The 72,089-nt window shown below is 35.3% G+C and overlaps 2 protein-coding genes and 2 long non-coding RNA genes across 6 annotated transcripts; all 4 read left to right on the plus strand.

The window, feature by feature from the left end:
• The first annotated feature begins 8,239 nt into the window (after positions 1-8,239).
• Positions 8,240-9,769, plus strand: LOC118280208 (uncharacterized). 3 transcript variants are annotated; one of them, XR_007705827.1, is made up of 3 exons: positions 8,240-8,643; positions 8,897-9,118; positions 9,258-9,769. It is a non-coding gene; the product is annotated as an uncharacterized LOC118280208 (long non-coding RNA). The 3 variants fall into 3 exon arrangements; XR_007705829.1 differs by having other exon boundaries at positions 9,261-9,769; XR_007705828.1 differs by having other exon boundaries at positions 8,897-9,109.
• Positions 9,770-16,724: 6,955 nt separating this feature from the next.
• On the plus strand, positions 16,725-26,442 carry LOC118270675 (uncharacterized). Its single transcript, XM_035586411.2, has 3 exons — positions 16,725-17,058; positions 22,428-22,540; positions 26,163-26,442. Exons 1-3 carry the CDS (start codon positions 16,764-16,766, stop codon positions 26,346-26,348), a joined length of 594 nt encoding a protein of 197 aa, XP_035442304.1. The 5' UTR covers positions 16,725-16,763; the 3' UTR covers positions 26,349-26,442.
• A 27,562-nt stretch (positions 26,443-54,004) lies between these two features.
• LOC118270503 (uncharacterized) lies at positions 54,005-55,415 on the plus strand. The gene has a single exon (XM_035586105.2). The coding sequence runs from the start codon at positions 54,043-54,045 to the stop codon at positions 54,835-54,837; it is 795 nt and encodes a 264-aa protein (XP_035441998.1). The 5' UTR covers positions 54,005-54,042; the 3' UTR covers positions 54,838-55,415.
• A 26-nt stretch (positions 55,416-55,441) lies between these two features.
• On the plus strand, positions 55,442-56,554 carry LOC126911308 (uncharacterized). The gene is made up of 2 exons (XR_007705831.1): positions 55,442-55,692; positions 56,115-56,554. It is a non-coding gene; the product is annotated as an uncharacterized LOC126911308 (long non-coding RNA).
• The last annotated feature ends 15,535 nt before the right edge of the window (positions 56,555-72,089 follow it).

Below are 72,089 nucleotides of genomic sequence, written 5' to 3' on the forward strand. Positions count from 1 at the left end.
AAATCGTTTTGTCGTGGGAAAGCGGTAAGTCGTGTTCTCATAATAAATAATAATGCCACTTAATAAATTACGTTATCAACAAGTCATGACATGAAATTAATTTATTATGGCCATAAACTAGTCAATGTTGTCACTACATTGAAAGTCTGACAGTCTAAATAGGAATGACGTTTGTCAGTTGGTTTGGGTAAAACCAAACTCACACTAACTAAGGTTCAAGACACTAGTGGTATATTAATCACTAGCTTTATCCGCGCGGTTTCACCCGCCTTGCCTGGTTCCTATTGATCGTAATGTGATGTGATATAGCCTATAACCTTTCTCAATAAATGGACTATCCAATACAAAGGACACACGATTGAATTATTCAAATAAAATCAGTAGGTAGTTCTGGAGATTAGCGCGTTCAAACAAACATACTCTTCAGTTTGATACATATATAAGTATAGTGTTATCAACGCGGCGATCAGTAGCAGCGTGTCAATCGACGCATAGTGTATCGTGAAATACTGCTTATGAATATGAGCCTCTAGCATGACTTGAAACTAATCGAATCCCTTGTCAAACAGTTACGTGAGTAAGTCGATAACAGAATAATTAATTTAGTATGTCTCACGAAACTTATAATAAAAGTTTCTACATACATTTAATATGTCGCACGAAACTTACAATATAAATAAATTTTAATATTTATTTTACATTTTTTATTTATTTTCACGAAGTAATAAACGCTGTGACACTTCATAAATTAAATGAAATTGTCACTGTTCACGCATAAACGAAACGAAGTTGACATGTCATAAACAACATGACTTTATTGCAAAAAACAACAATAAAAAAAATATAATGAATGAAGATTTCTAGATTTCTGTTGATAATTTAATTAGCAAATGATTTTAATTGTCTCATTGATGTTGCATCATTTTATTAGCTTTATAGGCAAGTAAAAGTCACTTGCATTTATTGGGAGGAGGAGACGGCATAGACGGAGGTTCAGATCGGGCAGAATGTCAGCAACAGGTATTATAACAAGCTGACATGCTGAGCTGACGTGTCGTAATGGCCTAGAAGTTTAAGACGTCCGCTTCTCATGCATGAGGATGCGGTTTGGAAACCTACCAAACCGACATTTTTCAAGTTTTATGTCCTTTCTAAGATTATTTAGACAAATGGTGAAGGAAAACATTGTGAGGAAACCTGGGCTTAGAATTTCTAATTATAAATTTAAAATCGCCAATCCACAGTGAGCAAGAGTGGTGAAAAATGTTCAACCCTTATCTATGTGAGAAGAGGCCTTTGGTCAGCAGTGGCCATTAACAGGCAATGTGCGATGTATGTTTGGTGCTTACTGGAGGTATACTTGTTAAATAAAATAGGGCACTAAAATAGAGGATTTTCAAGCTAGATTACTCACTTTTTTATCATTAAATGACTTTACGTAGGTAGTAGATTATGTTGGCGACGTCTAAGAAATACTTAAAGCCCATGTTAATAACTTCCAGTACCTAATTTTGTTTATCAGATAGATCATAAATATATTAATTCTTTAGTTCTTAGTGCAAATCAACCTGGTCAATAAATTCAAAGTCAAAGCATTTATTTCAATTATCCCTTAATTAGACGCTTTTGAAGTATCAAATAATTCCTTTATTCGAGTTGATTACAGTATAATTGCGTTATTAGGCCAATTTTCATTGTTTAACTCCTCTTTTTAACACGTAGCAATTAATCATTTAAGATAAATTAGCAAAAAATGTGAAATTTCAATGAAAATGTTCAGTGTGGGAGAGTGGAGTGATACCACGGCCTCACAGAAAACCGACGTGAAACAACGCTTGCGTTGTGGTTCATTGTGTGAGTTATGTTACCGGAGGCCCAATTACCCCCCTTCCCAAAAAACCCAATTCGCGATTCCCCAACAACCCTTACCCTCAAGCCAGCAACGCACTTATAACGCTTCTGGTGTTTCAAGTGTCTATGGGCGGCGGCGATTGCTTACCATCAGGATCACCTGACGTATCAACTAGTTTACCGGCTTATACCATAAAAAATGCTTATAATTTTTACACAGATCTGTATATCCCTACAGAGGATAACAATAATAATATAATGTTATTACATAAACCATTATACGCGGTACACCGACCGCAAGTCGAGCATAATCCGATCATCGGAAACCTACAGCCGTTTCAAGCACGAGCGGGTTTCAAATTTGACCAATTCAAGTCATATGTGGTGCTAGTGACGAAGCCACAACGAAGCATTGGAGTTATATGTGATATGCTGACAGATAGTGAATGTATTTGAATAATATTGTAAGTAAGAAGACTTGGTAATACATGTGAATTAGAGTTAATAGAATACGTAATTATTTGTGAATAGTAGTTATTATTATAATATGTATGTATAAGCAAATAGGACTTAAGTTTATAAAATTAAATAATTGCTCACATAATTTGGAAAATTAGTGACCAGCAGCGAAGCTGGACAGCAAAGAGATCACACATGGAGCCTAGTACGCCAGATATCCAGAGTTGCGGCCTACCTATCGGGTCTACGGGGGCTCCGGCTCGAAAAGCAGGAGTGGGAACGGGGTGGTTTTTAGTCAGTAAGAGTCTAACACTTCCCCTTGCTTCGCACTTCGTTCCCCCCATAAAAAAAGGCTTAGGATTAAAAAATTAAGCTATTGTATACATAATTTGAAGAATGAAGGACTAGTAGTGAATCTGGTTAGCAAACATCTGTTTGCTAACTTGCCTTATTTAGGTGGATTCCATAGAGACATAATTATGTAATCAAATACGTATAAAAAAGGTATAAGTAGATGCATTAATATAATTCTGATATACAGTTAGTATCAGAATAAAGCACGCTTAAACTATTAGCTCTTCTAAGACATGAATAATAATTGAATATAGCTAGTGTACCACACCTCCGTAGAAAGTAAAGTTGTAAACTACTTGAGTTATTAACATTTATTATAATAAATCATTGGGTGTCACGATTGTGTGATGATAGCGTGATAAGTGATGGACATCATAGCAAGTGTTATCGCTTTTTGTATATAAGTACATATTATTATTATTTATAGCTAATGTTTCTTTTATCTGATGGTTTGAAAATCGCATTCATATTATAACGCAAGCGTTTAAGAAGGGGTCTTCTGTGAGGCCGTGCTCATTTTTACTGAAGCGTGGCTCTCCGATGTAATCTTAAAGAATTCTATTATATTAAGGACTCACAAATACTAATAAACACGGTAAATATCCCGTTTTAAGTTCTAATGATATTATCTATTAGGTATATTAATAGTGCGTTCTTAATAGTGCGTTGGTTCATCAGATATTTGTTTGTGTTCACCAAATGGTGAAAATGAATAACTGATATTAATAAATGAAATCTGTGTCTTGATCGTTACTAAAATTAAGGTCGATTTTGGGTATTAGTTAACATGGAGTTTCCGTCAAAAACAGAAATCGGAACAGAATTGGTTATTGATTTTGGCTATAAATGGCATTAATATATCGTGAGGTCCTTCAATATTAGGTGCTAGCATTATGAAATATGATTGTGGCAAAATAGTCCTTATTAACTGGACTATAAGTTCTAACCCAAGAGTCCCTTTTTCTCCAAAACATTGGACGGATACTTAGCGCTTTTTAATGTACCCGTGATTATTTTTGTTCGTGTTTAACACAGTCATTGGACAATGGAAAAACCAACATCATTATCATTATCACATTGCGTATTAGACACAAAAGTGACATTGACAATGCTCGTATTTCACCAAGTTTATTACGTTTTTTTTCTGTCAATTAGTAATATCGACATTCTAATGATTTAAGGTGTGGATTCAGTAATTAGGAAGTGACGAATGCGAGGAGTAGGAACATCAGCGCACGCATCGACTGGGTCCATGTATAATTATTTCTAGTTTCCTATTTACAAAGATTATGTGGTGCAGATGTCATAGTGTCGTTGAGAAGTATTCTGCCTAAGGAGTTACGTGCAAAATGTTTGTTTCGGTCAAAGATTTTAATTGAATATAATAGGCAATCACATCGCATGATTAGCCTAGATGCTGACCAGAGGTCACTTCTTATACGGAGAAGGGATGAGCATTAATCACCATGTTTGTTCAGGCGTCGTCACGATGTTTTCGTTCATCGTTTGTCAGTGGTATCTAAATAATTTTAGAAAGCACACATAACTCGGTAAATATCACATTGGTAGGTTACTCACTTTCATGCATAAAAAGCATCTTAAACCACGGATTCACCACGACATATGGAATTTAGAACACTAATTTAGTGTGGTGGCTGGGCAACCGGCTATCGCAAAACGTGTAGCGGATGCAGCATCGCTCTATGTGTGACCCACAAATTATTGTTCTGAGTCTGGGAGTCAAGTGTATGCGAACTTGTATGTTTGTAAACATACCCACAACGTATTTTTTTAATCAATAAGATGTAGGTATGTAAATTCGATCACATATTATTTACCTACATTCCTACATAACCACAAATAGTCATGTCTGTCCGTTCTATAATCTATGTCAATAACGGTAGACATGTGGCACGAGTCTCGCGCTTGTAATTGCGCCTGCGTCGACTGACCGAACATTTCCGTTACCACCAGGAAACTGAGCACTGCTTGTGTTTACATTCTAGTATTTGATTGTTAGGATAGATTACATAACTTTTTTTATAAATTGTTGCGTCACTGACTGGTAGACAAGGGGTCTCGGGTTGGATTCCCGGGGCAGGCAAAGTATTGCTGGACTTTTTTCGGTTTTTCGAAAATTTCTCAGTAGTAGCACGGAGTCTGAAAGTTTTCATTCAAAAGACACAACTTCAAAAAAGAAAAGTTTTTAGTTTGACCTGTATGTGTGTAAATATGTATGTATGTTTGTGCACGATTATCTCGCGATTGACCATACCTATTTAGATGCGGTTTTGAGAAAAGTGTTTGTTATACTTAGAAGCAGGGTCTATCATAATTACCGACTTAAAAAATTGGTGAAAACCGTGTTTTATAAACGTAGTTTATTGAAAATCATGTTGTCAAGTCTTATTAAGTAACACCCAAATAACTGACAACGAAAAATCTAGCAACATTGCATAGATACAAGTACTATAAAATGGCGTGTACCGACAGTGTGCATCGAATCGGCCACGAACGCGATGGTCGGGACCTTCCTTCCTAGTTGTACGAACACACGACGTCTCTAATTTATAGCTGCATGTATTTGTATTTGTGCCATAAGTGCTGTACACATTCTAAACGTTATGGATTTATTACGTAACGTACTTGAAGAAATACTATTTTATTCATTCAATTAGTTCATTGACTTTGCCTGCGTTCCCATGGGATAAAAAGTAGCATATGTTATGTCAGACCATAATCTACCACTTTTTTTAAGGAGGCAAAATCATCCAAAGATTTCTCCCGATTTAGGCGAGGCGAGAGGGAGTGTCAGACTCTTACTTACTAAAAACCAACCCGTTCCTACTCCTGCCTTTCGAGCCGGAGCCCCGGTAAACCCGCTAGGTTGTCCGCAGCTCCGAATAATCTACCACTATGTGTCAAATTTTATACCAATCTCTTCAGCAGTTTTAATGTTATTGAGTAACAAACATACACACAAGCTTACCATTTTTGCATTTACAATATTAGTTAGATTTAAGATTCGTCTTCTAATTACTTCTGACGTTAAATCTAATTACTCCTGACGTAAAAAAATATGTTGAAATATAATAAAACTACTAAGAATAAAAAAAAATAACATACTCGGCCCGGATATCAAACCCATCATCTTACGGATGCAAATAGGAGTATCTCTTGCAATTGAGATGAACAAGATTACATTGTAACTTTATAATATTTGCTCCATAAACATCAATCACATAATGATATTCAATGATCAACATAATTACAAACACATAACAAAAGAATAACGTCAAATACTTCACAATAGAAAACCTATCCGAGTCAGAGAGAGACAGCAACACTTATAACACAAGAACAAAAGAGACAAACATAGTTTCTCAGTATCACGTTTGACAGTGAAAGTGTAATCAACTCAAGCGCATGTAGAAAGCCTAAAATAGTTTAATTTTCTTTCGTTTTTTTTTACATTTTGTCAGCACAATAGTTACAATTATTTGGTTTTTTAGTTTTTATTATCGAAAACGAAAGTTAACTATTACCTATCGATACGGTTACGTTGGTTGAAGCGGTTTTAAATAATATTGGAGCTGTTCTTTGAAAACTGTTCGGCGAGATGTGACGCGGAATTTTGTCATTGAAAATGTTCTTTTAGTCTTTTAGGTATATCGTAATAGATTCTACATTACTGTCTGGCTAGTTTTTTGGTCTAGATTTTTCTGTAATGTGTTTTGTAACTTTTAAAGTAGTCATTGTGGCCATATGACTTCGATATTTTATTTAACATATACCTCTAATGGCAACCAGATCAGCAACATTGTTTGGACGTGATGTGCATCTAGCGGCTTTCTTTTACACTTATCAGTAAAAACCCTGTTTATTCAAATTAAAAATCCAAAAAAATATACAACGTTTGTACAGCATTATGTATTAAAACTAATCCTACTCATATTATTAATGCGAAAGTTTGTATGTTTAGTTGTTACTCCTTCCTTCCTTTCGTCACGTCAAAACGGCTGGAGGGATCGAGATGAAATTTGGAACAGGGGTAGATTATGGTCTGAAATAAGATATAGGCTACTTTTCATCCCACGGGAACGTTGCAAAGCCACTGGCAGAAGGTAGTAGAGAACAATACTCAAAATAGGTACTAACTAGATAAAAACGATATTGTATCATAATATTCACACTAGATCTAAGTATCGGTACAAGAATATTAACATAATTTAGGTAATAAATTATGAATAGAGTAATTATCTTTATTAATTAGACCGAATATACCCACCAAACGAAACTCTGTCTGCATAAATAATTATGTCTATTTTAGACGAATTAATTAACGGTACAAGACAGTGGTTCTCAAAATTGACGCTTTCAAGTGAGGATAGCAAAAGATCAAAGTAATAAATGAATAATAGTTTTTTAGGTTTTAAGGTGAATGTTCCGATCGCCTTTTCATACATTTTTCGTTCACGGTATACTCTCCGTACATAGACACTTTTTGCACAAAACTAATCACTTTATCACTTTTGTACGGTCAAGAATCTGCATATAACTTTTTGGTAAATAATTCGCATTATATATGGAGAAAAACAGTCTTGAAAACCGTGAAAAATTTGGCATTTCTTTTACTAGTGTTAGTGCAATAGGTTATAATATTAAACGCTAGATGGCGTGCACCCGATAATGTAAATTTGAAGAATCATTACTAATTTTATAACAATGGTTTTCATTAAAAAACATTACAATAATTTAAAACTAACTATCGTAAACGAAAATATAAAACATTGTGGTCGTGTGTGAAAAAAATGTTAGCGTTAGTTATTATTTTTATCACTGGCAACAATAAAAAAATTTAAATTCGTTCGTAGACAAAATACGATGTTGCCGTTCCGTCGAACATGACCTTTGACACGTTGCCAAACTTATTTAGTACCATCAGATGGTTGACTTGAAATAAAATACATTTCGAAGAGTTTGCGTAGCATTACGCTAGGCTTTACGCGCGGAATTTCTTGTATGTTTTTGATCAATGAAAATTCATTGATTCGAAGTAATATTTCTTGTATGTATTTCTTTCCAATTTAATATGATTATTGCAAAGTATTGTAGTATATGTTGTTTATAAGTAAGTAATTTTATTTCAAAATAAAAATACCTACCAACTAATAAATATTAGCAAGTCAGCCCGTGAGTTTAGCTGGCTATTACAAACTAAAATCCTCATATTAGAAATCACCGATCGATATTATATTGTTTTCTCAGATTAGTAATACAAATAACTTTGGACGGACAAACATTAGTATTATTTGTCACATTATATTGGTACGCAATATAATGTGACAAATAATACTAATGTTTCCGCGCGTTCCGATACACTCAAAATCAGTTGAACGGACGGTAAAACAAGTATCTTTAAATTTCTAATGTTATAGTAAATAGAGTATAATTATGTAATATGATTTTATGATTTTATTATGGTTGTTCTGCAGCGATTTGTCAATTGATGTTATATCATAATTTGGGTAAGTAAAATTTTACTGCTATATTTTTTCTGAATTTCGGAACGTATTTAATAAATTCTGTTTTATCTATGGTATGGATATTTACTTTGCAATAATTTTCATGACATGAGACTACATTTTGCTGCAATTACAAGCGATTTGATCTGGTTTTGTTATAATTTCGTTTCAATTTTATGCGAATAGGTACTGAGTTTATAAAAGTAACATAATATTGTCTTGTATATAATTAGTTTTTGTGTATTTCGGATTCCGTTTACATCTAGGTACCTACTATGTCGGGGTCCTACGAGAAAGCTGGCGTATCAACGCCACGAATATTCAGGCGCCCGTAAATCGTCAAAACGAGTGAAAAGCGCATTCAGTTGGATACATGTGGACGACAAGATAGTAAACCTGTAAATTATAACTCAAGTTGTGGCCAGCTTCATTGTAAACAAACTTTAGTTTTCAAGTACGTATAGTCATCAGTTGTTGAGCCATCTACATGTAAACTTAGAACTCTTTTAGTAATATGCGTTTCATCCCTCTTCTTCACATGACCATACCAAGAAAAACGATTTCCTTTCAATTTTGCTCTATCATTGGATAATAATGTTCTAGTTATGAATAAAAAGCATGAATATTACTATCAAGTAAATTCTATTGCATGTCCACTTTATAATTTATTTTAGCATCTTCTTACTATAATATTAAATCTATTTCAGGTTCAAGGACAAATGCGTGTCAGTAACATGGATAAATGCTACTTCATATGTTTTATTTCAGTCAATGAACCTTTGACTGTTATAGAAGTTTGTCGAGATAATATAATGACTTTATCAGCAATATGATGCCAAAGTTAATACACTTTTTTAAAGAATGTATTCTGCCAGAAATAGTTTTGAGACATGTTCAAAAAATGCGAAATGTATACCTAGGTATGAAAGGTACACAATTTTTTTTATTTTATTTTATGATTTCCATTGATTTCAATCTATATTATATTTTTTTCTTGTGGGATATTGTTTTCATCCACATCAAAAGTTAAACACAAAATATACTAATTATAGTAATTTTCTTTCGCAGCAGCTGTGTAGCGGTAGTTTCCAGGCAATAATGAAGAAGGATGAGTGAAAACAACACGACAAATGTTTTTTATTGTACTATTATAGTAGTGCGTTTAGAATCTACATTATCAATGTTTACAGTAATGTTTTTTTTGATGTCAGAAAACTGAAATGGTGTACTCGTCGTAATGAACATAATGTTCATAATGTGATATGAATACATTGACCTATTTTAAGGTTTCTGAAAAACAAAAAGGAAAGTTGTTGCTTTTTTATTTCCTTATGTAGTATAGTGATTATGGATGCTTAGATATTCTCAAACATTTTTCCGCTTTGATTGCAATCTATTATTCTGGTTGCCTTGTTTATGAATTATAGTTTTGAATTATTATTTTGAATGAGATTATTTTTTAATAATCAGTCACGTATCAAGCATTCATGTCACATAAATACTTGTAATAATTGCAGGTTAGTATATACATTCTATTAAATAATGTATAAGATAATAAAATAAAACTGTCTTACATTGCATTCTTGACATTCATTTTATTCCCAAACTAGTGACCCGCCCCGTTTTCGCACGGGTGCAAAATTATCAGTTTCCCTACTATAATATACATGTATTATACATATAAACCTTCCTCTTGAATCACTCTATCGATTAAAAGAAACAGCATCAAAATCCTTAGTGTAGAAAGCATACAAGCGGATATAGGGACAGAGAAAACGACTTTGTTTTATGCTATTTAGTACCTAAATATAACACTACTTATACCTTTTATTTTTAGAACATAATAGCATCAGATGGTGTTCTTTAGTTCCTAATCCCCAAGACATAATTTCTACAGGTACCAGCCTATTAACTTTTAAATGCACGCCATCTAGTGGTTAATTTTGAAGAAAGGTTGATTTTAAAGTAGGCGCTATGTCTATGTGTGTATAAATGACTGTAAACAGAGTTGGATATTAATATTTCGCTTTTATGGCAAATCGGATGGGTTTTGAGGCGATAATTTGACTAATTCCGATAAAGTGGGATGCCTGATTTTCGCATTATTATTTCTGTTACTTAATATTGTTCCAATGACACTCAAAACAACATAAAACTGAAAATGTTCAATTCAGCGCCATCTATCGGGAAACGAGCCATGAAGAGCTCGGAACATTCACCTTAATGAGTTTTTTGTTCTATTCCTGGAATTATAGTTTCTTTATTCCTTAATAATTAGAACTAAGAAATAGGACAGTACACAGAGTATGAAAATCAAAAATCTAATTAGTCCGTCATCAGTTAGATAGTTAAAAAAATATTGGACACCAATTTTTTTCATGTTCATATTAGTTTACCTATATAAAACGCATCACGTCACGATACCTTATAAAATATAGTAAATCGTGACGTCACACGATATTTCAAAACAATGTATCGTTGAAAGTATTTAATTTTGTAAGAAAATACATGTTCATGTTTTAAAACTATCCTCCAAACGGACATTAAACAATTTAGGATACTACCGTAATCTCTGGTTAAGAATTCTAGAAATTTTCATTAAGAGTGTGGTATCTGAAATTCCTCTTTATGTTGTGTACCTAATTACTATAATGGGACTTGCCCTTTACTATATTTTGACTTATAACATAACTTACAACGAGTGGGTTTCCAAAGTCCTTTTACTACTTCAGAGAATCAGCAGAAGTGTCATTACGGTTGTACTAAATTAAGACAACAATAATTATAATCTTTCCAGCTCATCGTGTCGAGCCAGTGCTGTCGCTGCTGCTGTCAAGGAAAAAGTATAAATATAATTGCCAATCAGATATACAACGTATAACAAAAGTGGGGTATACATAACAAATGCATGGTTTCTAGATAACATAACAAACTATACGGGAAGGGTTTTTAAACTCATGTTTTCATGGTACCAAGTTATGAATTTTCGCGAATCAAAATTAGGTAGACAGGTACTGGGCGACCAGATTTACAGAAGAAACGTTTCGTAATATTAGCGAATGATTCCTGTAGTGTTGTGACACATTTGTATGATTTGAAATCAAGAACCATTCGACATCAAGTATTTGGAACTATTTTTTAACCGTATTTTAAACTGAAACTTCGTGTAGAAATTCTATTCAACCTGTATTCATCAGCGCTTCTTAATGTACTTATATAATATGGTAATTTTGTTACACGTTGTATATTATATCTGATTGGCAATTATACTTTAAGGTGAGGTCAAAGATGTGCAATCTTTGTAAAGGTACAAAGATATTGTAAAGAGGATGGTTGACACTTCAGGTGACGGAAAAGCTGGCTTTTAGCTTGGTCAGTCTTTTGGGCACCATACCTCACGACTCCGATGAGGACAATTTCTTCGACGCTTTAAGTTAGTTTTTATATCTCAGAAAAGTTTGAGTAACATTGGCTAATCCTAAACCATCGCCCAGGGGGTAGTTTTCAAATTAAATTGTGTAAGTAGACGGTCCAGATGATGAGTTCATTATTTATTTATTTATAGTAAATAATCACGATACTGGAGAAAATCTTAGTGTGGGGGCAAGGTTTTATTAAAACGTAGAGTAAATTAGTTTTTTGCGGTTTAGTGTAATCATCTTACTAACATAATAAATGTGATTGTGAGTTACTGTATTTTTTATTAAATCACGTCAAAACGGCTTTAAGGATCGGGGATGAAATTCGAAACACGGGTAGATTTTGATTTGAAATAACTCGTAGGCTACTTTTCATCCCAGGGGAACGCTGGCGAAACCGATGCATGGAGAAGCCGCTGGCAGAAGCTATGGCGTTTATATATAGCACGGTTATGGGAGGTTACGTAACTATAAATTCAGGTAAGAAATTAAAGATTGATATAGTACAAAGGCAGTAGATAACGTATGATATAATTTGTAGCCAAAACTTAACCATGTAAGTACTGAATCAATCTTTATGTCATGTCTTACAATCTTTAATTAATCTTTATGTATCAAATAATTTAGTTGATTGAACATGCAGATTTTAAGAACACCATGGTTTGGGCTCTAGCAGTAAGAAAACGCACCAAAAGTTAAATTCCAGTTAGGTAATATTCATCGTTCTTGAATTACAAAATGGGTGACAAAAACATGTTCCGTGGACTCACCACGGCTTAGAATCAATAAATTAAATATTGTCCTCCAACCCACACACGGAGTGTGGTGAGGAAATTTTCCTCAAACATCTTCCTGGAAATAGGCAAATTATTTTTACTTATATTAAAAAGATTTTATTTATGTTTTGTTAATTTCAATAGATATTGAAAACCGTTTTTGCATCACTACTTAAGATCTCTCTTTTAAGAAGATACTTTTCATATCGATAATTATGCTTAGAGGTTTAGATAAGTAAAGTTCCCTAAGAAAAGGAGAATCCTCCGACCAGGCGAGGTGATCGAGCCTGAAGGGCTTTCTGTCTAACTCTTGTTAGTCGGGATTTTTCTAACTCTTGTTAGTCGGGATTTTCTGTGTATGTTAATGTGTGATGTAGGATTCGTGACGACATCCGTTGAATTGTTCGTCGATCGTCTATGTGCGATTTCTGTCATCTGTCACTTGTCTTGTGTCGCATCTTAAGTTCCACGTGGACGAAGCCGCTGGAGTATAATTTGTATTCAATAAATCAATCAGTTCTTTAAAAAAACATGTCTCACGATATTGTATATACTACAGAAACTAAAATATCACAACACAAAGACACCAAAGGTTTCTATACAAAGAAATTGCTTACAAAAATGAAAACATGTACCAAAATGTTTTATGTTAACACAGGCTGGGGGCTTAGGCAAACAATATCAAACAAATATAAACAAAGGTTATTGTTTGTGAACAAACAATGTATAATAACATTGTACACTATGAGAATTCGACGACAGGTGCCGAATTTATATTTGTTTAGTCTGTTGTTGTATATGTAATTCGATTTTATCCTCACATTTACATTTTGAGGTTATACACAGTGGAGTAGTTGCTATGTAGAGTACACATCATAAAGATAAACAGGCTATATATAATTATTATCAGCTCATGTTTCGTCCCCAGGAGAATTCAAAAATAAAAACAGACCGCGGCAATTCTGCCTATAATTATGTCAATGACCTCGTTCATGTATGAAAAGGAGTATGAAAATATCTACAATTTAGAGAACACGGTGTAGCATACGGTGACGGTATGCCACATGGTACGTAGCGAAGGAGACTGGGATGCCGTCTACTTCTTCTGCGAAGCAATCATGCTAGTTAAGGAGGAGGCAGGGTGTGTGAGGGAACGAACCGCATCATGCCCCAGCCGTCGTGAAACACATGCCGGGCGTCAGGGATCGTGCTATGATCACTGGCCACTGTAAGCGAGGGTCTGCTGATGGCGAGCAAGGGTAGCTTGCCGCCCGACCAGAACCGGACCCGTACGTACGATGTCTCGCGTTTTGCGTGCACCTCAAAGAACCATTAGACCACCAGAGATGGGGGCCTCGAACAAGGTGGGAAAAGTCACTGGATGATTTTCCCCCACAAACAAAAAAACCTACCTAGACTCGATCACCAATTTAATACTATCTAGTTTTACTTTCTTTAATAAATACTTACTACATACAAACCACAAGAAGTTCAAAGAAAGCATTCCCCAATAGCCCTTCATTAACAGCCGACACTCTCACCGACTCTAAAAATAGAAGAAAATGGCGGACGGCAAAGAAAATGTAATGTTACTTCAACATCTTTAACATTGAACTAAAGATACTAGAAGTGACAGAGACAGATATTTGATGCAACATTAAAAAGCCCGTGGGAGGTCATTGGTGGACTATGGATATACATATATGTTAAATTCTTTATGTAATAAAATTTTAACATGAGCTTGTAGTTTGACTGCGCGGTGGTTAGGCAACTGGCTGCCGCGCAACGTGTGGCGGGTTCAATACCCGCACGGAGTATATCTTTATGTGATCCACAAATTGTTGGTTCGGGTGTGGGTGTCATGTGCATGTGAAATTGTATGTTTGTAAACCCACCAACGACACAGGAGAAAACCCTAATGTGGGGCTACGTTTATAAAAAAAATAAACTTGCTCTTGTCTCTCTGCATCACCCCAAGGTCGACTGTTAGAGAACGCTAAATAGGCATCAAGTCCACCATTTTAAAATGTGCATGAAGTGTAAAATAAATAAATACATACATACATACATACATATCTAACCACACGCCTATCTCCCATGGGAGTAGGCAGAGACTATGGAACGCCAATCGCAACAGTTATCAGTCTTTTCATGCATGCTCGTCGGTTAAGACTACTTTTTATTCGGCCCTTCTTTAATTTATCGACAATTTTGGTCGATATTTGTTCATTCAGATAAAAAATAATACCTGTTGTACTGTGCGGTGATTGACAATTTTTACACTCATTTTAAATTTTATTTACTTTATAATATATTAAATTACTACCTTTCTCTCGTTAAATTTAATATATAAGCTATTATGTTTTTATATAACCGTTCTAAATTATAATAACTGTGTAAATTACGTTCTAATAAAAAACCTGATAAGAAACACTAAATCTTAGTCTTAGAGTTAGAATTAGTCATCTTTTTAAGTTTTCAACATTATATGAACATGTAGGATAAAAAAGTATTTTTATGTTAAATGAACTTATTTTGTATGGTCATTGAAATTAGGAGTATGGATCAGAAGTCAAGATTGGGGTTCAATTTCAAATTTAAAATTTTACCGAACCCAAATAGGTCAAGTTGAATAAAACCATCGTGAGACATACTAAACGAACTAAAAATCGCGGTTTACTCACGTTAATCAATTGAGAAAAGCTCTATTAGTTTCTAGTCACAATGGGATTCTTCATCATCTTCAGCAAGAGTCCCTCTGTGACTCGAAACTAGTAGAGCTTTTCTTCATTAATTTACGTAAGTATTAAATAAAAGCGTTTAATAATAAATCAGATTCAGATCTATGAAATATCAGATCTTTTTAGATGCCACTTCTAGTATCTGTAAATCGTGGATTAAAAGTGTTGAAAATAAAACAATAGTTTCTTTTTATTTTATTTGGCCAAAGTCGTTTCAATGTCTTGTTCTTTAGAAAAGTGTAATTCTGTAATCATTTTTAATAATCTTGAATCACTGATAATTGCTATTAATTCTAGACTATGTGTTATTACTGAGCAGAACCCAATTATAGTGCGCTCGATACAGAAATCGAATATATAACTTCTAACTAGTACAATATAGTAACTAGACTATACAGTCTGGTATAATTAACTCCACTAAAATCTAAAGCTACTAATCTACTTAAAATTTTAAACAAAAAAAAGCAACGTCACGCCTTTTATCGGCACGTAATGCCGCTATACAATGTACACCCAATTTTTACCATTTGTTTATAAGTCTTATGTAATAGGGGGTGAGCCTATTGACATATAGCGGACACAATTCCAGACTCCGTGCTTCTACTGAGAAATTGGAAAAAAAAAATGCTCAATAATACTTTGCCAAACTCGGGAATCGAACCCGAGACCCCTTGTCCGGCAGTCACACTTGTGACCACTAGACTAACGATGACTCGTGATTGACTCATGCTCATGCATTCATTATAGTCTACAATTATCAACACCACATCTCAAGCTTCTAATCTACTTAAGAATTAAAAAAAAGAAACTATTAACATAGTATTATTATACAAACGTCCTAATATAATAATAATGACAACAAAAACACTGACAACTCATTCTAATCTCGAGTAAAAATAATCTTCTCGTCACTGGAAAATTGTCAAGTGCCAAGCAATTTAACACTGCGAGAGACATTGTAATAAGTGCAATCAAACAAACAAACAGAGTGTGTAACTTTATATATACACGTACAATGTTACAACTTCGCTTGTGGTCTTTACCAAAATCTTATATGAAATCTTATAAGTATACTTTGTATACCTTTTTAGATCTATGTTCTATATAAAACGTACAATAAACATCTTAATTTGATTTGGAAACGCAATTAAATGTAAAATTTGAAAATTTTGTCATTATATGGCATCCCATTAATGACTGTAAAATTTATCAGAAAACATCTTACTAATGTTATAAATGCGAAAGTTTGTGTGTTACGCAATCACGTTAAAACAGCTAAAGGGATCGGGATGAAAATTTGGAACATGGGTAGATTATGTTCTGGAAAAACACATAGGATACTTTTTATCCCACGTCAATAACAGAAGCTAGTATAGAACAAGCTTCCATACCATTCCATATTACATACTTCTCTACACTAACAGTTGATCTACTAACACATACTTACACCACAAAACAAACAAACAAACAAAACTAAAACTTTCTTACAACAGATTGCAGAATCGCCGCACTTTTTTACCACTCACTGTGATAGCTCCAAAGAAATCGTTCGTTTCGAGCTTCTTATTTTTTTTAACCAACTATATAAGCGTCTTGATCTCCCTTTCTTGCTTATTGCGCGAATCACCATCAACGACAATGTATCGAGAGGTGACGGTTTTTCTGGCACTATGTGGCTTTACTATAGCTTCTCTATTAGATGGTGATATAGACTTGGCCGATGGAGTGCGGTTGGCTAGGATTCCTGTGTCAAACTCCATTGAAGATGAAGGGAGATCCTTTGGGGAGAATTCTGCTTTACTGCGGATGGCGAAGTTCTTGCAAGGACATGAATTGCATGTGAAGCTCCCGAATTTGATAGAAAAGGATCGTGTGACGCAGTTCGTCGCTGATACTCTCAAGGTCGTCGATGAGAGCTATAAGGAGAATTCTGGTGAGTTCTGTGTGTTTTTTTTTTAGAGTGTTTTGTTTTATGATTATGTGCTTAATGTGGTGTGTAATAAGGTGTTTTTCTTTTTGAGGCGGTGGTTAAACGAAATCTTTTTATAATTATATTCTAATTTCGTGAGAGTTTTGAAGTTAATAATTTCAATCTTGTTTCATTTTTTAGTATATAAATTTTTGTTCGTATTCGTTTGAAAATCTGTCAGTAAAATCGACATGTTATAGGAAGACCAACTTTCTACGTAAATAATTTTAACGAGTTATTTTGTTGACAAAAGTTCCGGGAGCCAATTATTTATTATAGTCGTTAGTGTGTTAGTTATAATATTTCTTGATCCTGTGTTAGTACACAACGGAAAAAAAATCGTGACTCGAAAACACACTCATCACCGATCAGCAGAGATATGCTGACAGTAACAATAGGGATGATGACGGGGTATGAAAATTAAAAATCTGTGTAAATGATGTCAAATTCCAAATTGCTTATGATACCCTAGTACTTCAAAACACACAACTGCTCTATGCTATAGGTTTCACTTGATGAATGATATATTATAAACACTCTACGGATCATATTCGATATTATTTAACGTGCTGAGAAACGTAAACTTCCCAACACTAGTATCTACTTATGCGCAGGTGCCATATGTGGAATAAAATTTAAATTATTCCACAAATGGCACCCACGAAAAATACCTATGGGTGCCGTAAGTGGAACATCTCCGTGCCATTAGCTTGGGTGCCATTTAAACGGATGCCCAATGTGGAATACCTCATATTGACGTGTGTATGATAGACAATAAAGTAACGTTGTTTATTGCAGTTGACTATAGACCCACAAGTCACGTAAAGTAATAAAACACTAGCCAAAACTTAACCACCCAAGTCAGGTTTCAGATAATCCCCAAAGGACTCAATCTAAATATGACATAACACCTCTATTTACATAATATTAGATACGAATTTCGCATAACTTATGTTAGGATTATAATCCAAGCTCCTGAAGTACATAGGAGTTAAAGTTATGATATAAATTTTGATTCAGTTTCAAGGCCTTTGAAGCACCTTAATGACGTCATAATATTTACGTTAAGGTGCTGTTATGTTACCGTAACTGTTAGTTTAATGGTCGTAAGGGCTGATTAGTATCTCACATAATTGTGGTGTAGGTACATGACATAATAATTATTAAAATAGGGTATATGACTAATTTTTATTTTAATGACCGTCTTGTAGATTATTTAATACCATTAAAAGCGTATTTTATCTCCTCTTTCGAAGATATTATATTGATTTGAAATATCGCGTCACTTCTACGTACATTTTATACGTAGAAATGACGTTATTAACTCCCACTTCAAAACTTTGATTCGTTTTATCTGGCATCATCAGCTAGTTATCGATAACGTTATGCCAGTTGAATTTGTAATTCGCTTAGAAATAGCGAAGTGCTGTGAATGGTGAGTTCGGTATTTTTACATAGAACCATTTTCAACTTCATTAGTAACAAAGTATATAACTGATTAGCTTAATTGAGCTTGAAGGCGTTTAGAAATTTGCTTTTAGATTAGTCATAGTGTTTTTGTGTAATACCTATCGCGGGAACTAATATATTGGGAGGTGGATGACCAAACTCTATTATAAATTAGTTTAGTTGAAACAGTTCCTTTAGGTATTCAATACAAAGTACTATTATGCTATCAAGATGCTGAGCGAACAAAATATCTACAAACATTAAAAATTACTGCTTACGGCAGAACCGGAGAGTCATTTAATGGTTACTTAACCCAGTCCTTAGCAATTGTTTTCGGAAGAAAATCGTTACTAAAGGATAGTTTAGAAAGTAAAAGAAAGAAAGGATAGCTTTTTAAGACTAACAACAGTACTTGGAAACATTTAATGATTACGTAAACTATTCCTTAGTACCGATTTTGTTCCGAAAACAATAGCTAAGGACTGGGTTAAGTAATCATTAAATGTTTCTAAGTACGGTTATAACTCCTTTACCTAAGTACCTCTTAACTATACTAGACACGACACACTAATTAATTCTGACTGCACGGTTAGTGCGGTGGCTGGGCAACTGACTGCCGCGCAACGAGTAGCGGGTTCGATTCCCGCATGGAGCAACTCTTTGTGTGATCCTCAAATTGTTGTTTCCAATCTGGGAGTCATGTGTATGTGAACTTGTATGTTTGTAAACACGCTCACAACATAGGAAAAAATCCTAGCGTGGGGCAACGTATTAAAAAAACTAATAGAAAAAAGATCTGATAAAGATTAAAAATAACCCACTACATAAGCTTTCAAGCAATAAAGACAACATCAACAATCGGGGCCATCGTTGTTTTTTCTTCATAATTTAGTCAAAGTACGGCTGATCTAATTTCCGTCGGCTGACAATTTCCTCTCCGTGCCCGCTCAGTCAGCCGCGGCGCCACTAAACTGATTCTACGTTTATTTATAGGAAGGGAAATGTTGTTTAGAGGCATTATTTTTTGCTGTTATGTAACTTGTAGGTAGTATATAATATAGAACGCGCTTTTTAAAAAGAAAACGTTACTATTCATTTGGATTTTCTTCTGTGTCATGGGTGAACGCACAAACATACAAGTTTAGTTGCAATGTACATATAGAGAAGCATTACATACTACTAGTACATACATGACCCTGTTAGGGTGTAGCAATTTATCTGGTAGATATAAGTTTTTAAGCTGACATGGTCACTAACACTATTATTAGAACTTATTACGGGATATTTAATTTAATAATAGTGTTATCTGGTAGATATTACAATATTATACTTAAGTATGCATATGACACCCAAACTGGAAACAACAATTTGTGGATCACACAAAGAGTTGTTCCGTGGGGAATCGAACACGCTCAACGTTGCGCGGCAGCCGATGGCACAGCCACCGCGCCAACCGTGCAATGTCGTAATCGTTTTTAATCTCTGAAGGTGTAGGCAGAGATAAACTAATCATTTTTTAATTCAGTACCTACTTTTCACTTGTGTAATATCTATACTAATACTATAAAGCTGAAGAGTTTGTTTGTTTGTTTAAACGCACTAATCTCTCGAACTACTAGTTCGATTTGGAAATATATTTTTATGTTGGATAGTCAATTTATCGAAGAACGTTATAGGCTATAAAACATTACGCTGCGACTCGTAGGAGCCTAGCAGAGCGTGTAAAACCGCGCGGAAGTAGCTAGTAATATATGTTATATTAAAAACATAGAAAGGTTAGGATGATGTGCTCATGTCGTGACTTCCTTTTTTACTTTCTGCTTTTATATTATGAGTCATGTTTGTTATTTCACTCGTATAAGTATATACCGTAATTAATTTCATTTTAATGAATTGTTTTGACGCCCCAGTGACTGTCAGTGTTTTATTTTTATTTTTAACACTTAAACAAAAACGGTATTATGACCGAACTCAGAGTCATTTAATGATTAGTTAACTCTTTACTGAGCAATTGTTTACAGAACAAAATCGTTGCTAAGGAATAGTGTAAGTAATCATTACACGTCTCTGAGAACGGAGAGTTAAAAGTGAAATATTTTCAGCTATGGTTAAATTCAAGGTGTAATAGAACACCGCCTTAACTTAACTGCAAAATGGAAGTTTAAATTAAGAGCACTCATCGAACCCAATACCTTCTACTCACTTGATTATCAAGACATTCAATCTTAAGACAAAATTTTAACAAAACCCTTAATAAAGATGGAATGCTCAAATTCATATAACATTCTGAAAATTAATTGCAACCTTCTCTGTAAGAGTATAACGGGTTGAAATTATTAATGAAGAAAACTGAAGCCTGAAAACTTCAGGGCTACAAGTTTGAAGGTTGCCACAAAATACTCGTATGGTTTAGTTTACATTTTGCTTGAAAATCTTTACTCTTGTACTGAAATTCAGTTAGCGTTTGTTATTTATTAAGCGGGTTAACGTTTCAACATGTAGTTAGTTTAAACTTCTAATTGTCTAATATTCAATGTTTAGTTTAAAGTTAGTTATGTATTCTTTACTGGTCAGTCGTATGTGTGTTGTTTAATAAGGTCTTAGGTTAATTCTTGGGAAGGCCAAAGTATTATTTGGGTCTTTCGATGTATTTCATTTCTTAGTAATAGATGTCGTGGCTGTTTTTGTTGTCACATTAAGGGTCTCATTGGAGCTGCAAACAGCCTAGCTAGTTACTGGGGCTCTAGTTCGAAGCAGGAGTAGAAACGTGGTGGTTTTTAGTCAGTAAGAGTCTGACACTCCCACCCTCCTCAGCCTCACCGAAGGTGGTAGAAGTTATTGGATGATTTTCTTCCATCAATAAAGGGTTTATAAAATAACTGGTGACGATATTATATCGTTCTTTCTATAGTTACTCGTAGTTTCTATTAGATTAGTTGCCTACAAAGTGCCCTTACTGTTACCCAAATATAATATAAATCGACAAGCGTTATGTCTATAATTTGATCTGGTGTTGAAAATTTGGAAAACTTAGCACATAATACGTGGTCTAAAAGTTTTCTAGTTTCAAAGTTTTACGCATTTGAGTGAAGGTTAGCATTGTTAGAAATGAAGTTGACTTATATTGGACAAGAAGTTTTACAAAAAAGTCTTTAGCCTTAGGATATCATTATTTTAGTTTTAATTTAGTTTATTTAATTTAAGTAACAGTATGTTAAAATACTGTGATTCTTGTTAAAATAATGGGATAAGAAATACCCACATATTTAAAATATGAACGTGTTATTTTGTAGCAAATTTTTTTTATTATAATAATAATGTATCAGAATAGTAGTTGTTTTATTGTAAAGCGTCCAAATAAATGAAACATTGTACATAAATGAACAATGGCGATTTTATCCCGTATCACGTTGTTTACCAGACAACCTTGGTAATATTTTGTACTACAAAAATAAGAAATGATAAATTTATTGTAGATTTTGTTACCAAAGGACAGACGGTAGTATTCTGTTAATCTTTGGCGACTGAAGATATGACGCTTTAACAATACTTACTTATAGTTTTTATTCAATAGTGCACATTCATATTTTGGAATATAAACATGATTTTTTTTAGCAACTATTATTGTTTTATAATATTTTCAGCCCTTTACCCTTTATTCGAATATTACTATAGAATTTAGATGTTCTTAAAAGGCGATGCAAACCGTCGAAATAAATGAAAACATTGTACATAATGAACGTTGGTAGTTTTATCAATAAGCACGATGTTTACCAGACAACATTGGTAATATTATGTACTACAAAAATAAAAATCATTAATAAAAAAATATATTACCGTATATTTTTAAGTATGTCTAAAACCTATTTATACTTATGTTACAGTGACTGGAAGAGGCAAGGGCGGCGGCGGCGGTGGCGTAGCACTTCTAGGCCTGATGTTTGCCAAGGCGCTGGGAGCTATGGGCATTGGAGGCTTAGGTCTGCTCACGATGAAGGTATGTGTACTAAGTTGAGAGCATGTTCAACATAACATCAAACTGGCATTATTTAATTGATTTTGAACCTTACTTGTTTAAGGTCAAGGTTTAAAATCTGCAACGAATTTGTAAAACATACAAACTGGCATAATTTAATTGATTTTGAACCTTACTTGTTTAGGGTCAAGGTTTAAAATCTGTTGAAGATAATTTATCTATTTGTAGCTACTAGGAAATTGGAAATGAATTTGATGTTTTTTTTATTTAAAGTTTGTCTTGATTAGCCTTAGTTAAATCTATTGACTTGTTCGTCAACTAGCGAGTGTCAAACTCGCGTGTTCATCAATAGCGCAGGTTTCTTTTAATTTTGCAGATATATTAGACCATAATCTATCAACAGTCTATCATGACTGGTATCGATTCCCAAGACAAATGACTGTTGCAGAATTCGGATCGGTTTTTAACTTTCTCAGTGTGTGTTTAGAACTGTGATCAGTGTATGATTCGCCAATTCATTTCTCCTGTAGCAATTTACATAGGAATCTATCGTAAGCGAAATTATCATTTTCCATTAAGCACACACGATGTGATCGTAAAAAGAAAAGTGTTGTCTTCACCTAATAAGCATTTTAAAAGCAAGAGTAAGAATACCTCGAATTCTTACAACGTCACGCCTTTGATCCCAGAAGGCATAGGCAGCACAGCACAGCAGGTGTACATTACGGCACGTAATGCCATTGTACATCCACTTTTCACCATTTATGTTATAAGTCCCATGTAATAGGGGGTAAGCCTATTGCCATATTATACCGGGCACAATTCCAGACTCTGTGCTACTACTAAGAAATTTTCGATAAACCGAAAAAAACTCAGCAATATTTTGCCCAACCCGGGAATCGAAACAAAGTCCTCTTGCCTTACAGTTGCACTTGCCACCACTCGACCAACGAGGCAGTCAGGCAATCATTTAAATTGCGAGGCAGACATTTAAATTCAATTTTTGTAAATCTAGATATCTCCAACTATAAGTGTTTTATATCTTACGTGAGACCGTTTTATAATCCACTAACACGCTAATTTTTAGTACAGATGCGTGTACAAAATCTCTAAAGACGACGATTATAATTAATTGAACAAAATCCTCGCCGAAATCTTGTTATAAATCGTAGAATTAAGAGCCTGTGTCTATCAGTCACCAGAAATGTTGTTTAAAGTAAAAGTTCCCAGTCTATAATGCGCTCACTTTGCCAATATATCAGCGAGACTAAGAGTATGTATGTGCCAGAGATCAATAGAACTTATTGAAATATAAACTTTATAAATATCAAAGGTTCGCACTCACACTCGCACGAAGCGCTTCGCTTCAAGCTTCCTTGTGCGAACTGCTAGGGAGTGGAACTCTTTGCCGGAGTCTGTGTTTCCTGATGGGTATAACCTGGGTGTCTTCAAAGCCCGAGTGAATAGGTTGCTTATGGGCAGACGTGCTCCATTGTAGACCGCATCATCACTTACCATCAGGCGAGATAGCCAAACGTCGGCCCATTTAACATAAAAAAAGGTTAACTTGAAACTGTATCCTTAGTACGAGTTTGCTTTACGTTTAACTTTTACGCTTGGATTGGTTGATTTTTTCGAGCCAGCCAATCAGAACGCCGAACGCGCTCTTAACTCTAACTTTTTCCTTCAAAGTTTTTACTTTTATATTTCAAATTATTCGTCGCGTGAACGAGAAAACCGGAGGTCCAATTACCACTCTTCCAAATCTTCTCAACCCTTAAATTCCTAACCCCTAAAAGGCCGACAATGCTTGGTGGTTTGGCAAAAGCTTGTAACGCCGCTGGTGTTTTGGGTGTCCAAGGTCGGCGGCAATTGCTTACCATCAGGTAATCTGTCTGCTAGGTTTATACCATAAAAAATATACAAGCATTATCACCTTAACTCTCTGTTCATTACTCTTCCACGTCACCACAAGAACGTGCAGTATGTAGAACACGGACCGTCGATTTTTCCCCGTCACGCTGAACGCCCTGGCCCGCTTAGCTCTTGTAATTACACACTTTTCCCAATTAACATCACTTCACAATAATTGTATTTGAGACACACACGTCATTTTAAATATACGTATTGTGGATGAATTTTATTTATTTTTGATTAGTGTTGATGGGCTATTAAAGTGGAGATTGTTTCGATGATATTTCTTTTACTGCCACGCTCAGAGACATTTAATGAAAACTTAGTGACGATTTTGTATAGAAGACATTTGCTAAGGACTGGGTTAAGTAACTATTGAAAGACTCTGAGTACGGCGGTTAGTGTTTTAGCTTTTTTAAGTTAGATTTTGTGTCTGTTAGATTTGATACAGAACTAATATATTGTAGTTTTGATTTGGAAATGTTTATAACATGAATAAGTATAGTATAATAGGACTGATGTTATGTAACAAATACCATAAAGCATCTAAGGGTTATTTTCCACCAAATATATGCTATGTTGCGTTGCTGTGGATGCGCTTAGCTCTCACTACTCATAGTGGAAACGAACTCAGCTAAGCTGTTTTCATATGGAAACATGCGTGCTATAGGTGCGTGCTATGCATACTCGAGCAGCGCATCTTCCTCGCACAGCTACATAGCTTAGTATTGACGGGTGAAAATCGTCCAATTACTTCTCCCCCCTTGTGTGAGGCGAGCGAGAGTGCCAGACTCTTACTGACTAAAAATCAACCCATTCCTACTACTTCTCTTCGAGCCGGAGTCCCAGAAACCCGTCAGGTCATCTGTGTCTAAACTAATGTCTAACAATGTTATTCCTGACTAGATGATCGGTCCTAAACCGCTAATATTAAGTAGCCCGTCAGTCTACACTACACTTAAACAAATGGCACTATTAAAAATCTCTCATTCCACATCCATAAGCCTCGTACTCAACACACAACTAACAAATGTGAATAATAATGAAAGTGGGGATAACAGGCGTTATTATAATGAAAATAATGAGAGTGGGGATAACAAGCATTATTATAATGATAATAATGAGCCGCTTTGTGTTTTAATAACTTATTATGGTGATTAGGATTATGTGTTAATGTATGCGTTGGGATTTAACTGTTGATTTAAATAATTTTATTCATAGTAATAGTTGGTTGTGTTTCAGTAGATCGATTAAAATGTTTTATTTTAGTTTCTTCCTCTTGTTTTACTTCGCAATTACAAAAATAAACATTAGCTAGTAGATACCTGTTTGTATAAGTGAGCTTTGTGACTTATAGTATATAAATCTTATACGTTTGTTATATAAAGGTGAAGTCTGTTTTTTGAAAGCGCTAACCTCCGGAATAACTAGTCCGAATTGAATAATTGTTTTTGTGTTGGATAGTTCATTTATCGAGTAAGGTTCACGCTAAGATCAATATGAACCAAGCAAAGCCGAGTGTGTATGTAGGCTGATCTAAGGAGTGACTAAAACTCTTATAAAAATTAGGTCCATAATAATCAATCAATTCAGAACTTTCATCTTATCTAAAAATCGCATATTTCTTATATTTATTTACCAAGGAATCAGAAAAACATGGCCTTAAACCAATTTCTAAACTGTAAATTTTATTACCTTTTCATAGTAACACCAAAAATCATCTTTCCAGGCTTTAGCCGCATCAGCGCTCGCTCTAATGCTAGCAGCCATAGTGGGAGTGAAGAAACTGGCATCTCATGACGGAGGAGAGGACCACCAGGTCATATACGCTGGCCACCACGGACACCACAGAAGGAGAAGAGAAATCACCCCCCTACCCTACCGAGGTTGGAAACAGTACGAACAAGAGTCTTAGTCTAGATAAATTATTTATTAATTTATTGTCCTAATGTCCATACTTAATTTATTCTCTTATTAATTTATTAAATTATTTGTTGTCTTTTTTAAAAGGTTTGTGTTTTTATTTATTTTATTTCTTTTTTTTTTGTTGAGTGATTAAAATAATGTAGATTCTATATTATTTCACATCCAACTCAAATTTACATTGTAGATGAATGGATAGTAAGGGATGCTTTTTTAAGAGGGGAATCATCATCCCGTTTCTACTTTTGCCCTTCGAACTAGAGAAAGAGATACTAGAATGTGAGAAAGAGATGCTACAATCGTGTCATTTGATGTTCCACTGTCTCTGCTTATCTTAAAGAAAGACAGGCATGATTGTATCATGAATGTTTTTTTAATTTAATTAGCTACAACCTTGACGAATAAATATTTAGTTTTTCTCTTTAATGAGACAAGATAGTTATATTTGATTTTCTTTTCGTCTCTAATCTGCTTGATGTCTTTGAAACTATTGATAAAGAAAAATAATCTTTAAGATCACAAGAAATATAAGTTCTTTCAATGATTTTGGCTAGCAAAAATATCGGTTTTATTAAAATGTCTGTTGACTTAACTAAAACACTACAAGACAAACTATGTACATTATAACGCTTAGGGTATTTTTCCACCAGAGATGTGCTACGTAGCTATGGTGCAAAGATGTAATAGGTAACCTGTGATACAATGTGACCATTTCCATTGATACTAAGCAATGTAGCTATGCGAGGACGATGTGCTATGAAAATACTCCGCTGCAAAGTAGTTGTATGAAGAAGATAAAACCATCCATAGCACGCATCCATAGCACACATCCATAGCACGCATCTTTCCATATAAAAAACATATCTTAGTTGAACCCGTTTCCACCAGTGCTAAACTATGTGTACCAATGAATATGATTTGTGGAAGCCAAAAATATCCACAGCTACGTAGCATAACACATTTCTGGTGGAAAAGCACCCTCATACCCTTTGTTTACTTCTAAGGCTTGGTTACTTACCAAGCCTAGTTATTGAAGGTCTCTTGCCTACCTAGATTGACTGGATAATATCTAGCCAACAAAGTGATTGACGTAAAGCTTGATAGGTTATTAGTTACGTAGGTAATTCAAGGTTCGGCCAAAATGTTGTGGTTTGTTTTTGGAAATAGTGTCTAAAAATACATCTAGGTCATTTTAGGTGGAATAACTAGTCTTCTTTTTTCTAAGAGAGAAAAATCATCCAATGAGTTCTCTCGCCTTGGGCGAGACTAGAGGAAGTGTCAGACTTCTTACTGACTAAAAATATCCCCGTTCCTACTCCTGCTCTTTGAGCCGGAGCCCCGGTAAACCCGCTAGGTAGACCGCAGTCCTGTTCAGTGATATTGTATTATTCTTAGCTATTAGGTATTATTCTTCTTCGTGTAGTGCCTTATCGATTCCAGTGGTGGTACTTAATTGGGGTGTACGGTTTTATCACATAACCGTTACTCAACCAATTTCTAATCATAATGATTAAAATTAGGTGAATTATAAGAAGAAAAAAAACGAAGAAACAGAAATTGATGTTTTTTATAGTTGAGTTAAGGTATATTATTAAGGTTGATTATAATTTATTTATTTTTTTGGAATAAGGGTGCAAACGAGCAGCCGTATCCCCTGATGGTAAGCGATCAGCACCGCCTGAAATAAAAATATTTCATTAGATATTCCACATTAAACTAATGTCACGCATTTTCTTCAATACATTCTTTGGAAGAAACAAACCAATCATTCCTTGATTTGAGAACATAAAGAATCCATTGGGTTTCCAGTCACGAGGAGGTAGCATTTGACTTGGAACGTAGTCACGTTTGTAATGGCCTATTCTGGCTGGATTGGTCGGTGAAGGATCGATGTGTAGAGCTTTACAAATGGATTGATGGTTTACGGCAGGGCTGGCAAACCTTTCTTTCAACGTAAGTATGACAAAAATATTTATTCTCTCTCTCCCTTCTCCTGTGTCGTGGGTGCGTTTACAAACTTACAATTTCACATGCACATGACACCCAGACCCGGAACAACAATTTGTGGATCACACAAAGAGTTGCTCCGTGCGGGAATCGAACTCGCTACCCGTTGCACGGTAGCCAGTTACCCAGGCACCGCGCCAACCGTGCAGTCATTTTACTTTGAAACTCGTCGGTTTTCAAAGCTAGATGCTAAGTGTGACAAAACAAAAACCTAACCTCCACCGACAAGTAATTATAATTATGTTAATGATGCACATGAAAGCCCATTATAGACGCCAGTAGTCAATGAAAAGGTCGTGGTAGTTGAAATCGGCATGGAGGGATTATTATATTTTCACCGTGCACTTTATTCTAAGAGATGTTGTATTGATATCTTAAAAAATAATTTTTTGAGAGATTATAGATTTTAAGGGAACAGTGAATAAAGGTCATTTGACCAGGTGAGGTGATCATCCCTGGTTGGCTATTACCCAACAGATACATGTTGGGATTTTCTATTCTTGTTTAATCACGTGCAAACTTCATTTGAGCGATGTAGAATTTGTAACGGGATCTATGGAATTTTCACGTCAATCTTCTATGTGTGTGTGTATAGATTTAACAGAATTAATGCTGACCTGGAGTTTTCTGTCTAATAACTGGAAGTCTTTAATGCTATTCATTTCTGAAACTAAGACAGAAAAAATATCCGAACATAGCACCTCTTCTTTTTTTGAAGTCGGTAAAAATATTGTGTTCTGTGCAGTCAATACCATATTTGCCAATAGTTCACCATCCCTGGTTTAGAGTAATGCTGGAATGAGACTAGAAATGGTTTGTGTAACAAATACGTGTTCATTAGTTGTATGAATTTGTTTGGAAGTAAGTTTTGAAAGTGGTTAGTTTGATAAAGTTTTGTTGCGGAGTTTTCAAGTAACAAATTAAAGGTTTAGAACTGTGACAGATGTGTTTTAAACACCATTTTTTAAAAGGGAAAAAATCACCTATTATCTTTTCCTACCTTGGGCGAGGCGAGAGGGAGTGTGAGACTTTACTCACTAAAAATCTCCCTGTTCCTACTTCTGCTCTTTGGGCCGGATCCTAGGCAGTCCGCAGTTCCGGGTCGTCATCAGCTCTAATGGACCCCATCAGTCTCTGCCTGTGGGTGGTGTAAGAAGTAGTTAGGGGACTACACATTTGACAGAGACCAGACAGTAATGCTTCCTGGTAAACTTCAACCTTTTAAACAGCTTCTACAATCCCCTTGCTAAGCGGGAAAACTATGCAAAACGTCTCTTATCTGAAGGAGGTCTATATTCCAACAGTAGACTGTCATAAGCTATTGGTAATTATCATACAGAGACATACTAAATTAATTAAAAAGTCACGGTTTACTCACGGATATTTATAGACAAAAACAAAAGCGTGCGCAGAAGCAGCAATGTCGTCACTACTCATGATGAAGATTCGAAGAGATAAATAGTCTGTGACTCGAAACTAGTAGCACTTTTCTCCATTAAGCCGTCGTATGTCGGAACGCAGATCCACGCCAGAGACAAAGTATTTTCTATTGTTATCTTATATATGGCATACGAAAAGTTTAAGTAAGTAAACCGTGATTTTTAGTTCGTTAAGCTATTGGTATTGTAACAATATTTTCTCTCTAGAATAAGTCGCCACAAAAACCAGCCTATAAGACAGATAATCTCTTTTCACACAAAACTATGTAATAAGCGAAAAACAACACGGACCAAGTAAATACTCGCATCTACTGGTAAACAAACAAAAAAAGCCACAAAACCTTTTCTCCTCAACGAGCGATACACTTTCTCTTGATTTTTTATATTTTTTTAATTTTATTTCCGAAGCCTTTCACTCGAAAATTTCGTGGAAACGAACGAGACGTTATGTCATTATTGTTACAGTTGTGAAATAGTTTAAAAGTAAGTTAACTGTAATATAACATAACTGTTATGCTTTTGGATATAAAAGTAGCTGTGTTATATTTAACAACAACTTAATAGTGATTCGATTGCAATGTAATATAAAAAATTGGCTAGCGTAACTTGAATTACATTTTTTGTTATAAAACATTGCCCGACTCTAGTATTTCCTCATGTGTCGTGGGTGTGTTAAAAACATACAAGTTCACGTACATATGACATCCAGACCTGAAACAATTTGTGGATCGCATAAAGAGTTGGTCCGTGCGGGAATTGAACCCGCTACACGTTGCATGGCGTCCAGTTGTTCAAACACCGCGCCAACCGTGCAGTTGAAAAATTATATTGGCGTATGTAGTCCTCGAAGGAATGGGTAAAGATTATGCATCAATGCAACACCGACATTTGTCATCAGTTATGTTATGAGTCTCATATAATAGGAAGTAAGCTTGTCTACGAAACACAGACAAATAATTTCACTTCTAAGCGGTTCTTAATAACTGGTAAGCATTTTCAGACAGTTGCTAAAAATACAGTACTTTTACGTTTTCTTTGGAAGTCCAAGAAATCTAATCTTAGTGCTAAATGCACTTTTCAACAGGACAAAATGAAAAAAAAGCAGTTTAATGATTAAGTTACTGTCAAACTATAAACTCCTGAACCAGTTGGAAAATGAATAAAATAATAAGTAAATCTATTAAATTTTAACGCCATCTGTGAATATGTAGTCATTTTAAAACCACTATTCTATAATTTGAAATAAAACTCGACACTCTGGTATAAAACTTTCTCTTACTTTCACTAGTTGTAAACAAATTCAAGTAACAATCGTGAGATGGCGCTGTACTCAAAATTTAGCACTTGATACTATCTCCGAGTTAAAAAACTAAATTTGTCTTAAAATAAGACGAAAATCCATGAAATGGGACTATAAACCACGTATTTGAGTTAATTATAATCAAAATTGTATTTGAAATCACTGCTACCTATGTTTTGTACGGAAAACTACACGCATCAACATCTTTAGTTTCACTTTCTCTTCGGAATAAGCGCCATCTACTTATCACTATTGGAACTATTAGTCTACTGAATACTCAGGTACTTTCTCTCGGTCGTTTCAATTTGAAAACATAGATGGCTTTTATAGGTATGGTTGATCGAGCTTTCTTTTACTGGTCGCTTGAGAGTGCCGAGTCAGAGGGATCAAGTACAATTCCCTGTTTAGGCAGAGTTGATGCAAAATTTTTAATTAGACTCAAGTATGTATCATTTTTTATGGGATAAACCAGCAAACGAGTATACGGATTACTTATTATCACCTGGCGGATGACGGTAAACGGCGCGGTCACGGCGCCATCCTATGGACAACTGAATCCGAAACACCAGAGGCGTTACATTACAAGTGTGTTGCCGATCTTTTGAGGTTAAGAATTTGAGGACTTGGAAGTAACAGTTATGAACAACAAAAATAGCCGATGATGAACCAATTGAATTGAAAAATGTTTTTAGTCACAAAAAAGTTCATTCATTTTCCTTGATTCGGCCTACTTTTCTTCAAAAATGTGTGTCAAGATATTAGACATATAAGGTGGGTAGATTTCCCGACTCGGAGACAGCCGGACATCCTGAGGTGGACAGAGGAAGCGGTCATTATGTGAGAAGTAGCGCTGCCGGCGATCTGCGATCGATATTGAGTACAGTGGAGTACAAAACTCATTCGTTTCAATAACCTATCTGAAGATTTGCTTACTTGAGATAGACTTTTTATACAATCATGTTGCATAATTATGAGGAGTTTATGTTAAAATTTTATCTCTAGTTAGCAAATTTACAGATAGACAGGTTATAGAAACTGGTCGATAGTGTATTGATGTTGGTAGAAAAAGTATAGTTCTCTACTGCTCACATTAAATGATAAATGATAAATGATAAATGATAAATGATATTTATTTTGCAAATAGGTTATAAAATAACACTTTTACACGTCAATCTCTTAAATAACTAGATGAGGCCGGCATTTCCTATCCGACTACTCTGAGAAGAAATGCCGAAACAAACTCAGAGGTCATAGTCTCTTTTAAAGTCCAGACAAAATCAATTAAAGATGTCGGAGAACCGTGCAAGTTGATTCTGTAGTGGTCTTTTGAGGAAAGAACCACAGCAGTTTGAGCGGACCTGTTCAGATGGCAGCACGCATGTGTCAGTTTACAATCAGCTCAGCTGACGGCTGTTGCTGAATGATCCGACGAACAACACCAACCAAAAGAACATTTGGGTAGGCCACACAAATGCTCAAACTGTCAGAATATAATTTACTAAAAATAAAATGACTAGCAAAAGTCTCACACGGTCCTCAAACTAACAATTTTAAAAGGAAATATAAAAATATAAAAGGAAAAAAAAATAAAACAATGTCAAATTAAGTTTATGTCAAATTGTATAAAAAATGTAACTATATGTTACAAACATGTCAGCAAGACCTGTGTGGACATTATAGCAGTTCATTCCCAAGCCTGACTATCCTCCAAGTAGTCTTTTATTTTATAAAAAGCTTTACTACAAAGTTTTTCTTTAATAACATTTTTAAATTTACCTAGGTTTAAACTTTGAATATGGCTGGGAACTTTATTGTAAAAGCGTATACATTGACATCTAAACGAACCGCTTATTTTCTTAAGTCTAGTAGTAGGAACAACATATTTATTTTTATTTCTAGTGTTGATATTGTGTATATCACTGTACTTTTTAAATAACTTTATGTTTTTATGAGCATACACTATATTTTCATAGATATATTGAGAGGCAACAGTCATTATATTAATTTCTTTAAATAGTTCCCTGAGAGAATGCCTCGGACTAAGATTATAAATTGATCGAATGGCTCGCTTCTGCAGCACAAAGACAGACTGAATGTCAGCAGCATTCCCCCACAGGAGAATACCATATGACATGATACTATGGAAATAACTAAAGTATACTAGACGCGCTGTATTTACATCAGTTAAATTTCTAATTTTTTTAACGGCATATGCTGCTGAGCTGAGCCTTTTCGACAACTTATCTATATGTGGGGCCCACTGTAGCTTAGCGTCTAGGGTTATACCTAAAAAGATAGCTGAATCTACAGGGTCCAACTCCCCGCCCTTGATTAGCACGCTGGTTTTGACATGCCTAACATTTGGTGTTGTGAATTTAATGCATTTAGTTTTTGTTTCATTAAGTAGCAAGTTATTGGCACTAAACCAGCGTACTATTTTTGAGAGAGCACTATTTACATGATCACTGACTAATTGTCCACGTTTGAGTTTAAATAATAAAGAGGTATCATCAGCAAACAGTACTATCCCATGGCTATCCTTTACAAGGTAAGGTAAGTCATTAATATAAATAAGAAATAAAAACGGACCGAGAATTGACCCCTGCGGAACACCCATCCTAACAACAGACCCGGCAGAAATTTTCCCGTTAATCTCAACTCTCTGAATTCTATTACTCAAGTAAGAGATAAGTAGGTCCAGAGAGTTGCCCCGCACTCCATAATGGGATAGCTTCCTGATCAGTGTTTCATGAAGGACACAATCGAACGCCTTGGATAAGTCACAAAAAACACCCAATGCGTCCCCTGAGTCCTCCCACGCGTCATATACTTGATTAAGAAGTTCAACACCGGCATCAGTTGTTGAACGACCCCTTGTAAATCCAAACTGGTTACCATGCAATAATTTATTTCTATTAAAAAATCTTTGCATCTGATTTAGAATAATTTTTTCAAAAATTTTACTGAATGTAGGTAGTACTGAAATAGGTCTAAAGTTAGTGGGGTCAGAAGTACTACCCGATTTAAATAACGGAGTTATTTTACTATTCTTCATGAGATCAGGAAACACACCACGATCAATACAGTTATTAAAAATTAAAGCTAATACAGGTGCCACAATAGTTATTACAGAGCTAGCAATGTACACAGAATTACCCCACAGGTCAGCAGTCTTTTTCTTATTCAAAGTATGGAACGTTTTAATTATATCTGTATAATCTATGTGTTCAAAATTGAAACTTGAATGGCAAGCTACAACATTTTCTTTTAGTAAAGATTCTGCGACAGTGGGTGATGAATTCAAGGACCTGGTAGTGGAAACAGGAATGTCCGAAAAGAAGTTTTCAAATGCGGCTGCAACTTCAGCATCTGATTTAATTACATTATTATCAATTACCAGATTATATTCACTACTTCTCCTTTTAGATCTTCCTGCTTCACCATTAATAATACTCCAGGTCGCTTTAATTACATTGGAACTGTTTTTTATTTTAGAGCTCAAATATAGTGATTTAGCAATAGAGCAAACTTTTTTAAACAATTTAGAATACTTCTTTACATATTCATTAAATTCAATAGTGTTTATAAATATCCTCTCGTTATAAAGCTCATATAGGCGTTTCCTACTTTTATAGATGCCAGTGGTTGCCCATTGATTGAAAGGCGCATTGCCATGAGCTGGTATGGTTTTAGGTGTGAAGGTAGATTTAAACTCGGTATGGTAAGTATTTAAAAAATCATTACACAAGTTATTCGTATTTTTATTCCTTAATAATAAAGGTAATTTGTCAGAGAGTTTAGATTTGAACGTTTCAATGCGTCTTTCAGTCTTTGGGTTAACAATAATATGTGGTTTCGACACTTTATTTACTTTATTTTCTATTGAAATTAATTGTCCACAATGATCTGAATCAAGCAATGATATAATTTGTTTATTAGTTGGTACAATATCAGTATAAATATTATCTAGACAAGTAGCACTAGTAGGAGTTATCCTAGTGGGCTCCAGAAACAGGTTCGTTAGGTTAAACGAAGCAAATAAACTTACAATTCTAGTACTTAAGCTAGAATTTTCCAACAAATTTATATTAAAATCGCCACAAGTAATGATGAATTTATTTGAACTACTGAGTTTATTTAATACTTCATCTAATACTGTTTCAAAACAGTCATACAAACCAGAAGGTGGTCTATACACACTCAAAACAATAAACCGCTCTAATTCCACACAGGCTATTTCAACAGTACGTTCAACAGAGTAACCAACTATATCCTTGCGTTCTTTGAATTTAAGATTGTTATTTATTAAAATTAGTGAACCACCATGTATAGCGTTTTCTCTGCTAAACGAGCTACCAATCTGATGATTACCAAAGTTGAACATTAGCTGATGGGATTTCAGCCAATGCTCAGTAATGCACAAAATGTCAACATTATTACAGTTTAAAAATAATTCTATTTCTAATTCTTTACTCATGAAACCTTGGATGTTTTGGTGCACCAGATTGATAATATTACTGTTAAGTATGCAAGAGGATGACTCTATTGTCTTGCTCTTTAATTTAAATTATTAGTAATATCAGCATTCAATGTCACATTACTAATATTAAAGTCAATATTAGAAGGTTGCTCAATAGGAGTAACCTGTTTAGCCAAGTTCTTGGCTGTTATTCTAATAAAATATGATAGCGACACTGCTATTCGTCTTAAATAATAACGAGAAAGATAGTACCTATCTTTCGTCATATATACATTTTTACCAACGTAATTGTTGGTATCAATAATATTAATATTTGATTTATTGCATAACTGATACATTGCAATATTTAGTTTATATCTAAGGTTGTTTTCTTCCTGTGGCAATCTATTACTGTAAGGCAATGTAAACAAAATGATCTGCTTTAATTTTAGTTCTGTAATTGAACTATGAAATTTAGATAAACTATTTTTATTTAAACTACCTCTATTACCACAAATAATAATGAGGGTAGAATCTTTGTTAAAATTGTAATTAATAATTTTCTCAGAAATTTTAGTAAAAGTACAGCCGGGCATACAGTGATTTATTATTGTTTGTCCTGGGTAACTATTTGTCAATAAAGAACCTAAGTTCTTTCCAATCTCATCACTGAAGATTACAACACTGTTATTACAACTATTATTACTGTTATATTGGGTAGGAAACACTAAACTGGCACCATGAGGCAAGGTGGTATCACACATTGGCACAGTACAAGCAGGCAGCACATTACTAGAATCACATTTTTCACATGGGTTTTCCTGTGACTGTGACCGCACTAACTCATCCATAGCCAACATGTATTCCCTCATTTGTTTTTCTGATGCACTGTATTTGTTGGTCATTGTGTGCAACTTTGCTGTTAAATGATCTATTTCTAGTTGTAAGTTCTGTGTGTCAGTTTCATATTTCCTATTCCTTTGATTTAATTTGTTAGAATAAATATTAAGTTGATTTAAAAGCCGGAACCGTTCTTTGTTTAATTTTACATTTTTTATGAAAAACTTTTGTCTTTTCACCAATCTGTTAGTCTTTGTTATGAATTTGTTTATTTTAATATACTTCTTTAGTTTTTTGTTACTGTAACAAAGAGTTCTTGAGGAATGACATGAATCACTTTCACAAGTTAAGTCTATAGTCAATGGATTCAAGTCTAAATGTTGTGATTGAGAAGCACGGGCTGACACCAACTCGCTGAAGAGACTGTTATTCAGACTGGCCGTGATGTTATGATTAATCGTTTCAAGGTGGCTAATTTGATTAGTGGCCTCATGCAGCTGCTGTTCTAAGTGAGCTTTATCATGTAATGTTTGTTCGTACTCACTGCTGCACTGACTGAATCCGTCCACAACGAATTGGAGCCTATCCCGGGCCTCAATGGCTTCAGTGTGTTGTGTATGTAACTGAGCCATTTCACATTTAAGCTTCTTATTAATGTTTAACACGTCTAAGAATTCCCTCTCATTGTCATCTCTTTCCCTCATTAATTGTTCACACAACTCCCTTGAGGCCTTTAGTTCGCTCAAAGCCAAGTTAAGCTTTGACTCCTCTTGGCGAGCATGGGCTTTACGTGTGAGAATCATATTGGAAATGGAGACAGAGACAGTAAGAAGGAAGTTATAATAATAATTAAGAGATGTGAAGCTAATTAGTCAAGAAAATTAGTAGAAAAGTTAAGTAATTGTAAACAAAGGAGCATTGAGCGGCACTGAGTTGAGTAAAGAATTATTTGGCATTTCCATTGATAATCGTAAAAAAAACAGTTCTCTAATCCTTGCTATGTACAGATTTGAGTAAAGAATTATTTGGCTTACGACTTTTTAAATTTTCTACTCCTACACTAGTGCGTAGGGACTCCAATTAGTTTAGTACAAGTGCTAAAAGAGGTGTTAAATATTATTATTTGTGACAGCTGACGTAAATGGCCTTATTCTTAATAGAAGATGGTCGGTGCCAATCTTAATCGTAATTTTCGACTAAAAGTCAATATGTATTTTGCATGAAATTATTCATTATGATATTCTTGAAATTCGAGGTTTAAGTGTGGGAGAGCCATGTTTCAGCCCCAACGGGCCTGCTCGACCGGAGTGATACCATGGCCTCACCGAAAACCGAAGTAAACTAACGCTTGCGTTGTATTTCGTTTTGTGAGTGAGGTTACAGAAGGCCCAATTATTCCCCTTCCCAATATTTCCAATCCTCAACAACACTTAAATTCCTAACCACCGAAAAGGCGGGCAACGTACTTGTAACGCCTCTGGTGTTTCGGGTATCCATGGGCGGCGGCGATATGCTTACCATCAGATTATCCACTTGCTAGTTTATCGGCTTATACCTTGAACAATAAAAAAATAGAATCGAGGTATTAAAGTACTTACTTTACAAAACACGATATACAGATGTAAGTCAAACAATCAACTAAAACAAATTACATCAAAACACAAAAACAAACTATCGATTTCATTACTTACCACATTTTCTCAGAGACTGTACCAGGCAAACATCACCATTGGCCTTGTTGGCTTAGAAACCTAGCCGTTTACACTCAATGGCTTGCACCCATTCAGTGGCTACTGGTACTCATAAACTGCACTGGAATGTTGCCTTTCCTAGCCTATAGGCTTTTATTAACTAGCCACTATTGATTTACAACTGGTCTTAATAACCTATCTATTGGTAGACTTGGTTCTACTGGAGATGGATCTTTGAAGTGTGTTCTTAAGACTCAAGTAAAACAAGGATTTGAATGGTGGATTCAGGTCAGACAAAGTATTTATTGTGGTATTTTATGTTTATAATTTTTATTCGGTCTGTCGGTTCATTTATGAATGCATCGACCAGGTTTTAGTATGCTGCGGACTACCTAGCGGGTTCCGGCTCGACAACTTAGCAGCATCAGGGTGGTTTTTAGTCAATAAGTGTCTGATCTTGCCTGACCACGGCGGGAGAAACCATTTAATGATTTTCCCCTTTAAAGAAAGTGTTACATTACGGTGTTACGTTAGAAACAAATAATCAGATTTTAATGAAATTGAGGGAATTTTGCAGATGTTTAAAATAGATGTTCAGGCCAAGTCTTTCGATGGCTCATTGATCAGTAGTTCATAAAATAAACTTTAATTGTACTATTAAAATCTATTATATCTGCTGTCTCCATTAAACATTAAACAAAGTGATAGGAAATTAAAATGTAAACTTCACATTCACTACACAAAATACCGTTTCAATAAATTCGAAAAACACTTTCCACTAACCTGGAATCTAATGACCTTGTTATAAGGATTATTATTCTATGGCTGTTTTTACCCAAAATAGGTTCCGTTCAGTTTAGTCTATTGCATGTTAAGTGATGTTTCTAAATAGAAAACGATCACATCTCTAGTAGTAATGTATGTCTGATTTTTGAAAATATTTCACACTAGCTTCTGCCAGTGGTTTCGCCTGCGTTCTCGTAGAATAAAAAGTCTCCCAAATGTATACAAAATTCCATCAAAATCCGTGTAGTACCTTCAGCGTGATTTCTCTGGAAAACACTATCAAAATCGAGAATAAATTGTTGTTTATATTCTAAATAATGAGATCTTTTAAACAATGGTATGAATACTATCTGAACCACACAATTACACATAATGGAAATTAAAAATAACAAATATCTTCTATGAAGATCTCGGAAAATATTAATCCATACTGTGATGAAATTTTGGACCCACAAGGTGGATAGATTACTTATCATTACTGGATAATACCGCTTCTAACCAGATGACCTGGACATCATTGGTAGAGGTCTGTGTTTAGGATGTCTTGTTAAGAATGATTATTTTCTAAACATTCTCGTGAGCATGTAAAACCAAAGAAGGTACAGAAAACTAACTCTAACCAGATATAATTACTAATATTCTCCACCCCTGAACACACCACAATAAAACAAAACACACCGAACCCAATCCTACATCACCCACACAGACCTGACAACCTACACACACAATAATTATTTCAATTTATTATGAGAAAAAAAACTCATATCAAAACGTATCTAAACGACATTGTAGTGTCATCACGGACGCCATTTGACGCACGATCAGTGATATAGACGTGTATGCAATTTACTTGGAAAGTCTCCTACAACGATTTACCTCGAAACATAGAAACCGGACATGCGTACGCGCGTACATAGATGCTAGGTGCTGCTCGGGAGTTTACTAGAGAATGTTGTTATTATTTTTTTATTTAGCTATGTTTTTTTAAAGATGGTACTTTTAGTGTCTGCACTCAAAAAAATAATGTTTATCCTATAATAATAGAAGTATGCGTTTACGTACTCATGTAATAATATATTTTTATGCCCTCAAAATCGACAAAATTATCTTCAAAAACACAAAAAAATATCTAACAGTAAAAGCAACTATTCCTTTTCGGTTTCTGAATGAAAACCACATATGAGCAAGCACAACGTAGGAAGTCCACCCCCAAGGTGGACAGACGATTTAATTAAGATCGCAGGGAACCGCTGAATGCAGGTCGCTTCCAACCGGCCCATCTGGATGTCATTGGGAGAGGCCTATATTTAGCAGTGGTCTAACATAGCGGGTGTGCTCCAGTTCGAAAAGCAGATAGGAACGGTTTTGTTCATCGTTTTTTTTTGTCATTATAACTGACCTTATTTGATTAATAATGGCCACAAGTATAAAAAACCTACCTAAGATTAGAATTTGGTTGAGTAACGGTTATGTGAGGCACTACACGAAGAAGAAAAGTAATAATAGCTAAGAATAATAAAATATCACTAGACTGAATTGTGGACTACATAGCGGATTAGCCGGGCACCGACTTAAAGAGCAGGAGTAGGAACGCCGGTGGTTTTAGTAACAGCAACAGTCTGACAGATTTGCAGGTGCGTTGCCAAGGCGGAAAAAGTCATTAGATGATTTTCCCCCTTAAATATTAAGCAGTGAGTGCTATGGCTGATATTATGATGATGATGATGATGAGTAGCAGTCTTCCACACCTACCCATTAAACACACCTGTCCAATCAAATCAAACAACCATCAAACAAACAAACAACGAAAGTGCAATAAAAAATACTATAAAACAAATATACTTTCAAAATCAAGTGAATGGTGCGTATACGCATTGTGGTTCGGTACGGAGCGTGACGCCCATATTAAACTGAGTAACGTGGGTAATTTGACATACAATTTATACTCACATGTCGACACGGAAGAGGGTCAAGTTTAAAACGAGAGACGATGTGGTTGTTAAGTGATAACGCTTTTTCTGGAGTATTTTAAGTGTTGTGACAGAAGAAGAGAGTACATTTTGTTAGTACCTGTACTCTTTTTGTGGGTGTCAAAAGATCCAATTATTGCTTTACGTATGAATGGCCACATCATCACTTTTGTTATGTCCAGGCGAGTTAGCGGCCAAACGCTGGCGTGTTCCTAAAAATCATTTTATTGGGTAAAGTGACGTAACGACCTCCCATCCCTAAACTAACATCCATAAGTGTGGGAGAGCCATGTTTCGGCAAGAATGGGTCAGCTCGACCGGAGTTATACCACGGCCTCACAGAAAACCGACGTAAAATAACGCTTGCGTTATGTGAGTGAGGTTACCGGAAGCCCAATTTTTCAATCTTCCTAATCCCCAATTTCCCAAAAACCCTTAAATTCGTAACCCGCAAAACGCCTAACGCTTAACCCCTCTGGTGTTTCAAGTGTCCATGGGCAGTGGCGATTGCTTACAATCAGGTGATCCGTATTTTTGTTTATCGGCTTATTCCATAAAAACACTTAACTCCGTTTAATCTAAACGTAATAACGTTTTTAATTAACACTATAGTGCATCGTCAAGTGGAAGCTAAACATTTTATCCAATTATTATCTAAAGCCAAAATACAAGAACACTTCCAACCGCAAAATGAACGAGCACATACTAAAGAACACATGGATCTCCCACGTCCCCTTATCAGAGTCTAGGTCATGGCACGGGAACCTACCAATAAAGCACTAAGACAAAACACTAGGTCACCTGCATAAAGTCTAAATAAAAAGTAAAACAATAGCTGATATTATGATTAGAATGAGACCGATGAACGATGTGAACTTGTACAAGGTAGCAATTTGCATGTTATCGCACGCACTGTGGGTTGTAAGTTGGTTTAGTGGATGGCAAAGAAAAATTTTTATAATCATGTTTTATGGTAAAATGATAGGCAAAGTTATCATTTTGTTATGATAAATCTAAACTGCTTGTTGGATTCTTGATTTTTTAGTTTTATGTACTTTTTGATTTAACTCTTCGTAGGTATGTTTGGAACATAGATCCACCCGAGACACAATGTGTTTTCTATTGTTGCCTTTTATACGGCATACGAGAGGTCAATAATGTTTATCATCATCATATCAGCCACAAGATGTCCATTATTGAACATAGGCGTCCCCCAAATAATAAATAAAACCTTCTCTTAAGTCTGAAAAATTTTCTCCTCTTTTGTAGTAGGTCATAAATTCTTGCTAAATTACTGAAATTTTAATAAATCCAACACTTTTCCTAGGATTCTATTTGAACATTGAAATTAGTAGCAAGTAAATTCAGTTTCCATTATTATTCCCACTAAACTTCCAATCAACCTATAGCTATCAATTCCAACTTTTCCTCCAATTAAACATCTTACAATATCTCAAATAAGTTCCCATACTTTTTCAAACCCCCATCGGTATAACGACGAAATGACTTTCGTAAGATTCTGCGGTTTCAATTTCTATCGATCACTTTCATACAGAAGAGAGATAATTAAGCATCTGTTTGAACAGCATTAACGAGCAAAACCATGACAAAACAATAGCACTTTCATTCGTACTTGTTATTTATATGTGTGTTTGATATATGTATGAAAAGTTTACATATAGTAGGTAAAAGTACAGGATTGGTTTATTGCTTCTTAGTGCTATGTTTCAATAGGCCTATACATTTATGAAGATCTTATACAGCGTGATTTGAAGTCAGGTTATGCTTTCTTGCAACATTTTTTTTGTACCTTTAATGGGTCAACGTTTGGCCGCTATCTCACCTGATGGTAAGTGATGATGCGCAAATTTCACGATGGAGCACGTCTGCCCATAAAAAAATTCTAATGTGGCTTTGTAAGACACCCAGGTTTTGAGTCTTGAATTTTCTTAGCGAGTAAATTAAGTATGTTAGCCATATTAGTTTTTCACCGTAACCTATGAACGCTTGCAACGCATGCGTTTTGCTGACTCTTCTTTTAAGGGAAAACCATCCAATGACTTCTTTCACCTGGAGCGAGGCAAAAGGGAGTGTTAGGCTCTGACTAAAAACCACCCTGTTCCTACTCCTGCTTTTCGAGCCGGAGCACCGGTAAACCCGCTAGGTAGTCCGCAGCTCCGGATCAGTTTGCTGACCCTTGATATACATATTTTCCTTCTTGAAGGACCCCATATTGTATCCTACTGGAAAAACCTCAGCAGGAAGCTCATTACACAATCAGAGGGGTGAGAGGAAATCCTCTGAAACCATTTGTGCTCCAAACCTTCAAGAAAAGAACGTACCCTTTATAAAAGGCCGGCAATACGCCTATGACTCCTCTGGTGTTGCGGGTGTCCATCGGTGGCGCTGGTCATTCACCATCAGGTGGCCCGACCGCTCGTTTGTACCCTAATAAAAAAATGTGTGAGAATAAAAATATTAATTTCCCAAAACTAAAACAATACAATCAGTTTGTAAACCTTCCAAGACATTTCAGTTCCACGTAAAACTGTAGTGGAGTACTATCAAAAAATTTCATCTTCAACACGAAGCACAAAGAAAGATTCATCTTTCTTTTTCAACGCGTCCCGTGTGAATTTGTTCGTAAAATATAACTTTCTAAGATTGTTATGTCACGGAGTCTCGTTGATCGATGCCTCGGCATGGTGAGAGCTGGTCAAAGTTCAGAGTAACAAATTGTACTGAGCATTATCTTCGAGTGCGTTAAACAATGACGGTGTTAGTATCAGGTTTGATATAGTAATTTTGTGACTGGTTTAGTTACTTTATTATACACACACATACATAGAAAAGAAAAATTAAACACAACGTAATTTATCTGATTGACATCTACTAGATGTGAATCTAACATGCACACATAACATTACACAATATTATTTAATTTATCATAATAATTTGTCATCTTTTTGCTATACTTAAACAAATACTGGGGACTAATAAGAATGATAGTTTATCTACTCTTTGATAAAAATGTCTAATTAGCTGTCTTCATATCAAGTTATCTCCTGAATTTTCTATCTTTCAATTTAGAACTTTAGAATCAGGTATTGTCAGGTTTTTTATGGGATTTGGCAGTAAACGCCCTGACACCGATCACTTGATGGTAAGCAGTTGTTACTATTAATGGACATTTACAACACCAGAGAAGTTACAAATTATTTGCCAACCTAAGGGTGAGAGAGCCATACTTCGACACGAATGAAGCAGGTCGACTGGAGTGGTACCACAGCCTCAGAGAAAATCGGTTGTTTCAAAACAACGCATTGATTGATTTGTATTTCGTCGTATGAGTAAGATTACCGGAGGCCCAATTACTCCCTCCCCAATCCCCAAAATATCCCAACAATTCTCAAATTCATAACCCCTCAAACCTGCCGGCCGGCAACATACATGTAAACCTTGTATAACGGCATTACGTGCCGCAATGTGCACCTCTGCCTACCCCTTCGGGGATAAAAGGCGTGACGTTGCTTTTTTAAAAACATACCATTATAATTTAATGACATCCTCCTCCATGTAAACTGACACATGACCACTAGGTACCCATGTACATACTGATATGAAACATGTGTATTATTTAACCCGAGCATGCTTTCACCCACTCTCGCCTATGTGCTTGGCTGACCGCCACTTATATTAATGCGTGTAAGTGCAGGTTCGATATCTCTTAGGTGTAAGGTGTTAGATGCTGTGGAGACGGGGTGCTGACTCATGCCACTGTGGTGGTAATAGTGATAGCATGAAGTGTTGACTATATGTACATATTTTTTTAAACATAATATCCACTGTTTGCAATAATTTTGAAAATAAAAATCTCTCAATATATTGGTCTCGAGCTTAATTAATTGCTTAGCAGCTTGCATAATTATTAACACCTTACAATTTCTGCAGTTTGAACTGAACGTCTGAAGTGAAAGTCAGTTGGCCGTACCACACTTTGCTCAATCCGGGAATCGAACTCGAGAATCCTTGAGATCACAGTCAGAGAAATCACTATTGCCGACTCATGTTCACTTAACCAACGAGGATGTTAAATAAAATGTGAAAATGAGTTTTCTACCTAACTCATATCTTTTATATTTTTTCAGAATTGAATATTTATTGGAGTGGAAACAATTTCAATAAATTAAATGTCATGTAAATTAGTTGAGCTGTTCTCGAGTGTCGAATGAAATAAATTAGTAATAATAAATGTCTTGGAATTGATAAATTGTTCAATAATAGTGATATAAGAACAAAATGTAAGTATTTTTCGGTATTTATATTTATATATTGTTTTTCTTGTTATAAGCCGGTAAACGAATAGACGGATCACCTAATGGTAAGTTATCGCCGCTGCCTATGGACACCCGAAACACCAAAGGGGTTAATTACAAGTGCGTTGCCGACCTTTTGAGGGTTAGGAATTTAAGGGTTTCTGGGGAATCGGGGATTGGGAAGATTAGGAAGGGAGGTAATTGGGCCTCCGATAACCCTCACTTAGACAACGCAAGCGTTGTTTCACGTCGGTTTTCTGGTATCAAACCAAGCAAACGGTCCATTCGGATCAGGTTGGACCAAGCAATATTGGAATGCTTTAGAATTTTTAAACTCTCAATAGGCTCATTCAACTGATTATGTGTTAGTAAACTTGAATATTATTCATATTTGACAATTGGCAATCCTTTAGCAGTTACAATTTATAATATATGACACATACTCGTGCAACCTAGCCTCATTACAAACCAAACGCAGATCTCTCTGCCTACCCCAGTATCGCATACCTCATTACTCCGAACTAGGTAGAGTCATAGAGAACACAAACTCTACCGTATGCTCCACTGACACACAGCTCGTAATTATGATGACGCTACATTGTTGTCGTGTGAACTCTACTGACTCTACATCAGTGGTTGAGGTAAAATGTAGAGGCGTGTAGAGATTTTAGTGTTGGTAATAACTCGTGTTTTAACCAAACTAAGCAATTAATGCGTAATTCGGTTTTATGATGATAAAAGTGACTGTTATTCGTATCATATAAGTAAGGTTTATTAATCCCAGAGTATTACATTTTATTTATAAAGGTGGAAAGTCATCCAATGTCTTCTCCCGTCTTGGGTGAGGCAAGAAAGAGAGTGTTACACTCTTACTGATTTAACCAACCCGTTTCTATCCCATATTTTTCGGATTCCCGGGATCCCGCAAGGCAGTCGGCATCAGCTCTACTAAATTGACCTTGTAGCTCGATATTCATATTTTTTTACATTTTTACGCAATAGGGGTGAAAAAAGGTTGGACAATGACTGACTGATGGTAAGCTATAAGTGTTTTGACGGGTGTTAACACCAGAGAAGACACTAATGATCAAATACTCAAACGCTATTCAATATTAAGGCGCTCTCAAGAATAATTCTGTCCTATAAATTCTTTATAAAACAACAGAGATAGCACTATATGTAAAAAGTACAACTTAAAATTTAGTAGCATTTCAGTATAAAGTGCGTAAGTAGTGCGTTGTCGTCATCAAATTTCTTATTATAATTTATAAGAGAATGCACCAGCGACCTCGTGACTACGAAATACATAATTTTACGTAAAAACCAATAAGTAACTATTGTACTCAAATAAGCTTCTAAAACAAACCTTCTATATAAACATTGCACTTACCTGTTAACTACTTAACAAACAAACAATGAGTTAACTTGAACCTCAGCAATAACTGGAGTTATGTCACCAAAGCCAGTTAAACCTGTCATAGATAACGGTTACATGGCGCGGTTATTTAACCAAGGTCGAAGGTATGCTAATCAGTTTGTCACATTCTGGTTGCTTTTTGGTTGTTTGAGCTTTAGTGTGAAAAGACGGATGGACGGATCGATGAGAGTTTGTTTTTTTTTATTCCATATGTATTAGCGGCAGACCCAGAAGGAGATGGCGGGGTGACCTTGATGCCTATAAAAATTGGCCACAGAAAGTTCTGTGAAGAGATGAGTGGAAGGAGGGTAGGTAGGTCCTTGCCCTGCAATGGGACGATCATGACAGAAAAATAGGGTGGTGCAACTTGTAGTCACCTGCAACATTATAGGAAATTGTACGTTGTATAATCCTTGACGTTGCTTCACGCCCGTGAGGTCGTGAAATCATTCCAGTCGAGATGACCTATTTATGCCAAAGAGGGCGCGGTTAGCCATATTAAACTACCGGTTTTTAGTCAGTAACCCCTTACTCATCCCATCCCATCCCTTGAATCCCCATCGTTACAAAAGAGGTACAATTCACTGCAATGGAAATGTTGAGATTTTTTTTCATATATAAAATACAACAAGTATTATTCTGTTAACGATTATGTCTATACAAAATCCAAAATTCTATCCATATGTAATCGAAAGTATTCAAAACAATTATCTCCGTCACGAACTGTCGGTAAAACTAATAATTTCAATCAAATCTTACTGTTATGGACGCAATTATTGTGGCGGGCTTGTTATGAATATTTACAGTATTGCACTGAGGTTGGGCTGCAGTGTTAGCGATCAGCGATGTTAGTTTTGTCATAGAAAATGTCAGAAAGGAAATTTTACACGAATCTTAAAATGTAACCGCACTGCAACCCACTTACAAGTATAGAGTTCTAAGTAAACCTTCTTATATGGAATCCTTAGTTACGTGTGGGAGTGCCATGCTTCAGCACTAATTGACCGGCTCGACCGGAGGGATACCACGGCCTCACAGAAAACTGACGTGAAACAACACTTGCGTTGTGTGAGCGAGGTTACCGGACACCCAATTCCCTCCTTTCTAACCCCCGATTTCCCGACAATCCCTAAATTTCTAACCCTCAAAAGACCGGCAACGCAGCAGTAGCACCTCTGGTGTTTCAAGTGTCCATGGGCCGCTGCAACTGGCGCCACACCTCACTCATACCAGTATTATTTCGACTATGCTTGTTTACCATACAAAAAGTTGACTTTCTCCCATACAATTTAATTAATACCGTATTCATGGAACTTTATGATAGAGTAACGCACTGTTTCATTTAATAACAGATCTCTTATATGAATAAACTGCTTGAATATATTTTTATGATGCACAGATTTTTCTTGAAATTTATAATGACTGCACGGGTGGTGCGGTGGCTGGGCAATGTGTAGTGGGTTCGATTCTCGCATAGAGCAACTCTTTGTGTGATCCGCAAATTGTTGTTTCGGGTCTGGGTGTCATGTGTATGTGAACTTGTATGTTTGTAAAAGCACCCACGACACAGGAGAAAAACGTAGAGCGGAGCAACTTTTTTTTTTAATAGATATAATAAAGACTGTTCGGTTCTTGATGGTGGTGCTTTCAGTAGCATTGATTTAAGAATGGTGTCATAATGACAACCTGGTGGTAGGTTTAGTGGTAAGTTTCAGACCACCGCAGATGGGTCCCAGTAGGGCAGATGCCTGATCTGAAGCTGCGGACTACCTAGCGGGTTTACCGGGGCCCGGCTTGAAAAGCAGGAGTATGCACGGAGTGGTTTTTAGTCAGTAAGAGTCAGACACTCTTTCCCGCCTCGCCCAAGGCAGGAGAAGTCATTGGATGATTTCCCCCGTCAAAAAAAACAGCCTGTGGTAAGTTGGTGACAGCAGGGAGGAACACGTTTGTTACCACCATTAATCTTCCTGCTGGGTGTCGTTAAAGTATACTAATTTTAATGTAGAGGAGGTCTAATAAATAGGGATGATGACGGAGTATAAAAAATAAAAATATAATGTTTAGTCTGTCATTTAGATAACGAAAAAAAATAGACTCGTATTTTTTTATTTTGTCATATAACCATACTTAAATAAAACGAATCAAAGTTTAGAAGTGGGAGCACATACGTCATTTCTACGTATAAAACGTACCTAGAAATAACGTCACTCGATATTTCAAACCAATATATCTCCGAAAGTATTTCCTTTCGTAAGAAGATAAAAAATACGTGTCTAATATTTTAAAATAATCTACAAGACGGACATTAAAATAAAATATAGTCAACTACCATACACAGGTACTACTAACTCTTTAAAAATACGTCTTGTATGCACGTCAATATTTATTTATTATTACGTATGTAGTAACATAGGAACTTCCGCTTGAAAACCTCTTAATATCGTAAGTATCATAAAAATTACAAAGCTTTTACTGCGACAGCCTGTAGGCACATTATTATTGCATTTCTCTTGTATGACCCTTAACATCGCAATGACTAGCACACTCATACACGTCGTCATACTCACACTTGTAAAGATTCAGTGTGTCTAATATTGTATACAGGTTGTTTCGATTTGAGGTAAAGTCAAAATAAAGTTGCATTTTATGTGATGTCTTTCCCTTTGATTTATGAAACATAATAAATAATATTAGGCTAGGTCTTTTTTTAAAAGTGTGTTTGGTATTGCAATAGTGTTTTAATCTTAATATATGATAGCATAGTGTTAAAATAATACAATAATGAAGTTGGTATTGAAATATATTACCACTTTCAAACAGAAAATTAGCAAAACTTACTATTTTTTAATTAAGTAAGTATACAACGTTAGAAAACTATTTTGAAATTGGAAAGCACTGAAAAAAATAACTTACATGTTTGATAACAAGACGAGAGTGATAAAATCACTGAAAACCAACCAAAAACAAACGAACTTCTTAGTTATAATGTTCCGTATTGCCGTTGGAAGAGGGCGCCCTAGACGGACATATTATGTCGGCCAGATTGGCGATATATTGAAAAAGGCTAAATTAAAAGTATCCTTAACCGACGAGCATGCATGAATAGACTGCTGACTGTTGATAAAGCAAAAGTGATGTATAAGAGTCATATCAATTGGCGATCCATCGTTTCTGCCTACCCCCATGGGAGACATGACATGAATGAACATTCCGTATCTAACTACAAAATTAAAATTCGTGCCAAAAAATTTTTTTCTAATCATCACTACTTAAAAACCAGCCTGTATATTCACACGCACAAACAAATGACTGCGAACGCAAATCATAATCACATTCATTCATATTTCAAAAGTACTCTTACTTGACTTGACGATACAAAAGTAAAAATATTCACGAGAGTCGACGAACTCTTTGAAAAAAAGTGAAAGGGTTCTTAAACTGTATGGACAATTTAGTGTTTTTTTATATACACACGCACATCAAAATACACCCATGTGTAAAATTCTATTATGGCATTTTCAACTTTAACTTTAGATAATTATGGTTGGAAATTGGTTGAATGTTTTTGGTTGAAGGGTGTAGTTTGATCTGCTTTATGGTTGTAAGGTAAGTATTAATAAATACTTTAATTGGCAAAGATTGCGTGATGTGGGTGAAAGAGTGGTTGTGAATGTGATACGTACATTATGGAGTTTTGTTGGGTGTTATTGGAATTGTATTATGGTGATTTGTATTTGATTGTGGGCTCTTAGATTTTTCTTATAAAAATACTGTAAATTATTGTTGCTTGGTCTAAAATAAGGATTTACATGGTTTTTATCCCCGAAAGGGCAGAGGTGCACATTACGTCACGTAATACCGCTACACAATGTACATCCTCTTTTAACCATTTGTTTTATAATTCCTATATATGTAGGGGGTGAGCCTATTGCTTAATACTGGGCACAATTCCAGACTCAGTGCTACTACTGAAATAATTTCGAAAAACTGAAAAAAGCCTAGTAATTTAAGTTTTTAAATTGACATAGTCACTAACACTATTATTAGGCTAGTAATAGAATCTAGTAATACTTTGCCCTTATTATGTAGAATCAGTCTACTTTAGCAATTTGTTTTGCAAAGGCCAGTTTTGACATCCGGGTTTGTTCAATTGGCTTTATTCCATACAGTATCTATTCATTACAACTAGCATACGCAGTGTCCTACAAAATCTTCATGAAGGGGGCGATCACACTGTTAGCGACTTAAAACCAACCTTTTATTGTTTATTATTGTTTGTTTGTTTATTGTTTAACACAGTATACACCAAGTACATTAATCAATTATACTACTAGCAATTTAAATTATAGCTTTATGTAAATGTACCAAATTACCAAGTCGGTTGGCCAGGTCACTCGAAGCACATCAGTGCTTCTCGCTTCTCGAGGATCGAGAGGCGACAGAAGATACTCAATTGGCTACGGTGGATTCAAAGACGCAGCGTGGGCAGACCTCGCACTAAGTGGACCAACGATATCACCAAAGTCGCGGAGAATCAATGGATGCAAGTGACGAGTGGTCGTTCAACGTGGAGGACTAAGCCAGGGTAGCTAAAGATGCTGAGTAGTTGTATCCTAAAGAAAAACATTTTGCTCAAAACCAATAGATCAACAAAACCATTATAAGTAAATAGATAATTGCCACACTGCTTTGTATTCGAACAAAAGTGGTTAAGAATGATGCATTCTTTTCTTCACTCAATCATTTAGAATTATTATTTACTTTGGTGGAGTCTCGTTAAACTTTCGGTCTTGAAAATTATGTAATCTATAAATATCTATAGACGTTACTTATTCCTTCCATTTACTTAGAAAATAACGTTAAGACCATTGACGCTTTTCTTCTGGACAAAATGTTATACACTGACAATTATGTACGGTACGTATTTATTTTTTTAAACTTGACTTATTGCTTGTAATAATATTCTTACTTTTATATAAAAAATATACGTTATGTTTAATTATTTGATGAAGACGACAATTTTTTAATACTTTTAAATAGTGTATGTCTAATGGGCAGCTTTTTGCGTTACTATATACTACTACATTAATAAATTACTGTAAGACCAATTGTATCACCAAAAAACATACTAGTAAATACGTTGACTTTAAGGTCAGAAGGTAGTCCCTACAATACTACAAAATACCGAACAATCGTCATCATTATCATCATCAGCATGATCAACCGAGACACGTCCACTGAACAAAGGCCTTCCCCTTAGTCCTCCACGTAGAACGACAAGCCACCTCCTGCACAATATTATACCCAATAATATCCACATAAAATTAAATTAAAACTAGCCAACTTGGAAGTCGTCTTATCGCTCACATGAAGATGACCAATCGTACATTTAAGTACAGGTGATATCCAAAACCATTTTCATTGACTTTGACTCTGACTTTGACCTCAAGTTGGCTGAAGGCCACAAAATTATAGCTCCACAGAAGAATTTTTATGACTAAGCCCAAAGAAAGCCAGATCCTGTTATCCGACATTACCTAATAATGAAAGTGGAATGAATGCTGTGACTCAGCCACGATTCGTGAGCTTTGTTTACCTATCTAGGGTTTAAGATTGTAGCTAGAAAATCTAGCTCTATTGTACAATGTCTAAGTGCTAGCTAGATAGTCTCTGACCTTACTGAAGTTTAGGGTTATTGGTTTCAAAGTGGTTTATGCAATCGATAATGAGTATAAATGCGTGTTTCTCTGTGTCCGTACGGTATCTAATTCTTTATTATTGTATATTAGATTGATCTGATATGGCATTAAGTTCGTCTGTACTCTGCGTTTTATTTTTGTATGAAGCTTAATAATTTGGGATATGCGGTTGGTGTAAACTATAGAATTATTACTCTTAGGAATGAGATCTTTGAGAAAGGTAAAATATTAAAAAGCAATGGTCAGCCGGGAGAACAAAATTTTTGGTTTATCTTATTTAAAAAAAGCGGTAAACAACTGTTACGAGTATCAAGAATTTGAAAAAGTTAGGAAAATAATTTTATTCCATTTTTTACTACTATTCACAACAAGATTTTTACACGTTAAATGTTGTTTACTTGTAGTACTCATCTATGTATATTCGTTTTCTATAGCATTCCAATGTTTTTACAGTAAATATTTTGGAAAATGAAAGTGTATGGATAAAGAGAATGCAATATTGAACGGATGGTATAATTATTATTAATTGCAATACCAGTTTTATTCGGACGGAAAGTGAACACGTCTAGAATGTACTGAAGGACTGATAATTGACATGTTTTTTATGTAATTGGTGAAAAACTACGTACACATGTATGGTGTAATAATATCACGCTTGATTTTGGGTGATTCCATACTGGTATTAAAAATGGTGACTAGTGTTAATAGAGTTATTAACACCTTTTAAATTCTGTAGGACTTGATTATATGGTCAAAGATAATACTAATCTTTTACCAGTTATGAGTCCCATGAAATAGAAGATGCTTCTATTAAAAACTCCTCTGGTGTTTCGGATGTCCATGGGCGGCGCTGATCGCTTACCATCATGTGATACGTAAGCTCGTTGGCCCCATAAAAAAATTTGAGGATCCGAATAGCACCTAATAGTATGAACTTAAATATTAAACATATTAAATAAATCGTGTAATTTTGTAAAATTACTGTCAAATATAATAAACTAGTATGTTTTTACAAATAGAAAATACTTTGATAGTATGCATAGTAGTGTGGAATATGAAATATTACAATATTGGCAATTTACTTGAAAAGATTGTATTGGTCATCTCAAATGTGCATGAGAAAGTACATCTTCTGAGGTCATCGTTTTTCTTAGGTTTCAAAATGTTGTTTATTTGTTTTTTGTATCTAGTTTGAAGTTAAACAAAGTATGTGCATCTTACATGTAGGTATAATAATCATGTCGGTAAATCTTCGAATGGGCACAGACTATGTAATACTGTACACTTAAGCATATTTTCTTCAATTATTATACCTAATAAATATACGATTTAAAAAATATATAGTTAGGTAATTATGAAACCCATATAGCATGCCACACATCCAGACCTACATTACTCGAGCCAGACATACTCGACACAGCACACATCTCATCACACACAAATGCACAGACACAAACAGTTATACCATAAACTGATTCCCAACAAAACAATAACGATTAAAACGCATGAACTTTCGCACTACACTAACCTACTCAAAACTAGTTCACTCAACCCAACCCAGTTAGGGACGACCGTCAAAACATTCGCACATCGAGTCCCAGGTTCATGACCTTTGCAATGACCGCACATACCTCTCGTTATGAAACCTGGACGTTACTTTTACTTCCAGGCTGAGAAAGTCTATTTCGGAGGTTGCCACACTTGAGGGAGGCTATATAGGAGCGCCGCGACTGCCGGCGCGCAGACGTAGCTAACACTCACGATGAGACGGTCGACAGTATTGCTCTTATTCGCGGTCGCGCACGCGCTTCCCGCCCAAGACTCGAGCCACACGGACAACGACATCGACGGCCTCACAGACTGCCTCAGGAAGGAATCCACGACATGCCTCAAGTACAAATTCTTCTCGTTCGTCGACAAGATGATTGGACAGAAGGAGTCCTTCTCCCTCACCGATGGAGTCACCGTCGTCAAGTCCGGTGACGTGCCCACCGACACCGGAGCCCCGAGAGCCCTAGATCCTGTTTCGCGGTTGAAGAACTACTTCGAGACGCATTCCTTAAGAGTAGAAGTGAAAGGTTCGGATGTGATTGATGCGGTGTCAAGTGCAGGGCGCGCGCTCGAAGATACAGTGTCCTCGTTTACTGAAGACAATGACGTTAGTGAAGGACGTGGGAAGAAGAAGAAGGCGGCCAAGATTCTGGGGCCATTGATCGCGGCGGTGGCGCTGAAGATGATGGCGTTGATGCCGCTGGCGATCGGAGCGATCGCGTTGATTGCAGGAAAGGCGTTGTTGATAGGAAAGTTAGCGTTAGTGTTGTCGGCGATTATAGGGCTGAAGAAGTTGCTGTCGCAGCAGAAGCACGTGACGTACGAGGTGATCGCGCACCCGCACCACACGTCGAGCCACGACTACAGCGGCGGCACGAGCGGGTACGGGGGCGACTCGGGCGGCTCGTACAGCAGTAGCGGCAGCGGAGGCAGCGGCGGGCACGGCGGCGGCTGGGGGCGCTCGCTCGAAGCTCAGAGCTTAGCGTATTCCGCGCAGAAACCTTAGCGACCCGGTTCCGTGGCCCCTTTCCACTGATTTCTCCGATCTTCAACGTATTTAAGTATTATTTATTTGTATGGATGTGAGTGTGCCTGCTATTTATTGAATGACTTATTTTATAATTTATCAACGTCATGCCATGACCCGCTAATTGCGATGACGTTTTGCCGTTTTATTTCTTAGTCACTTCAAGTCATAATATTGTTATTTTTTTCTATAACTTAATGTACTTTTTTGTTGTTTATATGTATATACTTTTTGTATTGTAGTATTTAGTTGATAATGTATATTATTGTTTGAAACTCAGTACCTGGCTTTAATATTTTTAAGTAATAATTATGTAAGACTGTCTATGTAGTATATTATTTTTATATTGTGTATATATTATATGCCCCACGAGTATGTTAGTGACGATGATATTGTTATAAATGTATATTATATTACTTATATATAACACTAATATTTAGCAAACTCTTCCTAAATACTCATAATATAATGTAATAATTTATTCGTTGTAATAATGTAATTAACGATACAAAGATGTTTATTGTTATAATTATTACAAATAAAGACATGCAATGCTGGTTTGTTATTTCATTCTTTATGTAATAATCATGGATAAAAGAAAGAGACTGGATTGGCCTTGTGGGCGGGCCACACGCGCCGAGGGTGCGAACGAACGTGCATACCGCTGTCGTAACGCTCAAATGTTCATACTTACCGGCTAGCAATCGCTGTCATGTTTTGACAGCGTACGTATCTCCGCAAAAAATATTATATTATGCCGTCTTGCGCTATTATAACGTGTCGGAAAAGAAGCCAGGTGTGTAGCATAGCACGAGAAGGAATTTCTTTTCACCGGTAAGTCCAAAAACATAAAAATACTTGTGATATTTGTAATTATAACATTAGCATTATGAAATTTATAGATAAAAACGATATAATCGCAAGCAGACTAATAGTAATACATTGCTTGCGATAGATGAGTACAATCTTGCACTACGTGAAAAATCGCGCAATGTATTACGTCCATCGCGAGAGTCCCGAGTACCGAAACAAAAGTTCATTTCCTTCAAAATCTATGACATCGATAGTGTTGGGCAAATTTGTAATCAATGTCGATTGTTACTATGATACAGTCTATTATAATCAATAGCACACTTTATAATTAAAATAATAAGTATTATTTATTACGACTAATTAGTAATATAGATTTTGAGTGAGTTTTATGTTTTTTTTTATATAGAATGTGACATATGATTTATTTTAATATTATATTTTAGGTTTCCAACAGATCCAGGTGTAAGAAAATTGTGGATTGACACAACTGGTAGAATTAATTGGATTCCTACTAAATGTAGCATATTTCGTTATAAATATAACTATAACCATGTTATTTCAATGTGTTCTGTACTTTATACAAATTTATTGTAAATGTGAGAGCCCTGTAATTAGCTAAAATGACAATGCCAGAATCTCTATAGAGCTTTGCCTCACCAAAAAATATATTGTACATTCATGCCAAATGTAGCATTCAATTGCTGCTCTATTAGTGATAACTAAAAACATGATTAAAAGCCTTTAGAGCTTGCGGTTTCTATATAAATCTAAGAACAAAATATTACATTTAAGTACCAGTTTAGATTAATTGCAGTTATAATGGTAGAAATAATTAAATTAAGTGCTTTATATTATTACAATGCTATCATAGGGGGTTTAGCTATGGAAGGAAGGAATTTCATCACCAATATCACCTTTAGTAATCCTACTTTTAATTCATAGTCATAACGAAACAACAATGTAAACAGAACAGACAGAGCGAATGTCAAATAATGACTTTTTGGACGTAACTGACACACGCATGCCAATGACGTTTCGTTACATCTAATCACTAACGTTCAAACACGAAATAATAATTAGAATATGCATTCATTATAATATATATTATAAAAAAATAAATTAACTAACAGTATGTATTTATACCAAATTCATATTAAAATCCGTACACATGACATTAATAAATCCTTTTTTTATTGAATGACTCTTTGTGTTCCTTTTGCAAGCGTACTAAGAAACGCAGATGGTCGCGATATATATATATAATACAGGAAGCAGGCCTTGGGTTTTTAAATTCTTTTTATTTCCAATTTTTATCCGCAACTTTATCAGGATAATAATTAAGTAACCAAACGTCTTATTTTCATTGCATAATATTGATTAATTTTACATTTCTTGTACATTGATGAAATTAAGTGGGGCAGGATCTGGCATTGTCATTTAATTAGACTAGTAGAATGCATTTGTGTCAGCTTAGAGTTGTCATGCTCACTCAAAGGTCTCATTGGCGGTGGCACGGGCATTGGATCGTTCGATTCCCTGCAACATGGTTGAGTTGGACGGTGCTGGTGTACGTGCCATGTTGGTGAACGAGCGCTGTCAACTGGGACTGGTCAGCTCCAGACTGTATTAATTTTGTTGTTCTTATGGTTTTTTTCTCTCGCTTTGACTGAATATTAGTTTTACATTGTTCTCACATAGTTGAAGCAATCGATGCAAAGAAAAGCAATGTAATCAAGAATTGTATTGTGAATCTGATTGAAAAAGATCGAATGAACAGATCTTCGTTCTTCTCCATAGGAATCTACACTTTGGAACGAGCAAATAGCTTCACTAGAGGGCTGACCGACAGACAGACGTTATTAATATTATTATATTTGCTTTGACGTTCAAAAGTGCCTATGATTTAATTTTTTTACTGATTTTTAACTTATTGAGTAAAAAAGTGGTTTTAAAATTCAGTTATGTATTTTTTATTTATTTTACTTTTATTACTTGGTTTCTATTTCGCATGAATACAATTTCACAATATTCAACAATACTTGTAAAACAAAAACAAGATTACTTAAATTTTATCGATATCAACAATCGACCTTTCTCTCGCCCTAGCATACATGAGTTTTTATGCGTGTTAGAGTGTACGTCAAATGCAGTCATTGCGTTTGTGTGACAACCAATAGCAAATTCGAGATTTAAATGTGTGTTATTTATTTGTGGGGGTAATCCGCTCAGACATTGGTCTCTTGCTTGTAGTGAAATTAAAGGGTGGGAGAAACGGCGACACGCGTTCTGATACAAATCAGGAACTATTTCATTTCTACTCTCTTTAAATGTTCTGTGGTAATAATGGTGAATTTTGCTCAATAAATATTTTGGATAAAATAATATACAACCCTCTTTTCGTTACGTAAAAATTATGGACCCAGAATTCTCCGAGATAAATTTCACACAGGAACATAAAATCTCTTTAAGAATAATTCCTGGTAATTCAGTAAGCTTTTACTAGCTAACATTTTACGATCTATTAAATAAATAAATAACGTTTTCAAAGACATTTGAAAAACACTTTATTATGTGAGAGAAACTGAAGTTTGTTTTACAACATAAATAATTATTATAATTATGAATATTAACTACCATATTAGCTTAAGCGATAATTTACGGTTTATTTCTTCCAAACGCATTTTTATTCAATGCATTTTTCAAATGCCTATTTCAGATGTTATCTTAGGTTGCAAATACCAAAATATTATGGTACACTTTGGAATTTTTGAAAGCGTTACAAAATTCGTATATTATGTAAGTTATTACACGGTAAAACCAAAATTACGAAGTATCTGTAATATTTTTAGATATAAAATGAAAATACTAACATGTTTCAAAGTGAAATATTTGACAAACATAACATTTCAGCACCAAACATATTACGATGATCAGGCGTAGTATTATTGGGGCTCGTACCCGTTATATGGCAATTGGTTCACTCCCTATTACATGGGTATGTTATTATTATAATATAAACTAGTACTAAGACTTATGGGCCAGACCTGAGAATCAAACCTGAACCCTGAGGTTGTTCGGTAGTCGCACTTATAACCACATGATCATTGAGAATTTTTGATACTATTTTCATGACCACTAATTTCACAAAATTCTCAATCGTTTTAATGTTATTATTGTATAATACATTGTAATTTCAAAAGTCAAAAGTCAAAATTATTTATTTCAAATAGACCAACCAGTAAGGCACTTTTGAACATACATACATACATACATATCGTCACGCCTTTAATCCCCGAAGGGGTAGGCAGAGGTGCACATTATGGCACGTAAGTAATGCCACTGTGTACACCCACTTTTTCACAATTTATGTTATAAGTCCCATGTAATAGGTGGTGAGCCTATTGCCATATACCGGGCACATTTCCAGACTCCGTGCTACTACTGAGAAATTTTCGAAAAACCGAAAACACCCCAGCAATACTTTGCCCGACCCGGGAATCGAACCCGAGACCCCTTGTTCAGCAGTCGCACTTGCGACCACTCGACCAACGAGGCAGTCTTGAACGTCGAAGCAAATATAATAACATTAATAACGTCAGTCTGTTGGTCAGTCCTCTATTGAAGCTATTTGCTCGTTCCAAAGTATGGATTCCTATAGAGAAGAACGAGCAAGAAACTACATAGATTACTTTTTTTCAATCAGGTTCATAATACAATACTTGGTTACGTTAATAATATAGTGTTTAATAAACATAAGATTTTAAATAATATGTGTTTTCTACCAACAGAACACATTTCAATACTACAATTTACTCGATCAGAGAAACGAATCAAAACCTCACACTCCGCAACAAAGTTATCATCATACCACCATTAAAATCATTCCACGAAAGCACTTACAAATTTCTCTCTAATTATATTCAAACACAAGGGATTCTCAAGCCATGGGAATCTTTCCAAATAAAACGTAATTAGTTTTATCAAAACGTACATCATTGCTTGAATTTCTCTTCACCTGTAGTTGTAAGTAGAGGTACCTTCTATTCATCTCAATTCTCACAATTATAATATTGGAATTTGAACCTAATTGTATGTATATCTCTAAATATAAGATGATGCGGTAATTTAGTTACAGGATGATAAGGTTGTAATTCCGACTAAAGAGATTCATTAAAAAACATAAAGCTTTTCAATAAAATGTTTACAAATAAAAGTATAACTAATTACTTGGACATGGAACTCACCTTACGGTCTATTTTACATACATTCAATCAACAGCAACGATATGAGCATAAAAATAATGTAGTAGTCAATTTTAAACCGACTTCTAAAAAAGGATGAGGTTTTCAATTCGGCTGGTATCTTTTCGTTATCTATTTCTTTTTTTAAGTACGAATTATCATCTTTAATATTATCGTCATCATCATTAAAACTAGCCGATATTTTCTTTATTATTTTATTATGTCGTAGCCACTATCTTGCTTACTACGTCTAACCAACAGCTACCTATTTACGCTGGGCTTAAAATACATTTCAGCAAGGAATCATTTCCTAAGAAAATTAAAAGCTCTTTGTGTGAATGGGTGGAAAATCCGCCATTAGGCTTTTTAATGTGCGTGCTTAATGTGCCGGCAAAGCACGAACGACCACACTAGTTCTATCCATAAGGCATGGATACTGCTTTCCATCAGGGATCCATAAGCTTGTTTACTTTTTCGGTGATATGTATACAAAATTAAATATGTTACAAAGCTACATACAACGATTTTAATACTTTAATTGTTCAGTACTTATCGATTAGTCTATTAGATGTCGTGGTGGCCCGGAGGTTTACGACGCCCGCTTCTCATGTTAGAAGGCGCAGGTTCAAAACCTACCAACAGCAATTACCAAAGTGACTTTTTACAAGTTCTACACTCTAGAAGGCGCAGGTTCAAAATCTACCAACGGCAAGTACCAATGTAACTCTTTTCAAGTTCTATTTATTTTCTAAGATTATATTATGTAGACACCACTGATAAACGGTGAAGGATAATATCTCAAGGAAACTTGGACTTATAATTTCTAATTAATAAGCGTGGTGATTAATGCTCAAACCTTCTGCGTGCGAGAAGATGCCTTTGTTCAGCAGTGGCCACTTATAGGCTGTTGATGTGTGGTACTTAAAGTTCCCACGTTCAAAGATGTACACTATTATAATTTCCTTGTTTCAATATTATGAGTTCATTTTAATTGATATGTTCCAAGTTATAAGATGAAGCGGATTGGTTTAAATTATAAAATGTATGTTACTTTATTTTGTTCTGTTATAAATTATATTACATAGCTATTTGTTACGGTAGCACCTCGGTGCTAAAAATAAATCTTTGGAAGTAGTCAATTTCATCACAATTGATTTTGTAATTTCACCGTGAAATTGTTATCAACAAACACTATGAAACTCATTTTACTGAAGATCAACAATAGTAGATTTTTTAGGACTAGATATGCAATAAGAAGGGTCTGATTATTATGATTCTAGAAATCTTCCGCAACGTCAAGCTTATACCTATATTAAATTAAAATATCCTGGTAACCATCATGAGTGATACCACGGCCTCACAGAAAACTGACGTGGAACAACGCTTGCGTTGTTTGAGTGGGGTTACCAGAGGTCCAATTATGCTGGGTCCCAATCTTCTAGTCCCCGATTCCTTAACAACCCTTAAATTCCTAACCCCCAAAAGGCTGACAACGCACTTGTAACGCCTCTGGTGTTTCGGGTGTCCATGGGCTGTGGCAATTGCTTACCATCAGGTGATCCGTCTGCTCGTTTACCGGCTTATACCATAAAAAATATATTATAATTCTTACCCTACATCTAGCTTATAAATTAAACTAAAATCCTTTGGACCAACGAGGCGATCCATTTCATAAATAAGTAACAAGGTAATTCAGAGTAATGGCTGTGGCGGCTGCGGTCGGGAATGAATTCATAGCACTAACGTGGCGGTTATGGTCACCGGCTTTAGTACTTGAGACAGTTGAGTACATGTTGTATTGGAGTGTTGGTATATGGTTTTGTGTTTGGAAAAGTATTGTTTTAGTTACATTACCATATTCATCCCTAAGACACAGGTTTCTTCTAGTTTAGGAGGCAGGGTTCTATATCCATATCATTGTATAAAGTTAAAACTTTGTAAAGTGAGTCTAATAAAATGTAAATGGGTAAAATTCTCAACTGACTGGAGCCCACTCAATGTCGTGTCAACAGACGTCGCGGCAGGCAAGTAGATGGCGGGACAAACTTGATACCTACGATAAGGACTGGCCATAGAAATCTCTTCACAGAGAAGAGTGGAAGGAGGGAGGGAGGCCTTTGCCTTTTTAAAATTGCAAATTAATAATTATTATTGTAAGTGAGTTAAGTTACTCAATGAAATATTTTTTTAATAATAGTTTTTTTCTTTTGCTTGACAAAGCCATAAATCCCTAAATCGAATTCACGCCATACTACCACGTGAGATACAATTTCTTTATCGAGTTTTTTGTCATTACCTATAACCTCCAAACAATACAATACAAGCACAATTTTACTCCGGTTTTCCTCAATACAAAATCTCACTCTCCACCGCTCCCGCTACCGCCTACAACGTACACCACACAGCTTTCCTTGTATCCAGGTCGGACATTTGCCCCTAACAGAGAAAGGTGCCGTGCGCGGTGAAATCACTCATCGCGCACGTTCGCAACGCGATAAAAGTAAAATTTATCTCGTATCGCACACTGATCATCAATTTGAAGGTCACTAGTGTGAGTATGGTGTGATAATGACCTTGGTAATTTAGTGGCTTAAAGTTTAACTCTTATGTTTAAGATAAAAGATGGGTTTTAATTTGTAGTCAGGTTCAATAGTAGCAATGAGATTTGTATTTAAGTAGTAGCACGCCTTTTATTCCCGAAGGAGTAGGCGGAGGTGTACATTACGGCACGTAAAGCCGCTGTACAATGTACACCCACTTTTCACCATTTGTGTTAAAGTCCCATGTAATAGGGTGTGAGCCTATTGCCATATACTGGGCACAATTCCAGAGTCTGTGTTGCTACTGAGATTTTGTTTTTATTTTAAACCTTTACAAATAAGCTTTTCGTGAATGAGTCTAACGTGAGACTGCGACACGTTGAGCAGTAGCCGGGCGCGCAAGCACAGTTGTTGTATCGTGATTAGTAATTGCACCTGTGTGTTCATTCACAATAAATAATTTCTGTCTTTCTTATAGAGTAATAGTCTAAAGTAAATAATAACAAACAAAATTACTATCAATAAAATTGAGCTGTTGGGGCGGTTGACTGGGCAACCGGCTGTCGTGCACCGTATAGTGGGTTCGATTTCTACCGAAGTCACTCTTTGTGTGATCCACAAATATTAGTTTCGGGTCTGGGTGTCATGTGCATATGGGCGTGTATGTTTGTCACCCCTTCCCTCCAGACACAGGAGAAAACTAACAGTGGGATAACATTTTTTAAAAAGACAAAAAGGGTTTACATGAGAAATACAAAAAGTGGGGGAAAATATAAATGAAAAGCCAATGCAGATACACTTGAATCTTAAACATTCACGATTCTCACCTCCGAGGCTACAAGAGAAACGCCTTGATTCGGTAATTTTAATTAAGATGCATTAATTTCTAAGAAAAAACAGCAGTTTCAGTACCTTTATGATCACATTTAAAAAACTCTCTCTTCTTAATTGCCAGTATTGGGCTGTGCGTTACCGAAACATGAGTGCTCATTACCACTTATGTTTTGGTCATAAAAACCTTACTTGATGAATTCATTAGTACAATAGGATGCGTACTGCTAATCATTGAATAAGATACTAATGTATAATTCCAAGACAATTTTGCCCAGTGTAGGGAAATAATTCTCATATTGTAAAGCGCTTACAAAGTTCTAGATAATGATAAAGACTAGATACATTTTGAGACAGTTTTTCGTGGTTTTTCAGTACTCAGAATGATTACTTAAATTTTTCCTTTTGGTAACGATTTTGTTCCGAAAACAATTGCTAAGGAGTGGTTTAAGTAACCATTAAATAACTGTCAATGCGGCAATTAGGACTTATTCATAACATAGGAGATTTATCATAAAATAGGGGATGAAAGTTTATATGTTGTCAATTTAAAACCGATCGGGCTGAGACTTTGCATGCATCCCTTATGAAAGGATTTTGATGAATTCTAAATAATAATAATACTTCTTAACGCGAACGCAGGCGCGAGCCAAAGCTAATTTTACAATATCATTTAAGAGCCCACCTTCAATAAAATCCGAAATACCAGACACAATATCATAAACCGTCACTAGCCCAAACTAAAATCGAAATCTTAAATAAAGCACCCACAGACACAACAAAAATAAATGTGTTACAAGTAACAATCTCACGAATGTATAGGATACGACGATTATAGAGAGAAAATACTTGATATTTGTAAACTAGGTGGGAAAAGCAGGAACTGGCCGGTCGGTGGTAAACAAGTTCCGCGCGTGTAAGAAAAACGGACGAGACGAGAGAAATTACAGACGTGCTGTGTAATGGGGGAGGTTGGTATTGAGGTGATAGGTGTACTTGGATTTTGGATAAGCAAATATATAATTGTAAGTAAGAATATTAAGAAGTTTAGATGCTAAAAGTAGAAGTGTTAAGCTTAAAAACAAAACTATTGGATATGAAAGAAGATGGTGGACATAGGATTAATCCCTATTAAGTAAACTGTCAATTCAAATACTTGTGGGAAAAATAGTTAATTATCATAAATGAGGATGTTGTCTATTTATAAACTGAAGAAAATTCCGTTGTGCTTAATTATATTTTTACTGAGTCAAGCCTTGAGTATAGTGATGAAAATCGTATTTTATGGGTGTATCAAAAATGGAATTCATTACTATGGTGAACAGACAATAATGTTTTAATTGTGTTTATATTATGCATACCAAATAATTAACCAATTAACTTTTAATAAAAACTAATGAAGGAACTCCCCTTTTACTTCATTTTGTTTAAGTAAATAAAGATATTGATAATGTTAACGATTACATTATTAAATAAATCATCGCACACTAAACAACAATCTCTAAAAAAGAAGACTCAATAAACGTAATACAACACAATACCGAACATAATAGACTAAAAATAAAACGAAACCAAAGTTATTCAACGGACTGACAAATAAACTATCTTATAATCTTACTTCATAACATAAAAATAAGACGACCAAACTGCACACTACTGCCACAGTGACCGACTTCTGAAACACAATAAAAACAAAACACAACGCCATCTAGTCGTCAGCGGGTGCAACAAAAAGATAACTGTCATGGCCGACCGCGCCATTCATTGCGTTTAGCGTAACCTTGGTAGAAAAGGTTTATGAATGAAAACGTTGTTTATTGATAAATTAATAAATAAACAAGGTATATTATTTGTGGTGGAATTTATTTAGAAGGTTTTTCTTAATTAAATTAATAATAGTATTTATGAATTTTTGTGATTGTGAACCTTAGCGTTAGAAGTAAACTTAGGTAACTGCGTAGGTATATGAAGCTAGTTTAGCATCCAGTAATTTTTTTGGAACAAAATACATACAAATTAAATAATAGAAAAAAAAGATTAATATTCACCCCTTCTTAATATCAATAAAAGTATTTATTACCTACTTATGTGCATGTTATTGCTAATATGTAAAGATACTGAAATATACAGCAATTGAAATCATCCAAAAACAACAAAAATACTTAGATAATATAAATAAGTTATTATTCCCAGTAAAACCCAAAATAACAACAAAATAAGATATTAGCAAAGAGTTCATCGACTCATGGCTGCGCAGACGCGGCGGCGGCGGCGCGGCGAAGCCTTGAACTTTTGTTTGCTTTGCACAACTTGATTGTAAACAAATGTGGCCGTGAAAATAATTCCGCGCCATGATCATAGATGGCGCTGTTAAAAAAATATATTTCTGAGACTTTCGACACTTAATTTACACTTGATAAAAGAAAAATACACCTGATTATTTTAAATTTAAGTGTGGATGATAAAGCGACCAAATATGAATGAATCATAATTATAATAAAAAAGGCATGGGATAATGTCTCGAAAAACAGGAGTAGGAACGGGGTGGTTTTTAGTTAGTACGAGTCTGACACTCACCCTCGCCTCGCCCTACGCGCAGAAGACGTTTTATGATATTCCCCTATCGAAAAAAAATCAAGAAACTTGACCACACCCTGTCTCCAACCAGACCCTAAGTAATTCGATATTAGAAGCAACTATAAATTTGAATCATTCCATTATACCGTTATATCAGTTAGACACTCATAAATCAACGTTGATGATTCGAGAATTAATAGTTTTCATTCAAGACGAAGTATGAACAAGTTTTGTTGCATGCAATTAGTTTGTATCAAAATTTTAGCTATTTCCGAGTCTAAAATAAACTTACTTGACTACATTTTTTGTTAGGCTGACTTGTAAGCGATATTTCTGGGTCAAACAAAGTATTATTGTTAAGTTTAGAAGAAAACTTTGGCTTTGGAATTGTGTTTGGTATAATATGTGACAAAATACTACTTGTGACTAGCTTTCATAAAAGAACTGGTAAAAAATCCACTGCTAAAAGGCATGAATTACAAATTTTTTATAATAACTATTGTGAGGTATACTAAATTACGAAAATTAACTTGAGTATTTTTGGACATAACAGTAAGTCAGCATGAGCTCTTCATCATGACCAGTAGGCTGCGCGACGTCCCTACGTCTGCGCACGCTGCTCATGATGAAGAGTCCCTCTGTAACTCGAAACTAATAGAGCTTTCCTCCATTTATTTACGTGAGTAAACCGTGATTTTGAGTAAATGTTATGAGTCCAAAAACACTGAAGTTAAATTTTTCTTGCAAATAAGACAAATCCTACAATTTATTATTGAATAGAAGTGCGAAGATGAAAGTACTGATAATGGCTGCAGTTGGATATAATCGTGTAAAATGAATGGAAGCAGCGTGTATACAGTAATTACGTCACATTGAGAAACCTCGATTTCCCAAAGGGTTGAAAAGGTCAGACGCGAGCTTCGTACTAGAAACTTACCGGATGGGAACCTAAGATATACAGGCAATTGCAAACGTCTATAATAATGCTTTCGTTAAGTGCATCGTAAATTAAATCCTATTTACTTATTAGATATGTTCCATTTTCAATGGTAATTAAATTAACTGGAGGAGAAAATAAACTTAAATTAAGTTATCTTCCTCTATTTAAGAGTTGTAGTCTTAGTTCTAAATGAGTCTATATCCAGGTTCAACCTTATTAATTGTAATCAGGTTAATTGACGTCCATACATCGAATAAAATTGGACAATCTGTCCATGCAGGCACTGATAATTCCTTTTACTGTCATAACAATCGACTAGTAAACCATATTTTTGGTTTTGATGACGGTGGGAAACCTTCAAAAGGCGCTTAGCTTTCTGGGGATAAAAGACTGTGTGTGAAGTGTGATTTATACCGCACTAAAACCACCTCGGTGGCCACCCTCACCACCTGTAACTTTACTACTGACACCAGGTCCGCTAATAGCCCTGACCCGGGGCCTTCACGACTACTACCCCTACCCTACCTCATAACAACCACGAAATAAAAATACAACCAAAACTATCTATAGACTAAACCAAACAAAATACATTAAAAACAAACATCAAACTGAAAAAAAGATCAAAAAACAAAACAACTCAATACAAAACGACCAATTTATTCTTGACCTACCAACTGACTGACTTACATGATCCACCAACGTGCGTGATTTCCTCGAGGAAACAAAAGAAACTGTAACAAATGACGACTTACATATTTATGCACGCGATCCCATACACGAGGAAGCTGGTGCGGGTCATGTAGCGCTGGTAGGTGGAACGGAGATACGGACTGGTGCATGGATTAATTTTGTGAAGTAATTATTGATTAGCCACTATAATCAAGTATGAAGTGTAATGAACTTGTAGTTGGTTAGGTAGACACGACACAGTATACAGTACCCTTAGTATGAGTTTGTTTTACGTTTAAAGTAATTGAAACGAGAGTGCGTTCGGCGCTCTGATTGGCCGGCTCGAATAAACCAACCAATCAGAGCGCCGAACAAGCTCTCGATTCGTTTTAGCTCAAAGTAAAGCAAACTCATACTAAGACTACTGAAGACAAAGTTATTCAACTTCATGTAATTTTTTAGTACGACCTCACAGAAAACTGACGTGAAACAAAGCCTGCGGTGTGTGTGTCAGGTTACTGGAAGCCTAATTACTATCCTCTCCGATATTCCCAATCCCCGATTCCCCAACAACTCTTTAATTCCTAACCCCCAAAAAGCCGGCAACGCATTTGTAACGCCACTGGTGTTTTGGGTATCCATGGGCGGCGGCGATTGCTTACCATCAGGAGATCATCTGCTCGTTTACCGGCTTATACCAAAAATACATAACTACATTAGTTGTTATTAATTAATTTTGAAGCATAAGAAATCAAATTGATTGAATACTTCATATATTCAGTCAGTATAGTATAATTAGTAACGCAATAAGATTATTAAAAGGACGATGACCATTTCCCTCAAGTAAAACACGATCAAGAAAACAAACCACCAAACGAACTCAGTAAGTGGCCAATTAACGATATTTTTTACATCAACCGAACCGAATTTGTTTTCGCGTTCGACAGGAAGAGTAAAAGTAATTTCTCCTTTTCACTTATTTCCTCTAGAATTCCAAAAAACTAGATCACGGTGTCACAGTATGTGTAATTTCGAATACCTGGGCAGTATCCGAGTCGTCATTGCAATCGTGCTCTGTATTGTAAATTAGATCTCTGTTTTCATTTAACGGTACCTTATGTATACCATCTTGTTTGTGTGTAGTTATAGATACTTTATTAGCTTTATGTTTATTGTCATCTTTAGTATAGTTAGCAATAGGAATGATGACAATTAAAAATCTATCCAGTCTATCAGTTAGGTAATGAAAAAATATTAGACAGGTATTTTTTTTTGTCATATAAGATAACAATACTTAGATCAAAGTTTAGGTGTGTGAGCAAATACGTAATGTCTACGCATAGAATGGACGTAGAAATGACGTCACACGATATTTTAAATCGAAATCTTTGGAAGTATTTGTTTCCATACGAAATAATATTTTAAAATAATCTACAATACGGATATTAAAATAAATAATATTAATGATCGACCCTATTGTTCTGTTTGAAAATTTCCTTCTAACAAACCTGGATGGTGGTGAAATACATTACTAAACTCAAAGACGTTTTAGTTTTCAAATTGTTAGTTATTGCATTGACCTTACAATTGAGTCAAAAATGCTTTTCAAAGTGAATTTACAGTAGCATATCAAGCACGAAAATCCGTATCACTATCTACCCTAGCCATAACAAACGCTATATCTCCATATCTTGATCAAAAACACCATAAAATTTTGCAGCAAGATCACTTTCTTTTACCCGAAATATTTGCTCTACAACTCCAAATATGAGACCACCGTGGCTCACTACGTGTGAATCCGAATACCAATGCATCAGTGACGTGCCTACATTAAGTATTTAAGTCTTGTCTTCAACAAACGCACGCTTTTAGAAATTGAAAGCTACTCGTATTGTTTTACAGGCCATTGTATTGTTTGCATCTACACTTTCTGTTTGGCTTCTGTTGTTAATAACTTTATATTATACGGTTGCTATGGTTACGGTGGGAAGTTTATTGTGGTGATCTAGTTCTTGTAATCTTATGCTAATGAACTTTGTAGGTGCTGTTACTATGTTGCTTGAAGTTGTATCAGCTGATCATCTATTTAAATTGAACTATCTGGTGATTATATTTACCTGATTACTGAGGAAGTAATTTTAATAAGGATCATACTTGTATTAGAAGGTGCATGGACGTTTTGGTCTACCATAAACTAATTTACTGCTTCGTTGGTCAAGTGGTTTTGGATTCTATTCCCGGATCAGGCAGAGTATTACTGGGCGTTTTTGAGTTTTTAGAAAAATTATCCGCACAGAGTCTGGAATGGTGCCCCGTATATATGGCAATAGATCCGTCCTCTATTACATAAGACTTATCAAGGGTTGTACATCGTAAAGCGGCATTACGTGCATCTCTGCCTACCTCTTTGGGTATAAAAGGTATGACGATACATCACATCACAAAGTACATAATTAAGTTTATTAACCTACAAATGGACAAAGTTGCAAATTTTTTTGATTTACAGTCATGTCCATAATATATCTTATGAAGATATTAGATTATCCTAGAAAGCCTCCAGTTTCAAGCACTACAGCTATGCAAGCTAGACAAACGGTCTGAAAGTAAGGCATGCGTATAATGTGTTAGCGGTTCTCGCCTAGCCTGGCTACGTTGCGAAATTAAGTAGTTTAGTTAGTCATTTCATTAAAATTTGAATTAAAGCTTAGGTCTATTTATTTACTACAATTTACAATTATGGTATAAGCCGGTAAACGAGCAGATGGATCACCTGATAGTAAGCAATCGCCGCCAACCACGGAAATCCGAAACACCAGTGGCGTTACAACCCGGCCTTTTGGGCGTTAGGAATTTAATGGTCCCAATAACCATAAAATTCCTAATGCTCAAAAGGCCGGAATCGGGGTTTGGGAAGATTGACAGGCGGTGGGAATTGGGCCTCTTGAAACCTACCACAACGAAAGCGTTACTTCACGTCGGTTTTCTGTAAGGCCGTGGTATCACTCCGGTCGAGCTGGCCCATTCATGCTGAAGCATGGCTCTCCTACACTTAAAATATATTTTTAAAAGTCTCTAAACGCTTACACACTGGTCACGCTTTTTAGTTACAAGTTCAGTAAAATTCCAAATTAGTTAGTTAACTCTTTTCTCATAATTAAGTCATAATAATGAGGCTTTCACTCACAAACTACAATAAAAAATAATATTAAAAAGGTTTGTGATCTGTCGGTTTGTATACACCACTATTGTATGCAGGGCTTTTTTGAGGGGAACATCAGGTGATCCGTCTGTTCGTTTACCGGCTTATATCATAAAAAAAAAATAAAACGTATATTTTTCATCATCTATGTAAAGAGATGAACCTTATTACCATATACTATGGGCAATTACTTCCGTATGTAGTATGGACTCAGGCTCTATACATATCTTCAATAAATGCCAGTAAGTACGACTTAATCCATAAAAATAAATTTTCAGCTTCAAGCAATTCTAAGCCCATTCTTACTTAGATTTAAAGTACAATTTAGAAATGCAAGTATGCACTACCCTTTCAACATTCAATTATTCCACAAAAAACAATTTTCAGCCTCAAGCAATTCTAAGCCTATTCTCACTTAGATTTAAAGTACAATTTAGAAATGCAAGTATGCACTACCCTTTCAACATTCAATTATTCCACAAAAATCAATTTTCAGCCTCAAGCGATTCTAAGCTTATTCTCACTTAGATTTTAAGTACAATTTAGGTCACCAAGAATGTTACCACGATTAGCGATATCAAGTCAGCTCGTGTGCTGGGTCATTGCTAAGGAATGTCTCTGACCCAAAGAGACTAGTGCTTGATAAGCATACCTAGACACTTTTATAGGTACACTAGATTTTGTATGGAATTTTAATGAGATTTTGAATGCAACTTTGTTGGTATTTTCAGGTTCTTATGCGCGAGGGTTGCGGGTTGAAAAGCTGGTAGGTACTAATGTGACTTTTTCCAAGTTATATATAATTTCTAAGATTATTTAGATACCAGGAACTTATAGTAGGGGAAAACCGTCGTGAAAAAACTGGGCTAGACTTGTTTTATTTATACATTATTTATGTATACCTAATATTATAAATGCGAAAGTTTGTCTGTATCTTTGTTGCTAAATCACGTCAAAACGACTGAAGGAAGCGGTATGAAATTTGGAACAGGAATTATGGAATCTGGAATAGCACGCACAACATACTTTTTACCCCACGAGAACGCGAAACGAATTCCCTGGCAGAAGCTTCTAATTATCATAAGTTAATAATAGTCATACATTATAAGTTTGGAATCGCCAATCTCCCTCGAGCAAATGTGCTGGTTAATGCTCAAACCTTATCCGTATAAGAAGAGACTTTTGGTCAGCAGTGGCTACTTATAGCCTGTTGATGATGTAATAAAATTTTAATAATATTATGTAACGAAGACTTTCGAATTGATGAAATACATTTTATAGTTATATTTTATTGAAGAAAGAAATCTATTTCATTTATCGTATTATTTATTTTATAACATTTCAAAACTTAAATAAGTAGCTATTATTTTTAAATTCAAAACTATTTAATGTGTTTTTTTATTATGCATCGTTTGTATTAC

This window comes from Spodoptera frugiperda, chromosome 13 (assembly GCF_023101765.2).
Source record: "Spodoptera frugiperda isolate SF20-4 chromosome 13, AGI-APGP_CSIRO_Sfru_2.0, whole genome shotgun sequence".
NCBI lineage: Eukaryota > Metazoa > Arthropoda > Insecta > Lepidoptera > Noctuidae > Spodoptera > Spodoptera frugiperda.

Bases quoted from the DNA above. Each gene is read 5' to 3' on its own strand.
- LOC118270675 (XM_035586411.2), top strand. From the start codon at position 16,764: ATGTATCGAGAGGTGACGGTTTTTCTGGCACTATGTGGCTTTACTATA. The intron at 17,059-22,427 runs GTGAGTTCTGTG...CTTATGTTACAG, and splicing joins GAGCTATAAGGAGAATTCTG to TGACTGGAAGAGGCAAGGGC. The intron at 22,541-26,162 runs GTATGTGTACTA...TCATCTTTCCAG, and splicing joins TAGGTCTGCTCACGATGAAG to GCTTTAGCCGCATCAGCGCT.
- LOC118270503 (XM_035586105.2), top strand. From the start codon at position 54,043: ATGAGACGGTCGACAGTATTGCTCTTATTCGCGGTCGCGCACGCGCTT.